The sequence below is a fragment of the Epinephelus lanceolatus genome, chromosome 8 (assembly GCF_041903045.1).
Source record: "Epinephelus lanceolatus isolate andai-2023 chromosome 8, ASM4190304v1, whole genome shotgun sequence".
Classification (NCBI taxonomy): Eukaryota; Metazoa; Chordata; class Actinopteri; order Perciformes; family Serranidae; genus Epinephelus; species Epinephelus lanceolatus.
This window is the reverse complement of record NC_135741.1, coordinates 3,499,551-3,571,639: the sequence shown is the minus strand read 5'-3', so window position 1 is coordinate 3,571,639 and position 72,089 is coordinate 3,499,551. Positions and strand designations below refer to the sequence as shown.

Below are 72,089 nucleotides of genomic sequence, written 5' to 3'. Positions count from 1 at the left end.
GTTCACACTGACTTTTTGCAAATGAATTAAGAAGTGTAAACGTGAAGTTCTCCCGACTGACAGGTAACACATTCAGTGGATAGTTTTGGCATTTGTCATCCTACATCATCAGGACCCATGTAGGGAAATCAAATTCTGGTGATGGTGAGAAGTTTCTGCAGCAGCACATTAAGGCTTCTTAAGTGATTATGTTTCTATTCTTTGGTTTTACAAAGAGCTCATAGAGAAATAACTGATTGTAAACATTATTAGTAGGCTGTTATCAGACTGCACACGACTAACACAGAGGCAGGATGAAAACACACTTTTTAATGAACTTAAAGGGAAATTTCAGTTTATTTCAACCTGTCTCCTATCGTCCTAAATTTGTTTCAAGTGACTAGTGACATAAAAATAATAGTTAGCATGTTAGCCGTTAGCCTAGATACAGCCGGGGCGCATAGTAGCGTCAGACCTGTTAAAACGTAAGTGAACGGGCAACCTTCAAGTGCAAAGTTAGTCCACTAAACAAGCTTTTTTTCCACAAAGACCGCCTCATATCGTTAGGATAAATGTCAGAGAACATATAGAAAACGACATGTAAACGTGTTGTCTTACCTTACCGGTGTGCTGCCATGTTTGTTTACCATTTAGCTCTGCTTTCCAAAGTGCGGCCGAAATATCGCGAGAACAAGCAGCGATCTCATATCATGCCTGAAATCTCGTGAGAACAAGCAGCAACAGCTGGAAGGCAGAACTGGACAGTAGCCTGAAAAGTTCATTCATTTATTTTATGAAAGATTTATAGAATAATGGCTGACTTTTTGCCAGACTTCGACTTTGTGGAGGAGGAATTTGATTTTGCAGAGTTTGATGGCCGCCCTTATTTATTTGAGCCAGAATACACTGACGAAGAGCTTCGTGAAATTGAAGAACGGAGGAGAGAGAGAGAGAGAGGTGCAACAGGTAGAGGACGAGAGAGGAGGAATGGCTGCTGCAAGGCTGCGTAGCTCTGGAGATTGGTGGTGTACCTGTGAATGCTGTGCCCCAGTGCCCACAGAAGAGGAATGCCTCTGTTGCAAGGAATGGGACCAGTTGCAGCCTTATTTTCAAGGTCTGGATGTGACCGAGGACGAGACACCTCCACCTGGAGTAGTATCCAGCTGGGCTTTATCTAGAGCTCGCGAGATTTCAGGCACAGTATGAGATCGCTGCTTGTTCTCGCGATATTTCGGCCACAACACACAAACAAAACAACAAACATGGCAGCACACCAGTAAGGTAAGCCAACACGTTTACATGTCGTTTTCTATATGTTCTCTGACATTTATCCTAATGATATGAGGCGGTCTTTGTGGAAAAAAGCTTGTTTAGGGGACTAACTTTGCACTTGAAGGTTGCCCGTTCACTTACGTTTTAACAGGTCTGACGCTACTATGCGCCCCGGCTGTATCTAGGCTTTCAAAATAATGTGTTACATTCAATTAATTAATTCACAGACAAAACAATGGGTTAACAAATTAATGTTGATTCATCCTGTTCTGTGGTGCCCTATGACGCGGTGTGTCTTTAAAGGCCACAGTGTCTCTGTCACATGATGGAGGGAGACGAGACGACGCTGCTCGGCCCCGTGAACAAAACATGTACATTTAAAAAACACCCAGATGGAACTGTTGAGAGGAGCACTGTTCTCTGCTGGTTGTGCAGTCGGGTTGTTGTGTCCCGACATGTGGCCTGCAGGCAAGAGTGCCAGGTGGCCTGCCAGACATTTTTTAAGTCACAATTAAAACAAATTGATTCACACTTGTTTTGTTTTTGGGGTTCTTTTTACTATGAATGTAAATCAGGTGCCAGGATGCATAGAACAGCGTCAACTAGAGTTTGTTTATCAGATAAAAGTGCCAGGCGAGGATCCTCCGGCCTCTGACTGAGGTCTGGCTAATTATTTACATATGAATTATTAATGTTTGTTTATCAGCCGGCCCCCAGTCATTTGTGGCCCTGGGCAAAGCAAGTTTCCCTGCCTTGCAGCATAACCACCTTCACATGTGAAAGCTAGACTTTGTAATCTTTGTTGTCGCTTAACTTTGAAACAAAGGAATGATTGTCACAGCTCATTATCTCACAGCCATGCTGGTGATAACACATCTACACAGACAGTGTCCATACTGCACATACAGCACACATACAGTGCATACGCTGTCTGATGCCATTAAATTGTCTCTACATCACACACACCAACATTAAACTCCTATCCTTATGAGGACCTCGATTTAAAATATTTCATTCTTGCCTGCTCCCTCATAAAAATCTGGAGAATGTGTCTTTGTCTTTGTGTTCACATCGTATCGAGGTTATTAACCAGCTTCCATTTAGAAGGCAGCTGCACACTCGTTCGACATTCTGATTATTTCACAGAGAGCTTTATCATTTAGGAGAATAAAAGAAAAAGATTTGTCTGTGTGGAAGTGATGGTTGGTTAAATGAAGCTCAGCGTAAGTTAAATCTGGAAACTTTTGTTCTGCTTTATTTATTCCCAATTCTCTCTCTGTCCCTTTACTTCCACTTCCTCCAATCAGCTGATGATGAGCATGCACTCTCCTAATTAGCCATCAAACTTCGCCATGATCTCTTTCAGCCATTCACGTTACTTCTGTCAGACTTTAAATGCTAATTATAATAATAATAATACATTTTATTATAGGCACCTTTCACGACACTCAAGGTCACCTTGCAGGCAAAGATAGAGAAAATAACAGCAGATAAAAAGTCAACGAGGTAAGGAATAAAGTAAAATAAAATAAACAAGTAAATAACAGCAAAACAAACAGTGGATAATATTCTGTGTGTGGCTCGGCAGATGGGAGTGAAACTGAATAGGCTGTTTGAAAGAGGTGAGTTTTGGAAGAGGCAGACCTGAGAGTGCGTGTGGAGGTGTGGATGAGTTGGGAGAGGTTTTGAATCTGTTCTCCTCTCTGCTCCTGTCAGCTGTCATTTTAGGCAGAATCATCGCGCCCACCTCCACCCCATTCCCCTTCAGTCACTTTGTCCAGAGCCCAGGATAAGCTCAAAAGCCAACTTATATTTATATCCAGATCTTCAGCTCTCTCTTCATGATAGCACCACATGACATCACGATGGTGTCTAATCACCAAAGACTTTCTCATAGTTATGAGTACATGTTAACAGATATTCTTGTCTCTCAGAATGATTCGCTCCTGATTGAACTAATACCAGGTGAAATCTACATGAAGGCTTCCATGTCTTAATATGCACATATAGTACTTAAATGCACTATATGTCATTTTCTGCCTCTCTCTGAATCAAAACAATAACAAAAGACAGAGTAAAGCCGTCGTTGCAGTCTGTTTCTCCTGATCAGGATATGGACCCGGCAACTTAAACCAGTAAAAACACTGAATAAAGCTTGAAATAAAATCAGTGTTTCTCAGTGCTGTTTGGTGCGTTGCGTAGGGACAGTTAGCCCAGCTTCTACAAATGTGTGCTCACCTTTTTCTCAGATAACTTAAAGCCACAGTGTGCAGGAATTTCTCCCATCTAACATTAGCGACCAGCGCCGCTAACAGCTAACAAACAAAATGAACGCACCATAACAGCGCTGCTAACAGCTGTTAGCTGCTGTTAGCAGCGCTGTTATGGTGCGTTCATTTTGTACTCGGAGGTCGGAAATTCCTAGTTCCCAGTCGGCAGTTTAAACTAGAATGCACCCTGAGATCGGATTTCCAACTCGGAAACTTGGAGCAACTGCATCAACCCTGACTTACGAATTCAAGATGGCTGCCGGTCACATACATAGTGAGTAAACACTCTGCTAAAGTACTGTTTATAGCAATTTTATCTTATTTGTTTTACATTAGGTCAGCCTCATCTGCGGCTTTCGTCAGTTGGAGTGCATGATGGTTTTGAAGCTGTATGTACTCCAAAAGTGCAAGGGCTTTCTCGCGGGTGTCCATGTCTTTTTCCGACTTGTCCACCGTCGTCAACTAGAATGCAAAAACTGTTGTCAACTCGGAGGTGACGTCATTCCCACTTCCGATTTATGACCTCCGAGTACAAAATGAACGCAGGATTAGCTGTTAGCGCTGTTAGCAGCACTGGTCGCTAACAGCCGTGATTCTCCTTCAGCAGATCTCTCCATCTGGGAAAGGCTACCCCGATGTTGACCCTCATTTTTTTAAATCGCCGGTCACGTTGCCTTTTTGATTCCCTTTTGGGCTATCTTGGCGACGAGGATTCTGTCTCCCATGATGCTGCATTACACTCAAACAGTGGGACTTTGTTTCAAATTTGCCGGGGTAGTAGCGAAGCGCCTCTTGCTCCTCTCCTTTAGCTTCTCAGTCACGCAGCGCTGGCCTGGTTCTCAACAAAAACGCGGAATGCGGGGCTGTATGTCCTTCAAGATGGCGAAACGTTATGGAACCCCCCAGACGATTTACCCGCACAATGTACAAACAAATCCGAAATTCTCCTTTTACGAGAACAAGTCAGATTATTGGTGGAGGTAATGATACACCAATGATGACATATTTATGAATGCAGACATCGATTTTTGCCAATAAACAACTGAAAATGTTACACACTTTCCCTTTAAGATCCAGGCGTTCAGGAGGTTTTTACCAGGAGCCGAATTATCCCCAGAGGTTTTGTGGTGGCGAAAAGCAGAATATGTGGTGTCGACTCAATGACACGAGGTCAGTTCACAGCCTTTCGCAGGTATTTTATTGTAGGACAGCTTACCAACTTCACACACCGCAACAATGGAACAGCCCCCCCCCGACCAGTTCACCAAACATTCTTACATACTCCTCCTTAGACAGACATCATACCTAACTTTCCATGTGTATGTGAATTGTTTTGGAACATTCTACTCTCATTATCCTGCCCCACTGAAGGTTGTTCAGTTGAATTTTTTTTATCATTTTTGCTTCTAACCGGACCTTAACTGTCTCATATTCTTAAGCCTTTTCGCCACCACAGTTTCCTCCTCTTTAAAACAAACAGACTCGATGATTTTAACTGATAAAAAGATTGAATAAATAACATAACCCCAGAAAATCTGTGTTTCTCCGACAGTGTCCGGCACACCAGGGGCTGGAGCCGAGCTGCCGCATTTGCTCAGCTTGTTTCTCTGATCCTTGTGACTTAAATCCTTCATCCAGTTAAAACATATAGTTATAAACAACCAAGACTGACAAACTGTACCGTAACAATGTGACTATAAACTGGACAAAGTTATGACAGCAGCCACAGTCCTGACACATGCTCAGAGGGGATATGACACCACTGAGAAATGACGGCAACTATTAAGTCAGATTATATCTTTAATGCTTCATGATTGATGGGATAATAACTTGTAGACTAGTGCAGCACTTGAACATTGTACCAGCATCTGAGGGCCTTTAAGCCTTTGTATCACTCTTAAATAATTTTAAATTAATAAGGATGTCTCACTGTGCTGCAGTGTTCTCACTCTGCATGAAACTCCAACCAGTTCTCACAAGTACACAAGCTTCCATATCCGACCTTACCAAGTCACACACACACACATGCACAGAGAGAGAGAGAGAGAGACCACAGGCACATCTAACTTCACCAGCACTGCCATCTGTGACAAAAGAGGAGGCGGAGAGGCGAGAAAATGAAAGTAACCACAGTGCCTCTGGCTCCATTGTTCTCCCTGCCTGTCTTTAAAGTTTCTCCCTGAAGCCATCACCTCTGTCAGCTCTCTGTGGAACAAATTACCTGAGCATTAATAGACCAACACACACATACACTCACACTTGATGCCTTCCTTCAACCTGCCATGGGAGGAAGATTATTAAAACTTTGATATGGTTTGAACTCTGCTGAGACAACATGTCGGTGTGTCTCCGCCCACAGCAGCACTGCAGAGCTGCCTCAACTTACATGTGTCACTGCGTCTCAGTGTGTCACTACATCGCTGTCTGTATATGTTCAAGTACCTGACAATGTCCAGTCATTGTCATCGCCATTGTCATCCCGCCTCATATTTATCATCTGCAGGTTTTTCTTCTCTAACTTATTAATACCACATTATGTCTACGTGATGCAGTATCAGTAAAGTAACTGCATGCAAGAAGGATTTGTAAAAAGGGGGTATTTTATTTCTGTGAAACATTGTTCTGACGACGGGATGCAGTACATTGGGTGATATTTTTTCCACTGTATGTTCAGTTCCACCATAATTTCTTTCATACAGAGAGCTCCACATGCAACTCTAATGGAAAACACTATTTGTAGCACTAATATAAAAGCTTCCCCTGTGACTGGGTGGCAGTTAAACTGGACTTTAAGTTCTTGTTGAAATGGTGAATCAAAAACTTGGTGAACCCATGTAAACCAGTCCCCACAGTAAATGTTAGGATTGTGCAAACCAGAGATAAGATACAGTTGTATGTTGCTACGTATTGAAAATGTTTGGGCTTAAAATATCTGCTTTTGGTGGCACAATCCTGCCTGGAAATGCAGGCATCCATGCTGTGTCTGACTTATCAGTGTCATTTCTGTTTGTCACTGATGCTGCTCTCTCTGCCTTAGGCTTTCCATGTGGGCGCATGGAAGGGCAGGGAGGTTTGCTCTCTCTGTAGCGTAACAGAGAGAGGCCCCAGAGGAGTCGAGCCGCCAAATATAATACTGCAATGGAAGTAAAGTTTTCTTTGGCAAAAGTGGTCCTGACTGAACAACTGGTTTTGTTGTTTGCTGGTCTTGAACTGTGCTCTGCAATTTCGCAGGCGTCTCGCCTATAGGTGGAGCAACAACCCAGCCCGTTCTCACCCCCGGCTCATCAAAAACCACCGCTTTGTCAGTGGATCTCAGCATCAGACAGGCGCACAGAGGCACCCTGTGTGGCGGTATGATACAGACAGTTGTTTGTGTTGCTGCCAATTAGTATAAAAAGCAAGGAAGTCCTTTTATGGGCAGGCAGGAAAAAAACTTGTGAAAAAAACTGAATGCCTCTAACAACCAGAAACTGTACCCGTGACAACCGAAATGTATTTTAAAAAAGACACAAGCGTAAATTGACACGTTGTCCTTGAGCGTCCAAAACTGACGCAGAAGGGTACCTAGCACATCATATTTTGACATGTGGGTGAACTGACAAAGCAGGAGTATCTGACAAGTTGGGATATTGGCTATCCAAGTTCCCTTCCCCCTCCAAATGACAAAGTAGCTGGTATATGACGTCACTTTAGAAACGTTGATATGATACATATGAAACGCATAAATCTACCATATCTATACTTTGCAGAGACGTCTAATGTCAAAGTTTTCTTCTGGTGACTGGGCTGCACCATGAGTACAAATGTCAAGAAGGAAAGGCTTTTCCAGAGCACATCATCTTGTTCTTCCCATCTAGTAGCCTTCTCATTCAAGTAGGGCACTTTATTCAGACTCTGATATACAGTACAGGCCAAAAGTTTGGACACACCTTCTCATTCAATGCGTTTTCTTTATTTTCATGACTATTTACATTGTAGATTCTCACTGAAGGCATCAAAACTATGAATGAACACATGTGGAGTTATGTACTTAACAAAAAAAGGTGAAATAACTGAAAACATGTTTTATATTCTAGTTTCTTCAAAATAGCCACCCTTTGCTCTGATTACTGCTTTGCACACTCTTGGCATTCTCTCCATGAGCTTCAAGAGGTAGTCACCTGAAATGGTTTTCCAACAGTCTTGAAGGAGTTCCCAGAGGTGTTTAGCACTTGTTGGCCCCTTTGCCTTCACTCTGCGGTCCAGCTCACCCCAAACCATCTCGATTGGGTTCAGGTCCGGTGACTGTGGAGGCCAGGTCATCTGCCGCAGCACTCCATCACTCTCCTTCTTGGTCAAATAGCCCTTACACAGCCTGGAGGTGTGTTTGGGGTCATTGTCCTGTTGAAAAATAAATGATCGTCCAGCTAAACGCAAACCGGATGGGATGGCATGTCGCTGCAGGATGCTGTGGTAGCCATGCTGGTTCAGTGTGCCTTCAATTTTGAATAAATCCCCAACAGTGTCACCAGCAAAACACCCCCACACCATCACACCTCCTCCTCCATGCTTCACAGTGGGAACCAGGCATGTGGAATCCATCCGTTCACCTTTTCTGCGTCTCACAAAGACACGGCGGTTGGAACCAAAGATCTCAAATTTGGACTCATCAGACCAAAGCACAGATTTCCACTGGTCTAATGTCCATTCCTTGTGTTTCTTGGCCCAAACAAATCTCTTCTGCTTGTTGCCTCTCCTTAGCAGTGGTTTCCTAGCAGCTATTTGACCATGAAGGCCTGATTGGCGCAGTCTCCTCTTAACAGTTGTTCTAGAGATGGGTCTGCTGCTAGAACTCTGTGTGGCATTCATCTGGTCTCTGATCTGAGCTGCTGTTAACTTGCCATTTCTGAGGCTGGTGACTCGGATGAACTTATCCTCAGAAGCAGAGGTGACTCTTGGTCTTCCTTTCCTGGGTCGGTCCTCATGTGTGCCAGTTTCGTTGTAGCGCTTGATGGTTTTTGTGACTCCACTTGGGGACACATTTAAAGTTTTTGCAATTTTCCGGACTGACTGACCTTCATTTCTTAAAGTAATGATGGCCACTCGTTTTTCTTTAGTTAGCTGATTGGTTCTTGCCATAATATGAATTTTAACAGTTGTCCAATAGGGCTGTCGGCTGTGTATTAACCTGACTTCTGCACAACACAACTGATGGTCCCAACCCCATTGATAAAGCAAGAAATTCCACTAATTAACCCTGATAAGGCACACCTGTGAAGTGGAAACCATTTCAGGTGACTACCTCTTGAAGCTCATGGAGAGAATGCCAAGAGTGTGCAAAGCAGTAATCAGAGCAAAGGGTGGCTATTTTGAAGAAACTAGAATATAAAACATGTTTTCAGTTATTTCACCTTTTTTTGTTAAGTACATAACTCCACATGTGTTCATTCATAGTTTTGATGCCTTCAGTGAGAATCTACAATGTAAATAGTCATGAAAATAAAGAAAACGCATTGAATGAGACGGTGTGTCCAAACTTTTGGCCTGTACTGTAAATCTGCACAAATAAGTTCACGTTTTCGTACACAAACACACACACGCGCACACACACACACACACGCAAGCAAGCGTTCACATTAGTCTCAAGGTCACAGATTGGCAGATGGCACAGAGTGTCTGCCATGATCAGTCAGGATGAAACATGATGTGAATCTGACAGCCCTGGTGGGTGGGTGTGTGTGTGTGTGTGTGTGTGTGTGTGTGTGTGTGTGTGTGTTTTGTGTACCTGTCATGCCCTCAATTTCAGCACCAATCCTCCATGGTGTTTCCTTTTAATTGACCTGAAAGTCAAGGAAATGCGTGATTCCTGGTTTGACTGTTTGCATAACATGCTGTTGCACACACACACACACACACACACACACACACACACACACTCAGTATAAGGTATATGTACCTGAAACATTGTGGGTTGAAGTGATACTGCCCCCAAAATCTTTTTAGTATCACTCTCGCTTTAAAAGTGAAAAACTGCCATCACAAGACACAAGGCGGCAGTCATTATACAGAGATATTGAATTTATAATTACAAATAGAGATGAGAAGCAAAACACCAAATCTGAGAAGTTTAATTCATATTGAATTTTTCCTTGATAAATGACAGGATTACTCAGTTGTCAAGATTGCTGACAATTATCTACTGTATTACAAAAAGACTTGACAAAACTCTGCAAGACAGTCATCAAAACCCCCACTGGGCTTTCTGTTATTTATTGGAGACTTTATTACTATTTGCATGTGTTTACACTGCATGTACATGAGCGTATATGACTGCACTTTGTGTACATGTTGACTGGAGAGCAGCCAGGGCTCAAGTTTTTCATTGTGTGGCAAAATGTCTGCTTAGAAAAATTGAAACTGTTAATAACCCCTGCCTCAGAGGGTCTGTTGCAACCAAACACTGGAAAAGTATTTTTTAGGCGACCAAAACTTTACAATTAACTTTCATGAACTGAAAACACACTGAAATAGTAACAGCTACAGCTATGCCCATACTGAATCTGGGGTTACGCCATGGTTACGTTACCTAACCAACATTGTCGCCGCGGTAGTGGCTTGTCAAGAGACAGCATCCTTCTGTCGCTCAAAGTGACTATGCCCTTGCATTTTGTACCAGACTGTAAACATGTTTATTTCTCGCTCTTGGAGCCAGCCTCTAGTGGCCATTAGAGGAACTGCAGTTTTTGGTACTTCGATGTTGGCTTCATTTTACAGCCCCTGAAGCTGATGCTCAGAAAGGACCCCTGCATGACGTCATGCATAATGATCATGGATGTATTTAGAAAGCTCAATACAGGACAGTTAATAAGCCTTGCTGACAGTTGGTCCTGGTGGCCATCTGTGGTACTGTAGCAAAAACAAACAAAAAAAAAGATCCCTGCAGCCCAAAAGGCATCTTCCACCTGGAGCCACATTATAACAGAAACATCAGCTGGTTCCACTCATGAGCTCACTAACTCACAAGCTAACATGTATTTGTATAAATAATTTACCTTTGGACGAAATGCACTTTTACACAGATGGTTTTGGCCTTTTCAAATTACAGCCTCCTCTACCTTCACAACTGTCAGCTGTTCTGGTGTGTACTGTGTGCAGCTGGTGTTCTGTCAGGAAACACTGGTGATGGGCACGATCTGTGGACAATCACGTTGACTACTCCCTGGAGTGCACTGGCTCTGCAACGTCTGAGCAAACCAGACCAAGTAAAGCTTTTCTTAAACACCTCCTGCTTTTTCTTTCTATATTCGCCCATTCTACACGATTTGGCAAAGGTGGCCTATTGCACACTGAAGGTATGACTTGCATCATCCTGCTGAGTCTTGACACAGCCCTAACTTTAAAAGTCACATATATCATTAGGAGTCTCACTGTAAGTCACACAGCCCACATGGTAAGACTGAAAAGCAGCAGTTTTCTTTCTTTGTTGAGTAACTGTACAGTTGCTGGGTCATGAATATTGTTTTTAATATCAGTGGACAGACAGTGAGTCAGTATCTCACTCCAGCTGATAATTTAAAGATGTCATCTCACCAGAAAATTGTGACGTATGCTTTCACAGACAAAATCAGCAAGGACTCTGTTAAGGCATCTCAAAGATGAGTGATGCAGTCTGTTTTGCCAACACAGTGAGTAATGTGTAAGATGTTACATTCAGTCTGGTGTATTGACATTTCCTGACATTCAAGTTGAGTATCTTTGTCTGTGCACCGAAAACAAGCTGACCTGATCTCACAGACTGGAAAAGAGCCGAGAGACAGAAACAGAGGGATGGATTCAAAGACAGACAAAAAGAGCAACACTAGAAGGCAAAACAAACAAGCTGAGTCAATGAAGGAGAAAGACTAATGGTGAGCCCGAGCTGTTCTGAGCTGTGAGCGAACCCAGCAACCAGTTAGGGTTCTTCTTCTTCTGTATGTTTTGTTGTAATTCAGATATTTAAAAGGTAACGTACGGATGTTTTGGAGTCACAGCAACACATATTGGAACAGATGAAAAAGTCAGATTTATACTTTATCAGAGGTGTTTTCAAAGAGTATTTATTTTTTTGGTTTTGCAAGAGAAAAGACTATAAGGAGGATTCACTTTGCAAATGTACGTCTGGCTAACTGCCCCACATCCGCTAAAGTGCACTCACTCCCTGCAGCTTTACCCTGGGGCCCTCTGGGACCGTTGCCCTCGCAGTCGATGTGACAGTCCCGTACAGAGCTACATCATGACATGCCACAGACAGACAAACTGACAATGTGTCTGAAATGTGTTAATTGTAGTCAAGGTGTTACTTGAACAGCCCTGCTGCTGAAAGAAAATGTTGGTATTGTATATTTCTGCACAGCCCAGTCACACACCACTCCTCATCAATGACACTGCGGTGGAGGTCGTCAGTAGCACAAAGTTCCTGGGAGTGCAAATCACCAACACACTAACCTGGTCCCTCAACACCACCTCCCTGGTGAAAAAGGCACAGCAGCGCTTGCACTTCCTGCGACGGATGAGGAGAGCCTCCCTCCCCCCTCCCATCCTGACTACATTCTACAGAGGCACCATCGAGAGTCTGCTGACCAGCTGCATCTCTGTCTGGTTTGGGGCTTGTAAGGCCTCTGACTGGAAGTCTCTGCAGAGAGTGGTGAGGACAGCGGAGAAAATCATCGGGTCCCCGCTCCCCTCTATCCGGGACATTGGGCATAATCGCTGCCTGACCAGAGCCCAATGCATCTCCTCTGACCCCACCCAGTTACACTATGTATGCATCTACTCATGAGCCAAAGTAACGAAATCTCATTTAATATGTACACCGATGGTGTATTTGTTGAATGACAATAAAGCAAGTCTAAGTCTAAGTCTAAGTCTAAGTGAGTCATCACTGTGTTCCATCAGCTTTAAAGCAACTAAACATGGGTATCTGGTGCCAATCTGTCACTGTTTTTCCACCGGAAATTGTGCCACCAAAACCAGGTGTTTTCAGCCAAAACATCTCTGACTGTACCCAAATGGTTTCTGTGCCTAAATCTAACCACACGTTAAACCCAGTGTTGTTAAGGCTAAATGCTTAACGCAAAGTTTCACCATATCTGTTGAATAATAATGTGTCATGCTACCTAAATTCGTGTTTATTTGTCATCCCTGTGTTTCCTCTTTTATTTTGGTAACCGTTGTCTCGTCTCATTTCAGATCCCACGTCCTGTCAAGTTTCCCTCCCGTGTGATTACTTTCTCCACCCTAATGTGTTTCACCTGTGTCTCATTGTTTCCCTTGTTTTAGTTTGTTTAAGTCCCTGTCGTCCCCTACTTTGTGGCCATATCGTATTTACCTTTGAGTGAGAGTTCCAGAGTGTTTTTGACCGTTTTTGCCTTTTGACCACCCTTTTCTGTCAAATTGGATACCTTTACCTGAGTTACTGATAACCCATGTACTGACTTCAGCCTAATTAAAGACCCTGAACTTTTATCCAAGTCTGTGGGACTGCTTTGTGAGTCCTTCTCTAGTTTGTGCTTGACATAATGTGCAAATGCAATGTATCCATGATTTACAGAAACATACAATACCAACACTTTTTCCTTAGATTGGGTTGACTCTAAAGGTGCCAGTACTTGAACTTGTCAATTGGTAGAAGAGCTTTGGAATCTACCTCCACTTTGCAATATCTCTTTCATCTCAAATGATTATTCTGTCTCCCCCTTCGCTATGATGGCTGCCTCTTCAAGCATGACATTTAGAACAACTGTAAACACTTTCCTCTTCTGACCTGGTTGGACAACACGTCGTACAGCTCTTTTCGAGCATAACCCTACTCTGACTTTTACCCCACCGTAATTTTAATCCTGATCAGCAAACCCAGCAAAATGGAGCCCAGCAAGTATCAAATAATACCCTTTAAAACTAACCTCAAACTACAAACTTGTGCCCAGAAAATACTTTGTTCATTCCCTCAGCTGAATGGCGTTTGGTTAATTTGGCAGCAGGAAATGAGGGCACAGGTTTTTATGGCTAGTCAGCTAGAGAGAATCCTCTAAAGTACACCATTAGTGTTTTACCAAATTAAAAAAGTTACATAATTGGATCAGTTAGAACTAAACTGATGGTTGTTGGGGATGGTTAAGCCAGGTTGGAAGAGGAGTGCTACCAGCAGACTAACAGCTGTGTAGAGGTGTCATGAAATTGCCTCTCTCATCTCCTTTGTACACAAAATCCCCCCTCGATACCTCCGTACAAATGCCACTTTATGTTCTGCAATCAGCTCTGGATCACAGACAACATCCTCTCTTAGTTTTCTGTTCTGTTGAGCACATTTGGACACTGCGGTGACATTAAACAAAAAAAGATGGTGCACTCACACACAAAAGAGCAGGAGTGTCTCATAGAAAGGTCAATGCTACTTTGGCAGTGGTAACAGGAGAGAAGAGGACAGCAGAAGAACAAACAATAGATGTGCTGCAGCAGAAAAGGTTAAGAGAAAAGGTTTTTCAGGTATTTTGTGGAAACTGGAAGGTTTATAGAGTCTACTTTATGTTTTTCTTTCAGAACTGATATTCACTTTGTCTTAATGTTCAACTGTTTAAGAGAGATTGTCCAGAAATCTGACATCAATACTGTTTTTTGCTAAGGTAAGGTAAAACCTCCACCACTAGAGCTTAAAATAGATCTTGAGCTGTCCTTTGTGTCTCATCTGCTGCTCCAAACAAAATCCAGCTAATATTTCAATTCAGAAAACACAACTCAAGAGCAAATGCAGAGTAAAATAGAGTTTACTGTTTGATAGTCTCACGTATCCAGACCTATCTCCACAGCGCTGCGTCAGTGCTTGAGAAAGGTCTGGAATCACCATATTACCATTCCGTTATAGCAGCTTATTCTCTTTCTGAAGTCAACGCTTTGTCAGCGATTACGGCATCAGACACCACCGTGAAAAGCCACCTTTAGCATGTTATGATACGTGTCAGTTTGTAACCATTCGGATGGAACCTTTCACAGTGTTATGACACACTGCTGGTAGGGCTGTACCCAAATATTCGGATTTATTTCTATGGGTAGGTATTCGTTATGAAAATTTGGTATTCGATATTTATTTTTTTATTTACTTTTTTTTTTTAAACATATTTTTTTGGTTCTTTTTGTTGTTGGTAAATGTAGGATATCAATAAAAATCAAAACTTTTTAATTGCATTGTTAAAAATGTGAAAATATAGTATCGCCTACCAACTGAGCTTGTGCACACGGCACGCTTGAGCGCATCCGTCTGAGGCTGTGGATCAATGCCAAGTTTTACCACTTTATCACTATTCCCTCTAACTTGTAGCTGTTTTTTCGTTATCTTTTGAATTTAATATGAATTATGGAACCGTTTTTGTCAACGTTTGTTTCCCCTGTTTTATACTATAAATTATTGTTTAAAGTTTCTTTTGGAGTGCGTGACACAAGTGTGTTTTGAAAACGACCGCGGACTGTCACCTGCTCAACGCATCAGAACCTTCGGATGCCATGACAGTAATAGCCAATAATGTCAAAATATCATTTACAGACCGATTCAACAGACGATCACTGCTGCCCGACCCGCAGGTCCATCTGCGGGTCCCGTGGGTTACGGGTTGACCCGCGCATCACTACTCAGCTCAGTCTATAAAGGCTGTACACAACAGTAAGGCTATAGACATTATATTCTATTCAGGCCGGCAGAACCAGCAGCGCATCGGCTCTACAGTGCACGACACTGCTGATTAACCATTTTATTGCAGCACAGAGTGTCTGCCAGCAACCAATTACTTGCAGAGGCTTCCTACAACTTGTTTCAACTGTTCTGATTTAATCAGAAGACAAATTAAACAGAATGACCAGCCAATGTGAAAATCAAAAGAAAGCATAGAATAATGTACTGAAGGAGACTGTTGTGCCGTCACATGTTTTTGTGGTTTGAGAGCAAAGATCCGGTCGCCGCTGTGCAAACCCCCCCCCCCCCCACCCCCCCGTGAACGAATATTCATTATAAATTCTGCCGAAGGTCCGAATGGTAAAAAATGGTATTCGGGACAGCCCTAACTGCCAGGAAGCTGGATAGCACCTGTAATGCGGGCGGCATCAGTTCATAATGCGCCCAGATAGCACTTGTCGCAGCTGTATGATATGCCACCGATGACGATATAATATATCGACCGTATAAGGAGCTGGAAAGTCCCTACAGGGCAGGCGGGTCTGGTGTTGGATGGGTCCAACAAGCCAACACACAGCTGTTGGGTCCAACACCTGCTGTTTGCCTCCCGTATTAATATAGAGCCAAACCATAATGGTTCTAAACCTAACCACGTGATTTTGTCGACATCCCAGCGTTGGTTGCAGCATCCTTGAATGTCAACAGCAAACGCAAGAGGATACCTAGGGCATAATATGTAGATGTGAAAGTCCACTGAAAAAAGCGGCGGTATTTGACAACTTGTGATGAGAATGTGTTGTCTATAGGGGGAAAAAACACTCTAGCTTGTTTTTGTTTCTCTAAACCAACCAGTCGTCCTGGGTGGCATGAAGCCCAGAATCCAGTGACAGTGCCCTTGCAAAATTAGGGGAAAGATGCACAGTGAGAGGGCTAACTGTTAGCATCACACAACTGACATAACAGTTATTAATGTGTTTAACGGCAGAGGCGAGCTGTTTCCATATCAGCGTGAGTCTGTTTGGATCGTTTAAAGCCCAGTTTAGACCAGAAAGTTACGACAATCCGAAACCGTCTTGAACGCTGCAGAGAAAAGTTGCAGCTGTGTGAACTGGCCAGTCTGAGCACAACTCAAGCCGGCTAATGGTGTACCTGCATCTCTGCTGGTCAAATTGCGGCGGCTGGTTTTAGAATGTAAGGCACATCACGTGTTTGTTACAGCCAGTCAGCTTGTAGTGAAGTCCACTGGTCAAGTCAAAATGACTGCAGATGGCGTGTTCGCTTGCTGCGGAAGGAGGTCTGTCCCTGCTGCTGCTGCTGCTTGCTGTATGTGCTGATGTCCCCAACACACATTCTCACTGACTGATTAACTGCAGCTACTTACTGATATTATACAAAAATAAATTGATACGCCATCCCTGAACATAAGAACAGACACAGGAGGGTACCAAGTGCATCATATTTTGACATGTAGATCCACAGACATAGCAGCAGTATTTGATAAGTTGGGATGAGGTCGTGTTGAGATATCATACTATCTGTTTTATGAAGTTAAGTTGAACCAGAACATTGTTAAACCAAGTGTGTTTTGAAATATATCCTTACATTGTGGAGGCATGAATTACTACACCGAGACTGTAAACTCTGGATCTTGACTGACATGTTTCCCAGTTTTCGACCTTTGCAGATGACAGACAGATGCATGAGGGTAAGGTGACAGGAAACAGGAAACATCAAAATGCTTTAATACAAAAGCAGTGCCCTTGTTCTTAATTTAACTGCAGTGTTGCTTTTCTTACAGCCAGGGTTGTGCTCAAAGGTCTGCAATAATAATGTTTGAGATGGGAAGTGTCTGGAACATTTTCATGTTTCACCCCAAGACCTCTAGATGAAAAATTGTTTAATGATGTGTCTTGTTCTCTGTAATTTAGTATCCTCTACTATTAGTGGCTGATATCTTGCCACGCCACATCTTTGTATGCGCTGTACTAACACATACACACTGTAAGCTGAGTGTGTAACCTTGCAGACAGCGGAACGTCATTTGCAGCAGCGTTTGACAGGAGTCCACAGAGGACAAAAAGAGAGATCGAAAAATCACTTTGTGCAAAATGCTCCTTGCCCCCAGGCTTGAATAAATAATCATTGAACCAGCCGAACCTCATGAAAAGCCATTTACAGTTTTTTTAATCCACTCTTTTCTCTTTAGGTTCTTAACTTGGAAACCATTTAACGTCCGTAAATGAGACCCAGATAATTTAAATCTGCAGGACTTGGCCTTTCAAAAGCTGCTGGAGGCTTTGTTCTACGACATCAAAACTTTTCAGTGTCACGTTCAAACTGCACCCCATATTAGACTCTAATATCTGTTTTTATTTGCACTAAAGACAAAATTACATTTTTGCTTTAATAGTCCAGACCAGTATTACCCAGTCTGGCTCCATGATGCAGTTACAAAAGACGTGTGTTGAAGCTTCACAGTCCTCTAAATCCTCTCTTTTTCCCTTTTTTAAACAATGAGTGTGTTTACATGGACAGTTTATTCCCTTTTCTTTTGGAATGAAAGTTCATTCCTGTTAAAAGTGATCTTGTAAGCACCTAATTCAGAATGAAAATGGCCAATGCGATTGAAAATTCAATCCGATGTAAGGGGCTGGAAGATTGCGTTTCTAATTCCCAATGAAAGAATTTCTCACACTTGTATACACTCATTCCTCTTTAAGTTCATTCCGGTCTTTCTGCGCATGCTCGTTTCCTTGCCCTTCTGGCGCGATGACTTATACAGCGCACATAGCAACGGGCTGAGATAGAGCAGTCGGACTTGTTGCACTAACCAGTTTCCATTCGCCACAGCACGGTCTTCTATCTCCCTTCTTCGACCTTCTACCTCCCTTCTCCTCCTCAACAGATGAAGCATGTTCGTGATTTATCGAACCTGTGAACTCCAACTGAGTGTGTGTGAGTGAAAGATGAAGACAGAGCGAGAAAGTGAAGGAGAATCAGCCCAGTGACAGTGAAGGACAGAGAGAGAACAAAGATGTGACGGAGAGAGTGTGTTAAAAATACTCTTTCACTGTTACTTTATCCTACGAATTTGTTTCCCACAAATAATGTTAATTGGCGTGAAGTTACTGTGGTTAGGTTTAGGAAACGAGACATGGTGATGCCTTGACACGGTTCTAAACACAGTCTCCTGAGGAGGGTCCCATGTTTTGTGACCCATCCACCGCCCCAACCTGCCTGCTAACAGGACCGCTTCCTTCTCTTCTCTGTGCATTGGTCACATGATCGCAGCCTTCCTAACAAGTGTGTGTCTGTGTGTGTGTGTGTGTAAGTGTCACACTGAGCACCTAGTGCCTGAAACCTGCCATCACTCCCATATGAAATATAACTACTTCTGCACACACATTACACATAACTCTTGCAGCCCACATATATGTGTTCTCACTCTGTGTGTCAGGTGACCTGGAAAATGTAAAGAACATGTATGTGGGAGTGTGACTGTGTCTGTATGTGTTGGCTGTGTGACCGTTGACCTACCCACAATGATTCATGCCTCCTGTACAATTTATGCTCGGATAACGATCTACCCCCACAACCTTGAACAGAACAAGTGGAATGAAAAAATAAATGGATGGCTGTGTTTATGCCAACATAAAGGATGTGTTGAAGTCGGAGGGGAGTGACATTTTCAACATTTGAAACGGAAGTATCTATTTTTGTATGCAAAAACAGTATTGAGTGGGAGTATCGTACGTGTGCGTGGATGACATTGTGTTATATATTCATGAATGTGCAGCTGTGACCAGAGGAATGTGTCTGAGGAGGAGAAAATAAGTAGGTGAATGATTAATAATAATAATAATGTTAATAAATTAGTTCATATCATGTCATAACTTCATAACTACAACATATGATATTTAAAATAATTATAATTCTTTTTTGAATTCTTTACTTTTGTTTGACGTCATTACAACACTCACTGAATGAATGACTGAATGAATGTTGCAGACTGTGCTGAGGGTCTTCATGTTCAACCACATCAAACAAAAACATCAAATTGCCAGCTGGAGATATTAATATTAAATCACATGCAAGCAGTGGCGCCTCCAAGGGGTGGCCAGAGGGGACCACAGCCAGCCACTCCCGTTCCAGCACATCCCAAAGGTGCTCTATTGGACTGAGATCTGGTGACTGTGGAGGCCATTGGAGTACAGTGAACTCATTGTCATGTTTGAGATGATGTGAGCTTTGTGACATGGTGCGTTATCCTGCTGGAAGTAGCCATCAGAAGATGGGTACACTGTGGTCATAAAGGGATGGACACGCTCAGCAACAATACTCAGGTAGGCTGTGGTGTTTAAACCATGCTCAGTTGGTACTAAGAAAATCTCCCCCACACCATTACACCACCAGCAGCAGCCTGAAGCGTTGATACAAGGCAGGATGGATCCATGCTTCCATCTGAATGTGGTTTTTCCAATCTTCTATTGTCCAGTTTTGGTGAATTGTAGCCTCAGTTTCCTGTTGTTAGCTGACAGGAGTGGCACCTGGTGTGGTCTTCTGCTGCTGTAGCCCATCTGCTTCAAGGTTGGACAAGGTGTTGTTGCTTCAGAGATGCTCTTCTGCACACCTTGGTTACTAGAGATGGTTGTGTTGAAAATCTCAGTAGAACCATGCCACGTTTAAAGTAACTGAAATCACCTTTCTTCATCATTCTGATGCTCGGTTTGATCTTCAGCAGGTCGACTTCACCATGTCTACATGACTAAATGCACTGAGTTGCTGCCATTTGCTTGGATGATTAGCTATTTGGGTTAATGAGCAGTTGAACAGGTGTACCTAATGAAGTGGCTGGTGAGTGTACATACAAATACATAATGTGAAATCAGGACTGTTGTGGAAGGCAACATGTTAAGGTTTTCAGTTGCCCCATGTGGTCCTCTCTTTCAAACATTTCTGGGGGCATCATTGCTTGTTTTACCTCCAGGGCCGAGGTTGGTGATAACCAGCGTCACTCCACCCAGCAGCTGAGAAGCAAGACACAGGGACTTTACTAGGGTTGATCTGAATGCTTATAAGCTTCAAAGCTTCGATCATTCCCACGATATTCGACATCCAAATCAGTATTTGAATGCTTGTTTAGTTTTTTTCACCAGGGAAGGAAACTAAAAGGAGGTGACAAGTGACAGACACACATGACACTAGTGTCCTCAGCACAGTTACCCCTTCAAGCAATAAATTAGCTGTCTGTTGAGGAAAAGAAACAGGTGAGACAAATTCTGGACGGTTATCTATGTTTGGCAACTGTAGGGAAGCACTTGCTTTGCATATAATGAGGCGGCCGAACCTGTGGCATTCCAAGTTATCAATCAGTACGTTCACATGACACTTGAAAAAAACGAATTATTGCCTTAATCCGACTATAACTGGACAACTGAAGTGCATGTAAACGTGTTACTCTGACTAATATCAGAGTTCTCCAACTCCGATTAAGACACCCAAGTTAGAGTTAAACTAGACAATGCATGTGCGCATGCTCCACAGCCCCCACGCTGGCGTATGACCCCGGAACAGACAAGACATGCTATTGTTGTAGCATACGGCATTCTTGTCTGCCTCTCGAAATCACCATGACCATGAGGGATAGCGTGCACCTTATCTGCACAATCAGTAACGCGTACATTATGTACGAGATGAACAAAGCTGTACGATTATCCATCTTGCTGTTGTTCGAAAATGCCAGTCTGCCGCCTGACTCCAGTTGTTTATTATTAAGTGACGTAATAGGTCAACCGGAAAGGGGGCCGTATTAACCCGCTGAAACGACGCATATCGCCACCTAGTGTTGAGGAGGACACGTTCCCATCAGTAATTCGATTTTCTCAGTTGCATGTCAACTGGGACAAGGACAGAAGTCCGATTAGACGCCAAAATCGAATTTTGAGCATAGCTCGATTAAGCTGTGCATGTAAACGTACTGAATGACTCGCTACTACCAGTCGTGACCACTTAGGCTTTTACCTGGACTCTGACCTCAGTGGGGACACTGACACTGAACAGTGAGTGTGACAGTTCTCACCAGACACAGCCTGCCCTGCGAGGATCTTGTCACCATCTACACTGCTGTGCTCAGGCTGCATATGGCAGTGTGCTCCTGGTAGGGTGCAATAGAAGCCAGGATGCACTGCAGGAGAGGGTGCCAAAAAGGGCCCTCGGGATCATCTCCAGAGGGCTGCACCCTACCAACACAACTCTCATCTCTTCAGAGCAGGAGGGAACAGGTAGCCGCTCTGCTGGTCAAAGACATGACACATGTACCACATCTGCTCCATGATTTGCTCCCACAGACAAGAGCAGACACACACACATCTATGGAGCAGCAACATTACATACAGCCAGTGCAGAACAAATAGGTTGAAAGCAGCCACCCTGCCAACAGCAATCACACTGCATAATACAGAACTGAATAAAACAAAAGATAGATACCTGAAGCTTTGGGGAGTTTCTGTTGTATAATGTTTGTAGCGTTGAATATTGTTTTTATGGCATTTTAAATGTGCTCACAGTTGTATGTAAGTGCATGATGTAAGGTGTGTAGGAGGATACATGTATGGGTGCATGTCTGTGCATAGATATTTATATTTTTTATACATGTTTATATGTATTTTTGATTACATTTTTAATGATGGAAAATCATAGATATAGTTTTACTTTTTTAATGTTAATTCTGCATTTATTCAGTTGTTAACTGTGAGCACAAATGTTAATAAACTCAACTTAAGTCAACAACTAAAAAACCCTGAGTCCTACTAAAGTCGGAATGATTAGCCTGTGGGAATATAACCCTTCTCCCCTCCCAGATCCCATCACGTCCTGTCGAAGCTTCAAATACTTGAGTTACGGCATTGAATAATGGCCAGAGAACTGTTTTTGCATAACGTGATGTCACAGTGAAGATGGCCTTTGACCTTTTGGATATTAATTGCACTCCACCCTCATTTTATAGCAAAAATGCCTACAATGACATACTCAAATTAAAATGACTGTAGCTTCAGAACCGCTCTGACTACATGCATGCATGAGGTCTTGCCAGAAAGAAAACTCCCTGAAGCTTCTTGTGAAAGTGTCAGAAACACTCTAGGTGATACAGAGACAGAGTAATGGGCCTCTGAAGTCAGTAAAAAATTGAAGATTTTGTCTAAAATAAAAAAGAAAATGTTGTTCAGGATGAATAACTGTCTGTGGCTTCATCTGAGCAGGTAAATGACACTGTGGGGCTGTAGGCACACTATCAATGAACACTTGTTTCAAATTTGAAGAAGACTGCTCAAAGTATGACCATTCTACAGTGTTTTTACCATGAAAAGATCCAGGCGGAGCTCCAAATGACAAGTCGGTCACTCTGCTTCAAAACAGTACTATCAGTGATCAAACAACACTCAGCCAGCTTCAAACATTGTACCTTATTGAAATCAGGTGTGATTATGATAGCTGATGTTGTTTATGACACAGAAACACCATAAAATATCACCAAATAAAGCCATATGAAACGTGAAAGTTATGACCCCACTTTCTAGACGGTGTATCTCAGCCAAAAGTAGTAGGAGTGAGACTCTTACCTTTTATAAACCAGCTAAGTCCCCGCTAACAGCTCCACATAAGATCGCAAGTAATACTTTAACTTTGATCATCGAAAAACGTCATGACATGACTTGTCACCACTCATCGCGATTTTGGACTTTGTGTGTTTAGGCTGCTCTGGTGCCAAATACGTAGGAAATAAAAGAAAAACAATGTTATTTTTGAGAAGTCGAGAGCTTCCTGAATCTGGCAATACCAAACATCACATGGTTTGATGACGTAGTGCGCCTGGGAGATACCATTTAACAGAGGAGGAGGGGCGCGAGGACATCAGCGTCCTGGCGGAGTTAGAAAGGTTTTAAATGTCATCACATCACCAGATGTCAGATTTTGTCATAATAGCATAAGAATTCTTGGCCAAAAACATGTTTTGAGAGGTCCCAGTGACCTTGTCCTTTGACCTTTGACCACCAAAATCTAATCAATTTATCCTTCAGTCCAAGTGGACGTTTTTGTCAAATTTAAAGAAATTCCCTCAAGGTGTTCTTGAGATATTTCGTTCACGAGAATGAGATGGATGCAAGGTCACATTGACCTTGACCTCTGATCACCGAAATCCAATCAGTTCATTTTTGAGTCCAAGTGAACGTTTGTACTAAATTTGAAGAAATTCCCTCACGGTGTTCTTGAGATATCAGAGTCACAACAATGAGACAGACAAGTGAATGTTTGTGCCAAATTTAAGGAAATTTCCTCAAAGCCCTCTTGAGATATTGCGCTCATGAGAAAGAGGCGGTCATAGTGACCTTGACTTTTCACCACCCAAATCTAATCAGGTCATCGTTAAATGGTGCACAGAAGGTGAGATATGGTGCCCACGAGAATGGGACGTACGTACATACATAAACAGTACGGACGGATCCAAAAGCATAATAGCTCTGGCCACAGCCAGTACACTGGACTTTGTGGACGACATATTAAAGTTGTGGTCATTTATTTAATCTACACAGCTGGAAACTGTGACACTTGAATATGGAACCCAAAAGAAATGTGGCTCCAGTCTGTAACTTGCTGCACTCTTCTTCTCTGGTGTTCCTACCACTCGTGATCACATAGCTGAATATGAGCAGCTGTCCAGACATCATTCTGTTATTGCTAAGCTTTCCAAGTATGCTGATCTACTGGCTGTTAGACCGAGGCACCCAGCAACACGCCGGTGTTTCCAGGAGTGCTGACGGTGGTTTATTTGAAAGGATCTCTGTGATCGTCTAGCAACCGTGTCCTTGTTTGCTTTTTTCTTGTTGGTTGTGTTTTGAACTAATAATCAGAGGCTGCTTTATTGGGCTTTTACTGGGAATTCATTGCTTTATTAGGCTTTCAGCAGCCATTTATTTTTGTAATTGGTTCTCACTGGCCTTGTATTAATTTTATCACGTTGAATATTTTACTCAGGGGAGGAGGCTGAAGCTGAGACTGTGTTCTCTGCTGCCAGCGTAAGCAAACTGGGGCCTGATTCATCATCACTGGCCCACCTCTGGGCCTGTGTCAGGACGTTTATGTTCTCTGGAAGTCTCCCATGCTCACGGATTAAAGACGGGGTGTCATGTAAAACAGAACAGTCTGCTGCTGGTGGAATTTATCATCAGAGATGTTATCTATCTGTCTCCTCACTGTTTCCCCCAATTTTTGTCATGTTGAAACAACACTCTATAAATAAGCCACTTAAACTGTTCCTGAGTGTGAGGTCACAACTTGAAGAAAAATCACGTTCACTCTCTGACATTTCTTTAATTCATGCATTTTTGCACTGTATTATGAGGTACTTTTACTTTACTTTAGTATATTTATTTAATTCCACTACATCAGAGTTTTTCAAACTGTTGGCTAGGAGGCACACGTACATACTGGTGAACTGAGAGCAACAGAAAGTTAGTTATTGTCTTTTGGTTTGTTGATTAGGCCTGTGTATCATCGTAATCAGCATTTAGAGCTCCCGCGTTGGCCGTGACAGTTTACAGAGGCTATCTTCAAAACCATTAGTGCCCCCGACGGCTGCAGTTAGTATCAAATATTCTATTACTCCTCCGAGTCATTACTCAGTCAAATCTGTGGTGTAGTGAGAAGAAATTATGAAAATAAGATTTACTGTTAGATAGATTGTTAATAGACTGGCAAATTATTTTTGTACTCTTTGCCCCATATTGAACCTTGTGTTTTAATGGCAGCACATTCTCACTCTGACCTTGTCACATATCAACATGTGGTCATGGACCTTCCACGTCCAGATACAATGTCCAAGGTACCCTGGGTGTGTTGGTTGTTGATGTTGTGACGCAAGTGGTTTGGTTTAGGAAAAAAGAGCAGGGTTTGACTTGTAACATTACAGTGAGCGGCCAACATAAAAGGATGGCTTTTTTCGTTGGTGTTGCACTATCACTTCATACTAAAGGTAAATTCAGAAGGTTTTAAGAATAGCAGTTTAGGAATTCAGTTTGTCCGTGAGGGTTAGAAATACAGAAGGGATAAGTTAGTAAGGAGGCAAGGGTGTGGTCGCCTAGAAGGTGCTTGTGATTGGGAAATGCAAGTAGATTTAGGGGGAAAGCTTGTTGTTCCTCAGGAAATAGTCTGTACCAGGCAGAGGCCTGACTTAGTGTTGTGGTCAGTGAGTCAACGGATAGTTTATTTCATTGAGCTGACAGTTCCATGAGGAAGACTCAGTGGAAGAAGCCTATGAAAGAAAAAAGCTTAGATATGCAGACTTAGGAGCAGAAGCTGAGCAGCGAGGATGGAAGACTAGGATTCGTCCAGTGGAAGTGGGGTGTAGGGGATTCATAGCAAGATCAGCTGTCTCGCTCCTGGGGGAACTCGGAGTGCGGGGACAGAGTTTGAGGAAGACAGTGAGGGAAATGTCAGATGAAGCAGCCAGAGCTAGTCAGTGGATCTGGGTGAGAAAAAATAATGTCAGTTGGGGGCCAGCAGGGGGAACTACTAAGCAGGGTACATAACTCCTTGAGATCAGGTGGAGAGATCCACCAATCAGTCCTCTCAGGAGAAAATCCAGGAAGAGGAAGGTTATTTAAGTGTGGGAGTGTCCTATTTGAATCCATTTTGTTTGAGACCATGCGGCAAGGTGAGTGTGTTTGCTGATCCTGTAAGTTTATCTATCTCCTTTAACTTTAGTTTACATTGTAGTTATGCTATGTAGCGTGTGAAATAGAGTATGGTGAATGTGCTAGGAAAGGTAGTATCAGCACTGTCTATACCTGGAGCTCGCATGTATGGAGCCTGGGTTTGTTGAAGGTGGCAGTGCTGTTTGGGCTGAGAAAGCCATACGTAAGTAAGGTAAAGGAGGTTGTTGGGTTGGTGCGGGGAGGGGAGCAGTGAGACCTGGCATTAGGGGAGTGTCTCTGGGACGCTAGAGATCACTGTCTAGCCTCCTGGAGGTGTCGTGGGACCAACTAGACGAAACACTGGTGAAAGGAGGTTCCCACCCGATGACCCCAAAGACATGTTAGTTGTCACTGCTCACTGGTCTGTATAGTTAAGCCTTGCCATAATAGCTTATCATAGGGCTTAGGAGGTTATTCACTGAGTGCTGATCTTTTCTCTAGAGTACAAATTTCTTGTGTTTATTTGAACTGAACAAAAATGTTCCCCTAACTTCTGACAATGAGGTCTGTAGATTTTTCAGTGTATCTGTGACCTTATTTGATTGTTCTACTTGAATTCAATAATTAGAAAAAGAACAAAGTCTTTTTGTTTCATGCCTTGAGCAGCGCAAAATAAAATCCCATTGGGTTTGGAGTGGAGGCAGAAATCCAAGAGACAGAAAACTCAAAAGACAAATAATTCCAAAACTATCTACATGGATGGATACCGCTAGGTGTTAAAATGTGTTTCTTTGGAGTTTAGGAGGATTTACCATTTAAAGGTAAGGCGGAGGTATTCTCAACTCCATGATTTGTCTTTACTGGGAGACTGAACTCGAAAAAACACATTGAAAAAAACAAAGTGCATGTTGTCAATGCCTGTTCATCTCACACACACACCCACACACACACACACACTCACACACAGCAGGTGAGTGTATTATATGACCGTTGCTGTGAAGTCCATCCATCAGCTGTTGTTGACAGGGCTTTTAAGACTGATACCGGCACCTTTCAGTATTTGAACTGTCGCCACCTTCAACACATAAAACATATTTCATTTATTCTGAGCTGAAGGAAAGATACAGGTGAAAGTCATAAATGTTCTGCCGTAAATATTAGCTGCTCTACAGACCTGTGTTCTCCATTCAGTCAGTACTAACACATTTAAGAGTGAGCAATCATATTAAGGCAAACACACTCTGTGGAGCAGACATTAGCAGGATGGGTTCTTTTGTGCAGTGTTTGTAGCTTCTCCATCCGTGTGTGTGTGTGTGTGTGTGTGTGTGTTGCGCTCTCGGGTGATCTGGTTTCCTCCCACACTCCAAAGACATTCAGGGTAGATGAAGTGGAAAGTCTAAATTGCTTGTTGGTGTGAATGTGTTTGTACCCTCCCTGCTTCCGTAGACTCTGCTCCTCCTGTGACCCTCAACAGATTAAGTGGAGATATATAACTGATGGCTGGCAAAGTTTTGAGTCCAACCATAACATGAACTGTAAAGAACCACAAGGCAGAGACGCTAAAGTCTTGTGAAGCAAAATAATTAGTTGTTTTTAATGAATGACCTCTTGATCTACACAGTATTTTGCTATTTATTTATATGAGAGATTTTTATAATTAGATATTGCTGCTACCCACTGAAAACTGCATATCCCTTAATTTGTTGGTTTTGTTTATTTCAAGTTAAAGCAAAGCATTTTCTCAGCCCATAAAAAAGCACTCAACCCTCTGGGTAAATAAACCACAACATTTTTTAAATAGATTTTTAATGACATTGACCAACTAACCAAAAAGAGAGACAGACTGAGGGAAAATTAAAGATTAGCAATTTAGACTGAAGATTAATCAGTTGATGTCAGTAGGAATGTTCCCATGTTTCTGCGTGAACGGTGCCCTTGTCACTCTCCTCTTTTCTGTGAATGGTGCCCTTGTCTTTCTCCCTTTGTGTGAATGGTGCCCTTTTCTCACTGCCTCTGTGTTAACAGTGCCCTTGTCCCTCTTCTTTTGTTTGAACAGTGCCCTTGTCCCTCTTCTTCTACGTGAACGTTGCTCCTTTCCCTCTCCCTCAGTGTGAATGGTGCCCTTGTTTATTGTCCCTCTGTGTAAATGGCGGCCTTGTCTCTCTCCTTCAGTTTAAATGATGGTCTTCTTGCTCTCTTCCTGTGTGAACATTGCCCTTATCTCTCTCACACTGTGTGAATGGTGCCCTTGACCCTCCTTGCCTTTTTGCAAACGATGCCATCGACCCTTTCCCTTTGTGCAAACGGTGCCGTTGGCTGTCTTCCTATTTACAAACATTGCATTTATTTCTCTGCCTCTGTGTGAACGGGGCCTTTGTCTCTCTCTTCCTCTGTTTAAACATTGACCTTATCTCTTACATTGCATGAATGGTGCCCTTGACTCTCTCTGTGAACAATGCCTTTGATTCTCTTTCTCTGTGCAAATGGTGCCCTGGTCTCTCTCCTTCTCTGTGTGAATGGTGTCCTTGTCTCTCTCCACCTTTGTGAATGGTGTCATTGAGCTTTTCCTCGTGCGTTTGTCTAGTGTTTTCTTTTCAGGTATTTGTGAGAGAGAAAGGAGTTCAGTACTTACCTGTTGTCCTTCTTATGGTTTCCTTCCCTTTTTCCCTTTCTATGCCGTTTTTACCTGAACTAAAGGTCTGAAGGATGGATGGTGTCATATCCTGTAAATATTGTAAGGCACTTTGAGGCAAATTTGTCATGTGTGATTTTGGGCAATATAAATAAAACTGACCCAACTTAACTTGACAGGTACACGAGGATCAGAAGAGGCAAATTCATCCATTGAAACATAAATGCATCTTGAGTAAAGGACAGCATTATGTTTGAGAGTTACTGGCACTTCATTATGTAATCTTTTCACATCCTCTTGAATATATTAACACAACTATAATTGACGGAAACACAAATTTACACTTTATTTTGCAAAATTTTCAAAACCTTGCAGCAACATTTTATCAGGAGCATAATTGCAGCCACAGAACAGTGATTACAGGGCATTGATTTCACTGTACAAGTGTTGTGCATCCATTTCCTCTGCCTGTACACTATGTGTGCCACTGGTACATCTATGGCAGAATAGTGTTTAATGATTTATACTCATGTGGTCGGTCAGTGGGTTTTTTTTTTGTATGTGACGTGAAAGTTTTGTTTGTGTTATTGATCAATATGTTACTACATCAATGTCGCCCAGACCAGTTCCTCCTGCACTGAAGCAATTGCATTGATTCTGACCAGGTCGGGTGGTTTGTATTGATCATTACATCACTTTGCTGGAATTATTCCCTGTAAGACACTTTATAAATATCACTGACCGTAAAAGTCATGCCCAAGTCAACAGCAGTCCATTTTCAAACTTGGCTTTACATCAAAATTGATTTAAAAAAATGTGTTTCACTTGTAAACAACACTGCTGTTCTCCTTTTTCCTGCCTGAGTAACTGCTGGGTGGACGTATGAAGGATGTGTCTGCCAGATGTTAACATGTAGAGAATTAAACAATGTGTTGTGTACTTAGATACCACTCCCTGGACAAATAAATGTAACTGCTTTACGACATACTGTTCTTCTCTCACTGCCAGGAACTGTCTTACAATGGAAAGAGTTAATACTAACTACTGTCATCACTAGGGCTGCCCCCCCAACAAAGAATTATCCAAATCGACCACTAGGGCCATTAGATGACTAGTCGCCTGCATATTTAAGGCCTGTTACAGCTGCCTGTTAATGACACTGTGGGCTAATGGGCATGTAGCTGCTTCCATGTTTCAGATGATGCGTCATGTTTGTAGTCGACCAATGAAGATGAGTTTACATATCACCTTGGGTTCGTCCTTCACCTTCTCAAAATGATCCCACACTTTGGATTTCCTGCCCGACATGTTATTAACTAGCCTGTGGAATAACCGCAGGTACCAGCCCTGGAAATGAACCTGACTCCTGTCTGACTGCTGAGCGTGGACACTTCCTGTGTCTGTCCTTTCACATTAAAGTCCCACATGGTCCAGTCATATAGGTTTGGATTTATTTTGGCGAGATGCAGCTCCTGATAGACTTTCACAGTTAATAGTTTTTTTTTATTTTGTGTGTGTGTGTGTGTGTGTGTGTGTGTGTGTGTGTGACTAAGCAAACACTGAAATCTTGCCAGCTAATGACCTTTCTGGTCGACTAACGTTTGGTCGACTATTCGGGGCAGCTTTATCTCAGTAACACAACTGAACATTACAGATTTTTTCTTTGTCACCACGAGGAATGATTGTTTGACTCTCACCAGCTGAGTGAAGCTGCTCACCTCTCTTAGCTCCAGCTCATTGCCACTCACATTTTTGTGTTTGTGGCTCCATACCTGTAAAAGCTGTGGAACGTAAACCCTTCATTCACATCACATATACGGCCGCTGTTCTTCTTCTTTGAGTTCGCCGCTAACTTCTAACGGCTACTTTTTGAATATCCCCTGGTGGGTCACAGGCATAGCACGTCAAAACATCACACCAATGTCACAATCGTCCTGCTAGCTGTCCTGTTTATTCAGACATCATTTTGACATCACAGTTGAACCTTATACACAGCTCGGCAAGGCGGCATAACTGTGCACTATTCCCACCTTAAACAGGCAGTGTGAAAGAAGCTTCAGAAATTACCTGTGATTGGCCAACATTTCCCACCAAGGCTAGACTTTCTAAAGACTGAAGAATAGGACGCACGGGAGTAGTTTGCTCTCTGTCCAGTTTGATCACAATATGCTCAAAGTTTATTATTGAGTTTTTTGCCCAATGAAGCCAAAATTACAGTTTTTCTCAATTGCTAAAACACTAAAACCCATTGGCTGAACAAAGTTCGCAGTTGCCTGAACTCATTTAGCTAATTGTGCAGTCTGTTGTCAATACCTTAAACCATTTCACATGGTAAAACACAATTTGCAGATCTCACTTAGACTTTTCAGCAGAACTCTAAACACATTCTCATTCTCAAAACACATTCTGCACTCTAATACACATGTCATCCATACTGGTAAACACAAGTAGCAACAATCAAATACAAATAGAGAACACATGTCATTGATTAAACACAATCACTGAAAATTGATTTCACTTGTTTCAAATCATTTGACACAACCAATATAAGCCAGTTCAGAGAGCAAACAGGTTGTTGAAGGTGGGACGGAGAAAGTCAGGAGGGAAAATATTGCTTGTGATGTCGACAAAGTGCTCTGGCCTGACCCAGCCCAGAGACAAGAAGAAGCACATTGTTCACATGTTTACTCCTTTGATTTTTGTATTGTATACTGTAGTACAGTGCATTGTAGGCTGTATACTGTACAATACAGTTTTTCTCAATTGCTAAAACACTAAACCCTATTGTCTGAACCAAATGCTCAGTTGCCTGAACCCACTGATTGAATCAGTCACTCTTTTGGCAAAACCATAAGCACTTTTCACCTGTTTAGACACAACTTGCCAACACATTTTCATTGTGATGCACCTGTGTTGCATAATGGTGAGCACAGGTGGCAAACGTCAAACACAATTAAAGCACAGGTGTCACCGGTTGAACACAACAACTCAAAATTGATCACACTTGTGGCTAATGATGTGAGGGAACACATATAAGCCAGTTCAGAGAGCACTGGTTTGTGCGCTACAATGGATAGAAATCTGAGAGGAGGAGTTCGTGTGAGAGGTGGTCGAGGAGGTCGAGGTGGTCAGCGAAGACAAAGAACAGTAATATCTGATGAAATCAGAGCTACTGTGATTGATCATGTTCTTGTCCATGGTATGAGCATGAGGGAGGCCGGACAAAGGGTACAACCAAACATCAGTAGATTCACTGTGTCCACCATAATCCAAAGATTTAGAGAAGAGAACAGGTAATTACCTTTTTTGACATTATAGTATGTAAATGTTGACAGCAATGACTGTATGACTATACTATATACTGTACCACAGTATACTTAAATATATGTTTCAGTACATCACTGTGCCAATGTACTGTAGTATTGTAATGGAGGGTTAGTCTAACTGTTTGTAGGCCTAGTATTCCATGTATATTTTTGTAACTGCATGTTCTCTTTTTGTAGAATTGAAAGACTGCCACATGGGGGTGGGAGGACAGGTATGTTCTCCCCACACCAAGAGACCCTAATTGTTGACATGGTCCGTGAGAACAACACCATTAAACTGCGTGAAATTCAGCAGAAGATCATTGAGGACCATGTAAATTTTGAGGGTATCAACAGTGTCAGCCTCTCTACTGTTGACCGTGTCCTCCGTGAAACAGCTGTGAAACAGCTGTACAGAGTGCCCTTTGAACGCAACTCAGACAGAGTCAAAGAGCAAAGATTCCAGTATGTACAGGTTGGTATACACTGCCTGGCCAAAAAAAAAGTCCCCACCTGGATTTAACTAAGCAAATAGGTACGAGCCTCCTATTGGATAATTACTGCAAGGGCGATTATCTTTCAGCTGGCAACAAGTTATTTAACCCCAACTGGTGCAATGAGTTGCTTCTCATTTCCTAAACAACCATGTCGAAAGACACATCCCGTGGTCGTGGAAAAGATGTTAGTCTGTTTGAGAAGGGTCAAATCATTGGCATGCATCAAGCAGAGAAAACATCTAAGGAGATTGCAGAAACTACTAAAATTGGGTTAAGAACTGTCCAACGCATTATTAAAAACTGGAAGGATAGTGGGGACCCATCGTCTTCGAGGAAGAAATGTGGCCGGAAAAAAATCCTCAATGATCGTGATCGGCAATCACTTAAACGTTTGGTGACATCAAATCGAAGAAAAACAACAGTAGAACTCAGGGCTATGTTTAATAGTGAAAGTAAGAGCATTTCCACACGCACAATGCGAAGGGAACTCAAGGGACTGGGACTGAACAGCTATGTAGCCTTAAGAAAACCACTAATCAGTGAGGCTAACCGGAAAAAAAGGCTTCAATTTGCTAGGGAGCATAAAGATTGGACTCTGGAGCAATGGAAGAAGGTCATGTGGTCTGATGAGTCCAGATTTACCCTGTTCCAGAGTGATGGGCGCATCAGGGTAAGAAGAGAGGCAGATGAAGTGATGCACCCATCATGCCTAGTGCCTACTGTACAAGCCTGTGGGGGCAGTGTTATGATCTGGGGTTGCTGCAGTTGGTCAGGTCCAGGTTCAGCAACAGTATGTGCTCAAAGAATGAGGTCAGCTGACTACCTGAATATACTGAATGACCAGGTTATTCCATCAATGGATTTTTTCTTCCCTGATGGCACGGGCATATTCCAAGATGACAATGCCAGGATTCATCGGGCTCAAATTGTGAAAGACTGGTTCAGGGAGCATGAGACATCATTTTCACACATGGATTGGCCACCACAGAGTCCAGACCTTAACCCCATTGAGAATCTTTGGGATGTGCTGGAGAAGGCTTTGCGCAGCGGTCAGACTCTACCATCATCAATGCAAGATCTTGGTGAAAAATTAATGCAACACTGGATGGAAATAAATCTTGTGACATTGCAGAAGCTTATCGAAACAATGCCACAGCGAATGCGTGCTGTAATCAAAGCTAAAGGCGGTCCAACAAAATATTAAGAGTGTATGACCTTTTTTTTTGGTGGTGACTTTTTTTTTGGCCAGGCAGTGTATATCCAGACACATTCAATGTTGATTACTGTAAGTAGTGATTTACTGTAGTGGCCTAAATCACTTTTTCTGTATCACTTACAAAACTATATCTATTTCTACAGAGAGTTTTTCAACTGGATGCAATGGAAAGACCCCATGAATACATCTACATGGATGAAGCTGGGTTTAATCTCACCAAAAGGAGAAGGAGAGGCCGTAGTGTGATTGGCCAACGGGCCATTGTTGGTGTCCCTGGGCAGCGTGGTGGCAATGTCACATTGTGTGCTGCCATCAGCAATCATGGGGTTGTCCACTATCATGCCAACCTGGGGCCCTACAACACTCACCAGCTCCTCATTTTCCTCAGTCACATGCGAGATGCTCTGTTAGGGCAGCAGGATGAGCATCCCATCTATGTTGTTGTTTGGGACAATGTGAGTTTTCACAGAGCCCTCCAGGTTAGAGAGTGGTTCAATATGAGCCAAGGTTTTATCAATCTTTGCTTTCCACTGTACTCTTCTCTCCTGAACCCCACTGAAGAATTCTTCTCCTCATGGTGGTGGAAGGTATATGAATGCCAACCTTACACCAGGGTAAATCTCCTGTAAGCCATGGAACTAGCCTGTGGTGACATAGGTGTGGAGGAATGCCAAGCCTGGATACAGCATGCCAGGGGTTTTTTCCCCCGTTGCCTGGCCAGACAAACTGTGGCCTGTGATGTGGATGAAGTCCTGTGGCCTGACCCAGTATGGAGAAATGATGCTGTGGCTGAGTAATGCACTTCTCATTTGTATATTTTTGTACTTTATTTTTACGTAGGCTTACTGTATACAAGTGCTAAAGCACTTGTGCACAAGATTTCTGTTTGTTTTTGTACTGTACAAGTGCTACGTGTAAATGCACAGGATTTCTGTTTTTTGTACTTTTTTTTTTTTTTACTATGTACAAGTGCTAAATGCACAGGTTTTTTGTTTTGCAACATGCATTTAGCCTACAGTGAACAATAAACATTTATTTCTACAGCTTCATGTCCTGAGCATTGTGTTTTCTATTTTTCTATGTAGTGTTTAGTGACTGCTCAGTAGTGTTTTTAATTTTGATTGACTCGGGGCACGATTTGACAACATAGTTCAGTTTTGAGCACAGATTGAACTGTTTTGAGGTGAAAGTTTGGTTTTGCAAGAAGAGTCTGAGGTTTTGTGAATGTAGCTTGAAAATTGGGTTTTGTGTTCACAGTTTAGAGAAAAGGAGAGCAGCTTTCCAGAAATGTGTCGTAGCAATCGAGAAAAACTGTAAACAAATTGTCTGGTCCTGAACATTGTGCTTTCCATTTGTTTACAGTACTGACTGCTCAATAGATTTTGACTGGTTGCAGGTTCATATCAACAAAGAACAAGAATTACAGTATCACAGAAACAAAGGACAAGTTTGTGAGATGCAGGGTACACTACTGTAAAAACAAGGGTACAAGGAGGAGGAAGAACAAAAAAAAATTGCAAAGAGCAAAGCAGAGTATAATTTCTGATCAATTTTGAGCTACTATGATAGAACATGTTTTCATTCATCAAAAGACAATGACGGAAAAATATGAAATATGTTTTGAGATTAAAAATGTACTTCTCCCTGAGAACTATATGTTTTGAACAACGTGTTTTCTATTTTTTGGTGTATTGTTTACTGACTGCTTGATAGTGTACATCATTTTGATCACTTTGTTTATGATTTGAGAGCAGTGTTTGATTTTGAGCACAGGTAAATCTGTTTTGAGGTGAAAGTTTCATTTTGCACGAGGAGTCAGAGGTTTTGTAAATAGTGCTTGAAGCTGAGGTTTTGTGTTTAATGTTTTCAGAAAATGGAGCAAGGTTTCAGAAATTGTGTTTTAGCAATTGAGAAAAACTGTAAACTGAAATCTCAGCTTGAATTGTTTTGTCAAACAATAAATATGAATATTATCTTCTATTATAGGATATTATGGAAATGTAAATATATGTACATAATGTTAAGTGTTTTTAGTTTAGTTAAAGTCAGTTTCCATAGTCAGGATTGTGAGGAAGAAAGCAGTGAAGTTGGAGGACTGCAGTGCAAAAAGAACAGAAGAGTGAGTGAGTGAGTGAGTGAGTGACAGGGTCACAGCAAAGAAAACTAAGTGCTGCTGAGCTTGAGGCCGAGGTGTTGGTGAAAGGAAAGCTCTATTGTGCTGAGGTGAGGGATCAGAGTGTGCAGGACCGGCGGCTAACAGGAGGTGAAGAGAGGGGGGTGAGGGGAAAGACGAGGATTAAGACAGGAGTGTTTACTGAACTGAGTGTGTAAAATGTTGGGGCTGACTGGCCTCTCCATGAATCCAGATGAAAGTGATGACCCTTTGTTGATTTCAACCCATTTAATCCACTTTAGCAGTGAAGAGGATAATGAGATTAAAGGGAAAAGGAAGGTTATGAGGAGGATTCATAAACCCGAAGGCAACTGAACCAAACGTTGGGGAAATGTTTTTTTGAAAAGAATTTTTTTTTTTTAGCAAACTGCGTATCACTTTTATGTTGGTTTGCAAATCATTGTATCCAAAATGATTGTGATGATTTTAAGATTTTAATTGGATTTAATAATTTAATTACAGTATGACGGGATCTCCTTCGGATACTGACTCAAAGAGACAAAAACAAGAGCTGAGCGAGACGTGAGACAAAGGCAAAGAGAGAGTGTGAGGGGAGGACGTTTAGCTGGAACTGAAGTGAAGCATCAATCCCATGATCCCTAATTTTCGGGCTGTCATCTCCTGCAGAGTGAAATGAAAGAGGAGAGCCGGAGTTGGAAACAAAGAAATGAGAAAAGCAGATGGATGATGCAGTCAGGAAGGATATTTTATATTTGCTATGTGATGCACGGTCTGTCGGAGTCTTTCAGGCATTAAAAACTGTCTCAAACTTTCTGGAAATTTTGTACTAATGTGTTAGACAATTTCATCCATCTAACATGTCATAGAGGAAGTTTGGAAAGTTCTGGATTTGCACAGAAGACGTCAAAGTGCCTCCCTCCAGGCAGACCGGCTGACTTTCCTCATTTGATTCCAATCCTTCCATCACTAAATGAACTGAGATCAAAGATCCAGTTTGTTGGATTGAGGAAACTGACAGAAATGGAACATAATATAATAAATATGTTTTCTTTAACGCAAAGTCACCTGAAAATAAGAATCATACTGTTGTCTTAGAATGAGCTGTTTACATCTACACTCCCTGGCCACTTTATTAGGAAACTGTCAGCTACCTCGTTAATGCAAATCAACCAATCAGGTGGCAGCAGCTCAGTGTATTTAGTCACGTAGACATGGTGAAGACGAGCTGCTGAAGTTCAAACGGAGCATCAGAATGATGAAGAAAGGTGATTGAAGTGACTTTGAACGTGGCATGGTTGTTGGTGCCAGACGGGCTGGTCTGAGTATTTACTGGGATTTTCAGCACAACCATCTCTAGGGTTTACAGAGGATGGTCCCAAAAAGAGCAAATATCCAGTGAGCCAAAATGTCTCGTTGATGCCAGAGGTCAGAGGAGAATGGCCAGACTGGTTCAAGATGATAGAAAGGCAACAGGAAGTCAAATAAGCACTGGTTCCAACCAAGGTGTGCAGAAGAGCATCTCTGAAGCAACAACACCTTGTCCAACCTTGAAGCAGATGGGCTACAGCAGCAGAAGACCACACCAGGTGCCACTCCTGTCAGCTAACAACAGGAAACTGAGGCTACAGTTCACCAAAACTGGACAATAGAAGATTGGAAAAACCACATTCAGATGGAAGCATGGATCCATCCTGCCTTATATCAACGCTTCAGGCTGCTGCTGGTGGTGTAATGGTGTGGGGGAGATTTTCTTAGTACCAACTGAGCATGGTTTAAACACCACAGCCTACCTGAGTATTGTTGCTGAGCGTGTCCATCCCTTTATGACCACAGTGTACCCATCTTCTGATGGCTACTTCCAGCAGGATAACGCACCATGTCACAAAGCTCACATCATCTCAAACATGACAATGAGTTCACTGTACTCCAATGGCCTCCACAGTCACCAGATCTCAGTCCAATAGAGCACCTTTGGGATGTGCTGGAACGGGAGATTCTCATCATGGATGTGCAGCCGACAAATCTGCAGCAACTGTGTGATGAAAAAATTTTAGCCAAACTAATTTTGTTATTTTCACTATTTTTCTATCTTACTATATACAGTCAGGTCCATAATTATTTGGACAGTGATACAGTTGTCGTCATTTTGGCTCTGTACACCACCACAGTGGGTTTTAAATGAAACAATGAATACCTGCTTAAAGTGCAGACTCTCAGCTTTCATTTAAGGCTTTTTTCAAAAATGTGGTATGAACCGTGTAGGAATGACAACCATTTCTTCACACAGTCCCCCGACTTTAAGGGCTCATAAGTATTTGGACAAACTAACATAATCATCAATTAAACAGTCAGTTTTAATACTTGGTTGCAAATCCTTTACAGTCAATGACTGCCTGAAGTGTTGGACACATAGGCATCATCAGATGCTGGGTTTCTTCCCTGGTGATGCTCTGCCAGCCCTTTACTGCAGCCGTCTGCACTTCCTGCTTGTGTTTTGGGTGTTTTGCCCTCAGTTTTGGCTTCAGCAAGAGAAACGCATGCTCAATTGGATTCAGGTCAGATGATATGACTTGGCCATTGCAGAACATTCCACTTCTTTGCCTTAAAAATGTCTTTGGTTGCTTTTGCAGTATGCTTCAGGTCAATGTCCAACTGCACTGTGAAGCATCGTCCAATGAGTTTTGAAGCATTTGGTTGAATCTGAGCAGATAATGTAGCCCCAAACACTTCAGCTTTCATCCTGCTGCTCTTGTCAGCAGTCACATCATCAATAAATACAAGAGAACCAGTTCCACTGGCAGCCATACATGGCCATGACATAACAGTACCTCCACCATGCTTCACTGATGAGGTGGTGTGCTTTGGATCATGAGCAGTTCCTTCCCTTCTTCCTTCTCTTGTCTTCCCATCATTCTGGTAGTTGATCTTTGTTTTATCTGTCCATAGTATGCTGTTCCACAACTGTACAGGCTTTTTAGATGGTTTTTGACAAACTCTAATCTGGCCTTCCATTTTTAAGGCTAACCAATGGTTTGCATCTTGTGATAAACCCTCTGTATTTATTCTAGTGAAGTCTTGTCTTGCTGACAAGAGCAGCAGGATGAAAGCTGAAGTGTTTGGGGCACCATTATCTGCTCAGATTCAACCAAATGCTTCAAAACTCATTGGACGATGCTTCACAGTGCAGTTGGACACTGACCTGAAGCATACTGCAAAAGCAACCAAAGACATTTTTAAGGCAAAGAAGTGGAATGTTCTGCAATGGCCAAGTCATATCATCTGACCTGAATCCAATTGAGCATGCGTTTCTCTTGCTGAAGCCAAAACTGAGGGCAAAACACCCAAAACACAAGCAGGAAGTGCAGACGGCTGCAGTAAAGGGCTGGCAGAGCATCACCAGGGAAGAAACCCAGCATCTGATGATGCCTATGTGTCCAACACTTCAGGCAGTCATTGACTGTAAAGGATTTGCAACCAAGTATTAAAACTGACTGTTTAATTGATGATTATGTTAGTTTGTCCAAATACTTATGAGCCCTTAAAGTCGGGGGACTGTGTGAAGAAATGGTTGTCATTCCTACACGGTTCATACCACATTTTTGAAAAAAGCCTTAAATGAAAGCTGAGAGTCTGCACTTCAAGCAGGTATTCATTGTTTCATTTAAAACCCATTGTGGTGGTGTACAGAGCCAAAATGATGACAACTGTATCATTGTCCAAATAATTATGGACCTGACTGTAATAACAAAAACTGTGTGTGTGTGTGTGTGTGTGTGTGTCTATGTTCCACGTTTTTCTCCTCACTGACTTGGTCAATCCATGTGAAATTTGGCACAGTGGTAGAGGGTCATGGGAGGATGCCAATGAAGCAATATTACATCAGTTGGCCAAAGGGGGGCGCTATAGCAACCCATTGAAATGTCAAACTTTGAATGGGCATATCTCATGCCCCGTATGTGGTAGAGACATGAAACTTTGCACAGAGATGCCTCTCCTCATGAGGAACACATTTGCCTCAAGAACCCATAACTTCCGCTTATATAGATTTTCCGCCATTTTGAATTTTTTGAAAAACACTTCAAATGGATCTCTTCCTAGGAAGTTTGAGCGATCTGCATGAAACTGGGTGAACATAATCTAGGGACCAATATCTAAAGTTCCCTCTTGGCAAAAGTTGGAAAACTTACTAAAACTGAGCTTCTATAAGGCAATGAATATTGCGGAGGGCGTGGCTCATCACATAAAGGTGTATAACATCTCAAGGGTTTCACCCATCACCACGCAACTTTGTAGGCATATGACCACACATAATCTGAGGGGACCCCTCCATTATTGACCCCATCAAACAAAATGGGGGCGCTAGAGAGCTCATTTCTTATCTAGGCCTAACCGCCATATGGATTTTTACTAAACTTGGTAGATATGTAGAACAGGACGCCTCAAGGTGACTGGAGAAATTTAACTCTAATTGGCAACTGGGTGGCGCTATAACAACAGAAAAATGCTTCAAAATGGCTAAAATGTGACCGATCGCTGTGGCTCCGCCTGTGGACCAATGTTTTGTTTTGTTTTTTCTAATTTTTGCTATGACTAAGTCATGGTATGGTATGCTGCTGCAACAAGGGCTAGCCGCACCTTTCCCATGTGAACTACCAGTGCGCCCCACCTTTAAGTCAATACAACATATAAACACTTTAACTATCTGCCTTTCAACGTGCTACCTCAACTACTAATGTACAGTTTTAGCCCACTAACTATCCCACTACTGGCAATGGTACTACTGTACTTTCAATAAAGCAATCGTACTATCAAATCCACCAAAGCTCTGTCTGAATACATTGCTCTTCTTAATGGGTTCAGTTGACTATTTAATCTGCAATTTCCTATGACCTGTATCCCAAACACACACCATGTGAAACTGGCAACTGTGCACTCAATGGCTATGGACTAGCACATATTTGCAGTTATCCATGTGGCAAAGTATAATGTTTTCTTTGCACTGGCAACACACTCTACAGAATGATGGAGAGTAAAAGAAAAATAAAGCTACAGGTCTAGATCGATAAGGTGCAGAGGCATTTTTAGAAACTACAGGAAGGAATTTAAACTTCACAGAGATGTTATACTCTCATCTGTCAGAGCTGTTGCTGTTTTCAAACGCACACCTTTGTGCAAAATGCACACAGCGTCTCTCTTAAATGGTCACAGAGCAACACATCCACATTACAGTGGACATTTAGAGTACGTTAGCTGAGCAGTAAAAGACAACATTATGCTGCATTTGGTTGGACTTTTTATGCTCTTTGTATCGTGCACTGAGCGTTTCATTCTGCACAACTTTCTCACTCTCAGAACAGCCTTATTCAGCCAGTAGTATGGGACTGTGTCTTTAATGTAAGAGATAACATCTCAAACACAGAGATACATCTCCGTTGTACGAGATAACATCCGGTACACAGGAGATTATATTTCATACATAAAAGGCAACATCCCATATGTAGAAGATATTTTCTCCTATGGCAATGTTGGCAAAAAACTTTCTTTTTTTGTTTTTACCTCACAGACCACTCCAGTGACACGGGGATCTCGAAGTGACGTCAGTCGGTGTCACAGCCTTCTAGGAGAGAGACAGAGGGAGAGACGGAGCGGAGCAGAGGCTGGAGAGCAACGCGTCTCCCTCAGAGGTAAGACCGGAGGACAGTGACTTTACCGGGGACACGGAGAAGGGTAAACCTGCCTAAACTCTTTGTGCACTTTAATATCTGCCACATTCTTTATTATAATACATTTTGATTTGTCATTCACTGTTTATGTTTCAGTGTTTCTAATGTTTTAATACGCGCTTTTTACCTTTAAAATGTTGTGAAATAAAAGTGAGTTAACCAACTTTCCCGACAAGAAGAATTTATGATGTGTGGCTAAATCATTCTAATTTGCTCTTACAGGCTTAGTTAATTTATGTATTCATGATACATGTCATATAGAAAGATTAAAAAATACGTAGTCTGATCTAGTTCTGCCTGTCGAGCGCTGACACCTGGACATATGGTGTCTCTTCATCGACTCCAGTCTGCTGACAGTAAAAGCTGCCCCTGTTGTCTGCTGAAGTACATTCACTCAGTCTCCTGTGATGTTTCAAATGTGTGCAAGGCAACTAATTGATGTCCACATCTCTCTGTTGTCCAGGTCTAGGGATGCGCCACTCGTGCGTAAATCCTTGGCGCGGTCTCCGGAGCGCACATGAAGCACGGAAAGAAAACATCACCACCCGAGACCATAAATAACCATCGTTAACCTTATCTTGGGCACGTTCGGCCTATAAAACTTATTTAAATAATCTGCAACCGGGGGAGGAGAGAATCAGGGGAGGAGGAGGGAGGATATCTTTGGTGAGGATAAATTCAACACCGGCAGACTGGAAGTGATTTGGAGCCCGACATAAGAACAGCAAAGTGACGGGATGGATCCGAGTGGAGATACACAAACGGTCAAATGTTTGTGAAGAGCTGGAAAGCTGCGACACAAAGCTGAGAGTGGAGCGCTCATTCAGTGAGCATGAAGCGGAGCGTCTGGCGCGTTTTCACGGGGAAGCCAAACAGATCCACGTTGTTGCACCGACGAACTCTCCTAAGGTGACATTTTCTCCGGAGAAACTCCATCTGACAGGATTATTATTTAAGCATTTGACTTCCTTGCGTCACTCTGTAAGTGTCTGTCCAGTGTAAATCGGGGAGGTAAGAGCGCATGAGAACAGTTGCTTTTTGTAACATCACAGAAACTGAAACAGAAGTGAAACTAATGACTCTAAATTAACAAGAGTGCCCGCTGTTATCTTCTCAGTGACTTGCTGGTGGTCCCTGGACCTCAGATTGAGAGCTGCTGCTCTAAAGACTGGGCTTTTTTCTGTTGTCTGTGAGTGGTCAGAGGCTGAGCTTGTTTGCTGAACTGTGCATTACTAACTTTTAAGGCTCACTGACAAATGACTGGTGTAGCCTGTGTGGGAAGATGTCCAAAACGGAAAACAAAGACAGTGATGTTGTTCTTAAAAACTGATATTTAATTATTTGAAATCAGTGTATATTTGTCTCAAAATGCTCAGAGACTCTTAGCGTCTCTTCAAACATGGAGAATACGTCAGTGCCCGTTGGTGCACTGCCAGTCTGCAACGACTCTGTGGACTTCTACTCAGGAAACCGCACTGACCTGAACTGTACTCCTCCCTTTGAGTTTTACTTCTACGCTGACCTTTATGTCATTTTACCGGTCATCTACTCTGTGATCTGCGCAGTGGGGCTGACAGGCAACACAGCTGTCATCTATGTAATCCTCAAAGCCCCCAAGATGAAAACAGTCACCAATATGTTCATCCTGAACTTGGCCATTGCCGATGATTTGTTCACTTTGGTGTTGCCGATCAACATTGCCGAACACTTGCTGCACTACTGGCCTTTTGGTGAGGTTTTGTGCAAAGTCATCCTCAGCATAGACCACTACAACATCTTCTCCAGTATCTATTTCCTGACAGTTATGAGCATTGACCGCTACCTGGTCGTTTGGGCCACGGTGAGGTCCAAGCGCATGCCTTACCGCACCTACCGTGCAGCCAAAATCATCTCATTATGTGTCTGGATCCTCGTCATCCTCATCGTCATGCCTTTCACTGTTTTCGCTGGCGTCTACACAGACCCCAATGATGGGAGGAAGAGCTGCGTGCTCAGCTTCCCCAGCCCTGAGAGTTTGTGGTTCAAAGCGAGCCGGATCTACACGCTCATCCTGGGCTTCGCCATTCCGGTCTCAACCATCTGTATCTTATACACCATGATGCTCTACAAGCTGAGGAACATGCGGCTCAACAGCAACGCCAAGGCGCTGGACAAGGCCAAGAAGAAAGTCACCATCATGGTGTTTATCGTCTTGGCCGTCTGCTTGTTCTGCTGGACGCCGTTCCACCTCAGCACCATAGTGGCTCTGACGACCGACCTGAGGACCACGCCGCTCCTCATCGGGATCTCCTACTTCATAACCAGCTTGAGCTACGCCAACTCCTGCCTCAACCCGTTCCTCTACGCCTTCCTGGACGACAGCTTCAGGAAAGCTTTCAAGAAGATGTTGGAATGTAGACCGGCCTGAATGTACGACACATGAAACCTGTCGCAGATGTTTGCAGAGTCTTACTGAGTGAGAACAGACTGTGGTGGAAAGACACGATTGGAAAAATCTGGGTTTGAATTCTAACTCTCAGTGTATGTGATGCAGATTTAATATGTGTATGGTTTGGTTAAAGCTGCACTAGGCAATACTGTTTGCACATGATAGCAATAGGTAGTACGACCCTATGATTTCCGCGATGCGAAAAACACGGATGTAATCATAGAATATGACAATAAAAAGTTAAATCAGCTGTAAAACGCAGAAAATTATGGAATTTGCCAAACTGTGGATGCAGTTTGTAAAAAACAGGGTTTTCCCTACCTTGATAAGTGTTTCGTAGCACCTAAGATGATTAGACAAGGAAAATACTATTCTGATTTGTCATTGTGTCATTTACAGGCTCCTTGCTTCTCTCCTCCTGCACACACACACACTGGGTGGAAAAATTTCTGAGCAGTATATACACCCAGCTTATCAGGCTCATCTGCAAAACTTCGCCCTGCACTCTCTCTCAGACTTTAACATCAGCTAGTTTGACCACGACGTTGCGAGTGACAGAGTTGCGAGTCATAGCGTCTGATGTTTCTGTGGTCACTCACATCTTTTCTGTCAAATGCATTAAAATGGCCCAGGATGCACATAACTAATAAAACTTTTGTTTTTCAAGTGTTACAAAGTAAAATTACATGTATGGAAATCAGATTAAATTCACAGAGAGAAAAACAGTTCCCTGCTCTCCTTATGAATTAAGAAATCCAATCAATTGTAAGCAAGATTACTTAATTTTTTTATGTTGGGTGGACAGTGTTACTGCTGGGTCCTGCAGTCGATCAAAAGACTGAGCACTTCAACAGTAGCAGCTAAACTGAGAGCAGAGCAACATGAAGGTCAGATGTGGAGCTTTTATTTTTTAACAAGAGGATGGTTTTGTTTTTTAGCTGTATCGAAGCACTTTACTGATATTAAAAAAAGTCGTACAATGTTGCATCACATCAATTTTATTGATATTAATTACATTTTTATTATTTTGTTTATTGAATAGTTTAAATTTTATGTATCTATCATGTGATTGTCAGGCTCAATCTGAATCTGTAGATTTTTGAATTGTGTTCAGCGGTGATCCAAAATGCAGAATTCTGCAGATTTTTTTTCGTTTGTTCGTAATGTGATAAATATTAATTTATGATAACAATGGTTTTTGAACAAATATAACCTCACATAATACAGTCAAATCTAAAATAGACTCAAGCAGGCTAAAAGAACAACTGTCGATTTTAGAAACTTTGAATCAGAACATTCATTTATTCATGAATACTTACAAAAAAATTTAAACATTTGTTGGAAAAGTTAATCAACAAAATGTGGGACACATGGCCATTAACAACCCAGTCTCTCTCCTGTTGAAATCTGGCGCTTGGGGACTGACTTGCAGCATCAGACAATGACGAAAAAAGCTGTCCCTCAACATCGACAGGGTGTGCAGCTGGTCGCCGTTATAGTTTAATGGCGTACGGCGGTGTCAGGGGGAAACACAGCAAAACATGAATGAAAGCTAAGGCGCAGAAAGTCTGAGTGGATGGGTCAAACAACCACTGACTTTCACCCAGGAAGTGATGTTCATGTCCTTTAAGTTTATAAAACCAAACCCTGTTCGTTTTGCCTAAACCTGACTGTGTGCGTTATTTGGAGAAAAACAATGTCAATTCACGCTGTTGTACCTACGTAGTACATTTATTTTGAAAGACCTGTGTATATCCTGTGAAAACAGAAGAACATGTGTGAGACGAAGAGCTGATTGGGTGTCACTGTAAAGTCATCACTTCCTGTGGGCGGAGACTATCTCCTGCCAGCACCAGTGGTTTTTGTCACAGCTGGACTGTTTGTATTTTTGCAGAATTTGCCTAGTGCAGTTTTTATGGCTCTGAGAGCACAGTGTGTGTGTGTGTGTGTGTGTGTGTGTGTGAGAGTGAGTGAGAGAGAGAGAGAGAGAGTCATTAAAGTTAATAGAAAGGGGCAGTGCTGCTGCAGTAGGTAATGATAATGGTCGACATACAGGACAATAACTGCATTAAGAAAAACAACAGCTCGTTAAGCGGTAACTTTCATCAGAAGAACTGTGTCTGAAGAACTGGCCGTGAAATCTGTTTTCCAAGTTAAGACTGCAATTAAAATGTCAGCCCTTTTTTCACGATGGTAAAAAATCCAATTATGAGGCAGCGAGCGGAGCCGGGTTGCTGCAAACAGTCATGACCTTCACTGGACTCCGTCTGAACCGAGGAGCGCCTCTGAAAGGTGGAACATCTGCTGTGTGGAGAAAATACAGTTCAACACGGTGTCACTGATTTGCATGCTGTCAATCAAATCAACATCATGCGAACAGTCAGGGTTGGAGGGGAGCAGGATGCACGTCAGGGGATGACAGGTGATCGTCCGTCACAAAAACTGGAGAGAAAAAGTTTTTAGAATCAAAACTAGTGGGACTTGAGAAATGATGTGTGATCATGTATGCAAACACTTCATCTGCCTTTAAATGACGCTGTGTTTTGAGGAATCTCAAAGAAACCAAATGATGCATTTTGTGGATTGCTTTTTGAGTTCTGTTTTTTGGGGGTAAATAAGCAGGTTACAGAGATCCATTTGCAAAATATGATCTGAACAATGAAAAGGTTGAGGAATGGACTCTTTAAATGATGGTACTGTTTGGATGAAGACGTTCTTGTACACATTATTTTTCTCCAGAATGTATATGAACCACTTAAGAAATGAAAAAGGAACCTTACCAACCCTGACAACAGTACTGTAGGCCTGATATGAGACAGGCATGGGACAGGAGGGCTATGTAAAATGTAATGTTTAGCTTCACCTCTTATTTTTTGTAAGCTTGTGTCGCCCCCTGCTGTCAACAGGGTGGTGCTACCTTAAAATGCAGCCAGAGCCATTTACAGAGTTTGTGCAAAGACTCACCTGAGGGGAGTTACACAGTTTCACACATCGTGTGTCAGTGTCTGTGACATCTATAAAGATTATCTACAATTTCTGTTTTCATTTCATGGAGATTTGTGAACAGCATCTTTTCTCATATCTTGCATGTCATCAGTTAATTCTCAGTTGTAAAGTCTTTTTTAAGAGTCTCTGCAGTTCAGTGAGATTCACGATCTTCCTGTGCACATTCAGCATTTATCTCCACCCAAAGTTCCTGTGTACAGTTAAACACATGAAGACGTTGAAAACATGATGGCATTGTGCCATGGAGAGGAAACAACAGATGGATTTGAGGCCTCACAGTGTGAAGTTACAGTATCAATTAAAGGAGATACATGTGGGTAAGAAACCCGCAAAGAAAACTATTTTCAGAAATAATATAATTTGATAAGATGTATGAGTATATGGGACACCTACATTTGGTAGCTTGCAAGAGATATGTAGGACTTCAAGCAGGGTGTCCAAACTTTTTTGAATGTGGCCCAGATAAGATAATGTCAAAATACCTGGGGGCCAGCTGCTGCTTGCATCACATACAGATGAGACAAACTCAACAGTGAAAAAGAGTTTACACGGCTTTACACCTGTTAGCTGTAGCCATGTCTGCTGCCTCACAGGAAATGTCTGCTGTACGTTTGCTTCTTTATTGTCTGTTAATGAAAACAACTCAGTCCTGCCTGTGTAAGTGCTACTTGGTGCATGTCTACAAACTGCTGACAAAAAAATGCAAAGAGATCTTGTTTGATTAACCAGTACTGCGTGGCCGGCCACATTTTTAACAGCAAGCCACAGACCATTAAAAATCATGCCGTGGGCCACAATTGGCACCCGGGCCAGACTTTGGACATGCCTGACTTAAAGGAATACTTGACCCACAAAATAACCACTTGTATATCAGTTACCATATGTTACAAACAATTTGTTAAGAAAACTTTGCTTTTCTCACTTCATGGCGAATGGAGAATCCAAAAAGACAAACATTTGTCATGTTAACTGTTAACAAACATCTGTGAACAAACTGTCACACAACTCGTGCAGTATATTCCAAGTCTCATTTATCCCGTCTTAGGATCAGTGCTTTCCAAACACATGCATTTCCAGCAAAACATTATGATTTAAAACCCGTCAGTACAAACAGTCTCATGCCTGGGCCGATGTTTGAACTCTCCTCAAGCACAGCTCATATGCACGCGTGTGCTCAGAGAGCGCCACCTGTGGTGTTTTATAGTGTGTTTGGGAAGAACTGAGCATACGAGTAGATTAATGAGTTTGTGAACAGATGCTTTGATATAGTTTTGCTGTTGTTAAACTCAATCGCTGTTTACTTCAGTACATGAAGAATGTTTGCTTTTTTTGGATTCTTCATTCACTGTGGAGGCAAACAAAGCTTTATTCACAAATTCAAGGTTAAACACGGTGTTGAATTGATATGTAAATGACTCTTTGGCTGGTGACGCATTCTTTTAAATGCATTTATTTGATGTTTTCTTAATTGAAAAATGATTTACGGTCTTTACCACCATAACTATGTAATGTGTTTGAAGCTTCCTCTAGGTGCTTGAACGTTGCACACAAAACAACTTCATGCTCAAATCTACAAGAGGGATTCAAAAATCTTTTGAGACTTTTGAGAGGCGGGAAAAAAAAAAAGATTTAAAGCTAAAGTTTACGATTTATTTTAGATTTGACCAACCAGTAAGATGTAATCAGATTACTCACTAATTTCCACTGTTGTTGCTGCTGCTCTCTGCAGTATCTTTTATAAATTTCCACAATGACAATTCTACCTTTGAAACATGTACATGCAGGTAACACGTAGATGATGCAACGTTTAATCACCAGTAACAAACATGCTGCATTTAAACTCTTGATTTTAACTTTGATTTGACCATAATTTTCTTTTCTTTTAAATCAAATTGTAACATTTTTTTTGTTTCTGCTTGTTCCAGCATGTCACTGCTGGCATGTGATGCTCTTATTGAGACTATACCATGCTATCAAACAGAAATACTCAGATAAATGTCAACATGTGTCATTTTATACACATTTCTCCAAACATTTGGTTTCTTTGGTTATTTGAGATCTGTTTTGTGAAGCCTGACAAAACACATTTTTGTAAAGAAGGATAAACAGTTAGATCTTGTGCTCATTTATCCATCATTTATCTTCTGTCTCCAGTGTTGTACAATTTAACAGTGCAGAATATTACAGTCAGTGTACACACAAACTTCTTTAAATTCTTTGAATGCTTTTGAATATTACACACTATGCGCTTTAAAATGTAAATCTTCACAGTGACAGTGTAACTCCTCTGATGGCTATGAAATGAGCAAACACCACTTCCTGTCATAGATGACATCAGCTTACAGCAGCAGTTTAGTGAGTATGTGATTAAACATCAGCTTCGTCTGTATGGCTCTGACTGCAACAACAGAAACTGTTGTGTATTTCCTGCTGTACATAGATCCGTTCTTTTGCCATTTAACTGTACAGTCATAGGAATGTAAAGTCAAATATTCTTCATAATAAAAAACTGGTGTGACACAAATGAGAACTGTTGTAAAATTTGAGTTAAATATTCTGAATCATTGTCTTTTATGCAGCCTGTAATTAAGAAGTATGACATCTGATATTTGTGTAAATGTTTCATGTCTGTCAATCCCTGTTAATGAATTCATAAATATAAGTTTATTTTCCCACTGGTACTCATGTGTTTTTGATATTTTAGAGTCGACGTTTTGTTTGACAGACACAAATACATAACTGTGCAGAAGTTTTCACTGACAGATTTTTACTGTGCTGATGTGCATATAAAAAGAAGAAAAAGACAAATGTATTATTGTTATAATCTGTATCATCAGTGGTTTGGGCTGATGTCAGGGTCACCGAAGAGATTCATTACATGGGCGACTACATCAGCGATCAGCTGCAGAGCAGCAGGACGGATTAGTGTTGAGATCTTCTTGTCAGAAAAGGTCAGAGATTCAATCTGCTGAGCTGGCTATAAATGCACCAGCAGGGTGATGACGCATCGCAGCAGACACTGAGTGGCTGCTTTACAGTAAGATGGATGCATCTCCAAACAAGAAGCAAAATGAATGCATTAATCAATGTTTTTATATTAACAACAATTCAAATGAATGATTAATGCAAACAAAGAGTGCAACCTAGAAACAGAGAGAGACGACTGTTTGCTCTGAATATACAAAAGTAGATCAAAACCTCATGGAGAACAGGAAACAGCAGGAAGACAATCCAGGCAAATATTAAAACCCTTTATTGTAGTGGCAAAATCATAAAAGAGCCAACATGTTTCGACCACTGCAGGTCTTTGTCAGGGCTTTAAAAAACCAGTAGAGTGCAACCTTCCTGCAACTAAATGCCCAGCACAGAACAGCAGACAGAGAGTTAGCCACTAGCTGGTGAAGGAGGTGGAGCATCTTGCAGCTAAAGATGTTTTAGGTGCTGGTGGAGACCAAACCAGAGATGAAAGCAGAGTTAAAGGTCTTGTGTGGAGGATTTAGTGGCATCTAGCGATGATTTGCAGATTGCAACTGACTCCCATGTGCCATGCGCGTAGGACAGTGATATTCAGGTTGCAGCCTGTGGGCCAAATCTGGCCCGCAATAGGGTGACTGGTGGCCAGACACCAACACCAAAAGCTTTCACGATGTTATGATACACTGCTAGGTGGCATCAGTTTGTGACACAGCTGATGGGAACCTTTTGCAGTGATATGATACGCTGCTGTTTGGCCAGATGGCACTATCGCAGTAGTATGACATGCGTAGGGGCAGTGTCGGTTCATAACACAACCAGACGGAGGTTGTTGCAGTAATATGATGAGCCGCTGGATGGTGTCAGTTTGAAACTCTGTAACAATGTAATATAAAGATCTGTAAAGTCCCTTTACAGTGGGCGGGAGGTGTTGGTGGATGGGTCCAACAAACCATGGACTTTCACTCAGGAGCCCAGTGCTTGACCAGCTGGCGTTGGTAGGTGGAGGTTGCACTGAGTTACGTTATGATGCATTCATACTGTACTCCTTAAAAATTAGTACTGGGCAAAGTAAATTATAGCGTACTCTTGAGGTGTTTAATGTCATCTTGTAAAATGTAGTTTTTGGTGAGAAGTGTGAATAAATTGTTGATGTTTTCACCGCAGTATAGAATAAATATTAGACAGGGAGTTATGATATATCATACATAGTGAAAAGGACTTTGATGCAGTTTTTAATATGTTTTTCATGTGAAAAAAGGATATTTTAAAAATATAATTGAATTTGTGCTTATTCAAAGGAAGTGCAGTGTAGTATTATTTTTTTAGAATGAGGATGTTTTCCTGGCACAAAAGGGGAAATAAACAGCATCAGCACTGGCCCGCACTTTCACAAGAGATGCATCCTTATTAAATATGAATGCAGAATCTGTTGCTAACGTTACAAGATTTAAGTGCTTGTTTACATTTTTAGTTTGAATAGTGTATGTCTGACGATGATTTAGCTTTATATTAGCTTTTTTAAAATTTAATCTGCATTCATATGCAGATATCTGTGTATATAGATTAGCCCAAATGTCGTCTGGACCTACAAAAAGTTGCTAATCAGACTTAAAATAATGCCCGACACACAGAAAAGGAAGTCTTGGCACAGATATCTAACCCTTATCCTTATATCTGCTGGGGACACCAGACCTGAAAATATTGTCCATTGCCCTCAGACGCTTATTGTCATCAGACCGATAGGTGATTGGTTCTGAGGTTGCTGCTTGTGTCACTATGTTCCTTTTTGGTTTCTACATTTGTCTTTAATGTGTTCTGGGTATTAAAATGAACCCTCATCTGAACAAGGGCACTCCTGACATGTATCCCGTATACATTATGGACAGTATATATGAATGATGAATGATGAATGATTTGATTTTATTTTAGTGTCATGCCACCTAGTGGCCCATCCCCCACGGGATTATATGACACCTTTGCAAAACAAAATAACAATATACATTTCATATTTCATTACATAAGTTAAATTTCCAGTTGTGCTGCTCAAGGTAGGTAGGTACTTTATTAATCCCCTTGAGGAGAGTCAAGTCAGTCGCATTTATCCAATCTACCTTAATCTTTGTATTACTAAACAACTCCTCGCGGATCTTCCAATAAAAAGGACAGTACAAGACAAAATGATACACATTTTCTACTTCTTTAAGGTCACACATTGGGCAGATTGGACTGTCTTCTTCCAACCCTACATACCTCCCAGTTTCAATATGAAGTGGCAATATGCCTGCTCTAATCTGTGCACAGAGTGATCTTTGTTTCTTTGACAGGTTATACAGAACATACTAGTTTTCAGTAAAGTACTCATATTTTATGTCACAGTAGGTACGTAGCTTTGGTTTACTCCAAATCTCATCTGCCCACTGTTGTTGAATCTCATAAAGCAGCCTTTCCTTTAAAGTCACAATGTCAGTTTTCTCTGTTCTGAGGAATACTTGTTCATATCCATATTTACAAAACGAATCACACATGTCCATTTTCCAAGGTCCATTCCGTTGTATATCCCATTTGAATATTTTTTTTGCTAATCTATTATCATCCATATTGAGTAACCTATTCCATAATCTGGCAGCCCAAACCTTCCAATGGACTTCACTGGGTTCCCAGCTCGTATCCCCTGTGACCCCCAGCATTGGAATATATCTGTGCACACCCAAAAAATATCGAATGGCCCGATTATGTACAGCTGCACTCTTAGGATAACCACCATGACCCCAGATCCCGGCCCTGTAGTCCAGCCCTGGACAGACACAAGCCTGAAAAAGTTTGGTATATGTAAGGAAACCAATATCTTTGAGTATCTTAATTTAACCAATAACTCCCCCTAGTGCTCTACCTGCCGATTCAGAAAAGACTGTTGTGCCTTGAACAAAATTCATGTACTCATCTACATAAAGACCCAAGTATTTATAAGAGCGAACAAAATTAATTTATATATATGTACAGTATGAGACGTATCCTGAGTACTGAGAGGAGAATGGTTAAATCCACCTTTGACATCTCTTTGTTTTTCTCTAGAAAGCACTGCCAGGAAAACAGCTATTTTTTCCTTCTGTCAGACTCATGTAGTCTGTGTTGAATCGTTCTCACTTCATAAATTTTAACTTTCTCTGTGTCTCTCTCTTTTTATGAATTCTTTGTTTTAATCTCTCTCTCTGTCTCTCTTTCTCTCTGTCAGTGTGGTGTAAACAGTAACACACGACACTGTTTCCACTTTAAACAGTGCTGGAGTTAAATGTGACCACAGTGACTCAGGATATCAGACAGACACTTGGCTACATCACATGTCAGCATCAAGGGATAATACGTTTCATTCACCCCCCAACTATTAAAAGCAAATTTCTTTCGGATGGAGCGGAAATCCAGCTGTTTGAGTCGAACTGTCAGAAATGTGTCTGCTTTATGTCCTTCTCTCACAGCTTTAAGTAAATGTGTGTGTGTGTGCGTGCACGTGCTTTGAGGAGGAGGTAAGCCCTGACATGCAGAGAGCAACTCATTTCTGAGTTTCGAAAATAAATAAATAAATAAAGCAATTGGCCTAATCACGTATGTACAAAATGCTATAAGGCTACTTTACCTGTTCTGAAAATTTTTGCGACAGTTCTAACAGACAATACCGTTTTTCGTCTGTAGGGGGACCCCGTGAGGTAAAAAGCGCAATCCTCCATTGTGTTGCTTTAATTAAGTTAATCTAAAAACAGCTTGAAATATCTCAAATGACGGCAGCGTTGCCAGGTGTACGATAATTATCATATTTGTACGACATTTTGGCCCTCTGTACGATGTACGATCAATAATCCCAAAAAGGCCAAATGTACGATAATTTGACCATTTCATGAATGTGTGGTTGTAATCAGTATGCCAGAGTTTTTTTGTGAGCCCTGAAGGCATCTGTTCCCATGTGACATGTTTCCAGCCAATCGCACTTTGCTTAGCGTGAGCTACGGGTGACGTTTGTCTCTGAACACTTAGGATGATTGGCTGAATGGTCAGCTGTACCCGCCCCACGAGACGCTAGGACCCATCAGGAAGTCGAGCGAGAATGAGATTCCAAACAGAAGAAGAAGAAGAGTGACTATATTTGCCTATAGAGCATCAGTAGGATTGTTATTTTGGTTATGACGGATGTACAATAATTACCCTCAAAATACGATACTTTGGAGTCTCTGGTACGATAATCCCACATTTCCCACCTGGCAATGCTGAATGACGGTGTCTCTGGTGGTGAATCATCTTCTCAAGTATTAACTAAAATATATATATCTTACTTCTTCTTTCGTCAAGCACAGCTGGTTGCTAAGTAGCAGGAACGCTAACGGGTCGGGGCGAGAGCAATTGGTGATGCAACCAGGAATTCCTCCACAGACCAGACCGTCCCATTTCAGAGACCGTTTGGTTTTGGCTGATGCATTTTTCAAAGGATGTTACCGACGTCGACCGCGAAGACCGCGTCCTTCAAAGGCTGCAGCCCCTGAATTGTAACACAGCTATTGACTGCTGTGCATTTTGTTATTGTGTACCAGTAGTGTGTGCAGTGGGCTCATTTGCTGTCATCTAAGTACTGTGTGCACTGTTATTCTTAAAGTGTGAGCAAAGTTTATCCTAACTCACTTGCAGTGCTGTGTGTTTTAGGGACGTGGGATGACTAGCATGGAGTTTTATATTGATTGACCCTTGTGGGGCTTCGTACGGAGACCGGGAGGTGACATGCATATGTTATTTTTTTTTAAAATGCACGTGCACGTTTTATAAAATGTGCTCGCGAGTTTTTTTTTTTTTTTTATGAAAACAATAGTTTAGAAGGCTGTGCGTGCAATATTGGGCCATTTGGAAGAGGGAAAGCTATGGAGCAGAAGGAAGTGTTTGTTTTAAATGCTCAGGTGGACCTGATTAATGTGAATGATGAGGGAAGAGTGAAGAAATAAAGAAACATCAATATGTCATATTAAAGTTTTTTTCAACATATTGTACCACAATAGCCAGAATTACATTTATAATATTATTACTTTTTTTTTATGTTGTTGTCATTACCGTCTCTCTCTCTCTCTCTCTCTCTCTCTCTCTCTCTCTCTCTCTCTGTCTCTCTCTCTTTCTGTCTCATTGTGTCATACGGATTACTGTTAATTTATTATGCTGATCTGTTCTGTACGACATCTATTGCACGTCTGTCCGTCCTGGAAGAGGGATCCCTCCTCAGTTGCTCTTCCGGAGGTTTCTACCATTTTTTACCCCGTTAAAGGTTTTTTGGGGAGTTTTTCCTGATCAGCTGTGAGGGTTCAAAGGACAGTAAAGCCCTGTGAGGCAAATTGTGATTTGTGATATTGGGCTTTATAAATAAAATTGAAAATTGTATACTGAAAAGCTACACTCAAATCCAGGTTACAAAACCTAGATGCTTCTGCCAGAACCACAGTATAAGAACATACATGTCAAACATGTAAAACAATGGACTACACAATGAATTAATGGTATCTGTCCTCTTGATGTCCGTCGTCCTGCTGCAGTTGGTGGGAGTATGACGCGCTGATAGCCAGCGAAATAGTGATAAATCGCGTGCGCGTTTTATAAAGCACGTGTGCGTTTTAAAAAAAAAAAACATATGCATGTCACCTCCCGGTCTCCGTAGCTTCTTGTGTGAGGGGGCAAACATAAATTTGTATTTTCAGTAAGGGGTATTTTTGTATGATACTCAAGCTAAGCTACTCTTTATAGTAAACAACTAAAATTTATTATAGTACTTTTTAAGGGCAGCTGCAGTGTCCACTGAAATTAAAAAGAAAAAATATACGATTTGGAACGCACCCCAAGTGTAGATTAGCATTATTTAAATACTCGCCCCGCCCCCTCCCGCTTTCCTTCCGCTCTAAGCGGCCTCCGTGCGACGTAGCTGTTACGTCATCACAAGGGCAGAAGTGCGTACTAGTGTGAGCTCCTAGTTGAAAAGCTGTGAGTGTTTTTATTTCCGTCCACCTGACTGACACCCGCGCGAATTTACTTAAAATGTTGCGGACAACTTCAGTTCCCCTTCAGTGGTGTTATACTTTTAACTTCTGTCTCATATAAGACCATTTTATATCAAAGCTAGCACCACCTGCTAGCTTAATTGAGCTAACAAGCGACACGGCTTAGTTAGCTACAACGGTAACTCCTAGCTGTTTGAAAGTACCACCGGTAACGGTTGTCAGTGAGCAGCAGGAAGATAACGGTGATATCGGGGAATATGAAGTTTCACCGCCAACACTGGAGACTGTTTTCAGGACAAAGCGGATTATTTTTTTTACTCTGCGCAGGGGAGCACAGAGCAAACACAAGAGTGACAAGAAGACGAAGGTGTTAATATTGAAGGACAACTGCAACCAAAATGGCGACGGGTCAGTTTACCTTTTTTTGGCCGTCAGTTGTCAACAGGGTTACGGTAATGTTATCTACAGAACCTGAACCATGGAGAGCAATTTAAGGGACATCTTCTGAACAGATGCGTTGGAGGAATAACATGGCGTCCCTCCTTAACACCTCCGAGAGCGGTTTATTCGCCGCATTGTTTTTTTTTTTTTTAAGGAAAATACAACGACCTTTGAGGAGTCCATCACAATTCAGGCAGAAGATTAATAAAGAAGCTCATCTAAAGGTAGGACTTGCACTAATTAACTGTGCTGTATGAGGCTTGTTTTGTGACTGGGTGTGTGTTAATTGGGTTTTCTGTCGAGCCTGATTTCTTCTCTATTGATGGGCAGTATTTCATCTCTATAACTACAGTGTTATCATAAACTGCACTTCACAAGTCACATCTGCTGTTATGGTGGTCAATATGATTGATCTGTAATAATCTAGTGCCAATTTAGGCAGTTTTATTCAATTCACACATAAGTATAAAATACATAAGATGATTGAGTGTGATGATTGTCACCACAACCCTCTGTGCCTACTGTTTGCCTTCATGGTGTTGCTGGTATGTATGATGTGCAGTTGATGCACAGTGGGGCAGTATTTAGCTGTTACAAATGGATTTTGTGTCATGAAGCTGTGGTGGACTCTTATTAGGGAGTAATATTGGATGTTTTGCCAGTATCTGATATGCTGAAACAGATGTCAATATATTATCCACTTTTTCCTTTAGTGATCTTCAAGTCTCTTCTGTAGTGGAATTAACCTCATTATGCATGCATACTCTTAAGGTGCAGATAGAGACTTGAAACAGAATGCCTTATCATATGTAATATTTATTCATAGTGCATATAAGAAAAAGCATGCTGGCTGATTCTAATAGTTCATTTTAAAGCTCATATTGATACCGATGATGTACAGGTATTATCTTGCATCCCTAAATCTCATACTGCTTAACATTTACAAGGCTGAGTGTGTGTGGGAAAGCACTTTTCCCGCCATGCTACGCTGACACTAAACCTGAGAGGGAGACCAACTTTATCACAACAGCTTTGAAGCTTATTTTGATTTCAGTACCACAAAGTTATTTCTTTAATTATTAAAGACCTGAATGGCAGTTTATGCCTATGGACACACATATACTGAGAAGGAGAGAGGGAGGAAGAGAGCCTTGCAAAATGTTTGCTTTATATTTGCCTATATTATTTCCCAAAGCAGGTTGAGTATCTATTGAGTTTTTTCCTTTTATTTTTAATAATATTTTCATTTTATCTTTATTTTAGACTAAAATGATATCATTGACATCAAAACTGATTTTCTAAATGATAGGAAGATAAATAAAATAGTTAGGGTGGTGTGCTTTTCTTAAAAATAAAAACATGAAAAGTGCAAGTTCCCAATACCACATCAGTGTAAACACAAATAGATCATTTATTAGATATTCACAAAGTGTGATTTTTGGGGGCCATTTGAAGATTACTCAGTAGTTTGCTGCTGTTAATACCAATTGTTAATTCACAATGAAACTGCAGAAATTCTCAAACACTAACCTATCTTTATGTGAACCTAAAAATGTTCTATACTGATATATGCCTACATCCAGCCATTACTACTATGTGTAAGACCTAACCTGAGACCCTGGGACCAAAATGTCCCTGATAAAAGGATTCTCTTGGATTGTGTCAAAGTTAAAATATTGTTGGATGGAACAAAAATAAATACACCTTTAGACTGACAAATGAATCTTTCTGTTACAGTGGCAATATAAAGAAAGCCTTCACTATCCTCTGAAATAAAGAATATGTTAATTTATTGTATACTCGCATGTGACAGACTTCCTAATTTTTAATATACCCAACTGCAGGCATCAAATTCAGAATGACTTTGAAAAACAGTAAAGTTGATCAGATTAAACATTAAATATCTTATCTTTGTACTGTAGTCAATTAAATAAAGGTTGAAAAGGGTCTGCAAGTAAATGCATTCCATTTTCATTTACTTAAAATTTTATTTCACAAAGTGTGCCAACGTGCCGAAAACTGCAGGTCCTCGAATGACTACTTGTTTTTAACAGCGAGTCAGTCCCCACAGACCCCTTTGTTAAAATGCCCAGCCTCACCGCAGAAATAGCCATGATAACAGCCTGGTACAGAAAATGTTTTTTTTTCCCCCACAGCCCGAGCCCGTCCTGACCTGGCCAATCAGCTTACATTTTTGGCCCAAACCTGGTCCGACCTGTCGGGCTTTTCAGGCCCATCAGGCTCAGGTTAAAATTGAGAATTCTTATTCTATCTATTTAAAAGTCTAATTCACAGTAAAAGGCTGTTTATCACAGGAAAGCTCAGGTGAGGTAACTCAGAGATATCAAAGGAGGGAGAAAATGCAAAAATTTGGGTGAAACAAATATATGTAGTATGCATAATGTAGCTTGTGAGAAAACCTGACCTGACAACACCCAGAAAGACATGATGTCAGTGCCGGGTTGAGGCGTTGCTTTAACATAAGGTTGACTACCTTCCAGGAATGTGTATCTATGGAATCTGTGACATGCATATTTTGTAGTGACTGAATAACCAATACATTGTGCATGTGTGTGTCTGCATGAGTCTGTGTGTCTGTGTGTCTTTGTGTCTGTGTGTCTGTGTGTCTTTGTGTCTGTGTACTGGCTATCACAGCTGATAGATGTGTTCTAGTGAGTCATCGCTTTGTTTCTAGTGACAGCCAACAAATGCGACCTGATAGTGCCACAAAAAGCAGTTATATTAACCTTAAACATGATTTTGGGCTAACCTTACTACACGTCAACTACAACTAAGGCTGTGCACATCAGGGCCAAGCTCTGCCGTGTGCGATACAGGGAGCAGAGGAGAATTGTAAACATGCGACCATGTAGAGACAGAATTGACATGCCGTCATGTAAACAATATAAGTCATCACGTGCGCCCCATAATCGTTTGCATAATCGTGATTTCAATTTTGACCAAAATAATCGTGATTAGGATTTTTTTGAGCAGCCCTAACTACAGCGTTGTAGAAACATAATGGACAAGGCAGAATTTCAGAAAATGTGCTTATTTTCAAGCACATTTTCAATGGTGCTGAATCCAAATCTGCTGTATGCCCAGCGCAAAAATGTCTCATAATGCCTCAAAATTGAAAAATCCAATATGGCCGCCATCGCCCGGCTGAAATCTAATTAAAGACTTATCTTTTGATGTAAACCAGATAAAAAAAACAGCGCAAAATGTCTTTTGGGGGTTTTCGTATATGGGGAATTCAATTCCATATTCAAATTTATGATATAATGTAGGAAAACTGCTTAAAATTCATATAGGTAAAAATCTTGGTGGTTTTTTGGCAAAGAAATTGCTGATTTTTACTGGAATATTTTAATTTTTGGGTGTTATTTTTGTATTTTCAATATGCTATACTATGGTAAAATGTTGCCCCATACCCCTACCCCAACCACACACACAGACTCTCACACACATGCACACAAATGTAGTCGCATTACGCTTCCCCTGCAGCTGCAGTATCGACTCAGGCACCCCTTGATACAAGCACAGAAGGTGATCTCAGTACTTTTGGAATAGGTGGTAGAGAGGATAGCTAAGGCACTAAATGACCATCCAAGAGCATAGGGCTGGGCGGTATGACCTAAAATTCATATCACGGTATAAATCGAATCCCTTCACGGTAACGGTATATATCGAGGTATAAATTTAAGTGTAAAAGTTATAATAGAAGTGTTTCTGAATGGGTTTTGTAGTCCCTTAGCAAAGCTAAATTGATTAAAAAAACAACAACAACAACAAAAGCAAAGATATAATGTATTTTTTAGAGCATTTATTGTGCAGAATGCAGATCTCAAAACTCAAAATTAAAACCCAGTACTCTATGGTGCAATATGTCCCCTGGGATCTATATCAAAAGGTAATTTCCTTCTTTTAGCAAAATCCTAAATGACTGAGTTGTGTTTTTTCCACCTGGACCTTTATGCCATTTCTCCTCTAATCATCACGCTGTAACCTGTGACAGGCTGCTATGATACCACAACTATCACACATTCACATATGGAGTTTTTTGTGGAGCCCCTAGTGTCCCATAGGTTTACATTACCAAAGCTTTATGACAAACTCTCTTGCTGAAAACCAACTCCCGTGTGCGCACGGCGAGAGAGGAGAGGGAGAGACGCTGTGCTGCTGCCAGAGGAGACACTGAATGAGTTCTCTCTGAGCGGTAAGTCGCTAAAAGAGCCTGTGAAGTCCGGGGCTGTTCATAAAACATTAACTCACTCACTCACAAGTTCTCCAGCAACACATGTTGCACGTGCTACGCTAAATCACGGACGTGAACCAGCTCCTCTTGCTCCGCTGTCTCTGTGCTCGCAGCCATTTTCACACTGAGGCAGGTGCAATGACGTCATCGACGATAGGACGGTAGAGCGCAAATCTCTACCGTGGGCCAAATTTATATCATTTCTACCGTCTACCGCATATACCGTGCAGCCCTACAATAGCATCCGTCCCATTTCACTGGAGAGAGGTCGGGGTGTGGCACATGAGCTTGATTCCATACATAGGCCTGATAGTGTGCCCTCATGATGTGGAGTTTGGCTGCATCTGAGGATGGTGGCAGAGTCTCCTGTGTGCGGCCTGCACTAAAGAACTTCACTCTTGCTTTGTTGCAAGTGTCCACTTCAGGCACACCATACAGCCTGTAGATGAATGCCTCAGTTGATCTCTCTATGTCCTCTGTTAGAGGGCCCTTGCCAAGGCCAGGGAGGTCTGTGTGATGATATTGAAACAACACACGCCAGGCTTTTTTCTTACTGTGGCCACTGAACTGAGACACACTATCACAGCCAGTGACCCCATGGAAGGCGAGTAGTGTGTCCAGTTGATTAGGGGATAGCAACTTCTGAATTTCATGCACTGGAAAATACTTTGGTGCTTTTGATGTTCCAGCCTTCATATAGAGATATACATCCCATTTTGTCATAGTGTGCCAGAAGTAGAAGAAGCACATCAGTAGCTCTTGCTGGCACAACCATTGTCTTCATGTGAGCATGGATGCAGTGCAAAATCAGCATAGTATTCGCTTCCTCATGGTCAGCCTGTAGAGGGGAGACTGTGAGATTTGGATCTGAAGACATGACAGTGGTCGCTTCAGCAACTCCCCCCCCCCCCGCCACTACAATCACTGGTTCCCCTTTTGGGCTGTGTTTAATCAGATGGTTTGAGACGAAGAGAGCAAGATCCGCTTTGTTATCCTCAAGTGCCATAAAATTGGACCAGTCTGTTGGAAGAGCAAGTGACTCACTTTCAATTTTACGTCGTACTGGTTGGTGGTGCCGTTTTCATTTGATCCTTGTACCTGCTTTAATTGACTGCTTTTGGTATCTGTCCGAGACTACATCAACCCTCTGGTATTTTGCACCCATCCTTGTGCATGGTGTTGGAAAACATGCACAAGGATGAAATGACTTCGGGCTTCACTTTTTGGGGAAATTGACCCTGACTATAAAGTTTCAGTGTATCCTCTAAATAATAACATAGAAATGTGAAGTATCCACAGCTTGCAAAATCATAGAGTGCCAAACACACACTCTGTACTAGCTGTAGCTTACCAATGGCTTTCTGAGACACACCAAACAGAAGAGCATTATAATTGTCATATGCATATATCAGCTTTTCTGTATCTGTATTCTGTTAATTGACATCAACTCCGGTCACTGGGTTGACACAGTGCACAGTTAAAGGTGTACAGTAGGCCAAGATAAAGCAGCAGTCTGTTTGCTCTCTGTCCAGTGACACGTTAACTTTGAGCAGACATGATCTCCACAGCTCTGTGTTTATTAACACATTTCTATAATGACTGATCAGTTTCTTATTAATGTTGTTTTGAGAATATTTATTCACAACTATTGGAAGCCATGAGCTTCTGTTTTCTCTTTTACAAGATCTATACATGACGTGGCTGACAGAGGGATTACACAACCAGGATGTCTGTTAAACAGTGTCTTCATAACTCAACCCTCAGGGGCGTTTGTTCAGAGTTAAGGTATTTGGATGTTTTGGCTGTACTGACAGAACAGACAGTGCCACTCTCACACTTCTTATCCTCTCAATACTTTGACACTGATGTAAGGAGGTTAATAAAATAGTATTTCCTGAGCTCTGTGGAAGTGAAGATGCTCTTAAATTAAGTTATGAGGTCAATATTTAACACAGTTTCACACACAACATAATCAAAAATAGAGATGTATTAAAAATGTGAAAAAAACTTTATATAGAAACTTCAGCTTCTTTCAATTTGTGATACTGATGCTGGTAGCTATGTACTTTTTTATACAACACAGGATTCAGAGGCAAATCTCCCAGATCGTTGAATTTTCTTCTCTCACTCAAGTAAACAGCCATCTAAGCTTCATCTTTCAAAACCTCATACAAGTTGAGATTTGTCCCTCATAAAGTCCTACATGTTAAAAATGACATGAAACCTCTGTTTTTGTGAGCATTTTATGTAGTCACATTCATAGAGTGCAAAATGCAGACTGAAGTCTCTAACATTGACAGAAAGACAGCTGACTCATAAATGGGTCTAATGCAGCTGAAAAGCTCATGAGCAGTAGGGCTGTAGTCTCCTGGTCGACTAGTCGATTATTTGGTCGCTATGCTCTCCTCTAACCAAATTCTCAGATGAATAATCGCCGTGTTACATTCATAAGGATAAAAGTGCTACATCAATAGCTTTCCAGGATTAATCCATTATTTCCTGTGGCGGGGGGGACAGGCTAAGTTACCTGTGAAAATGGGGGTGTTTTCAAAACACCCTCGTTGTTGACAGAAAGTTGAACTCGCCCACCACACTCAGTGTGACGGTGACGCAGACCTCCTGTCTGTTTCTGTATACTGACACCATTTCCCTCAGTGGAAATGAAGCTTGTATTTACTTGTATTTCACAGACACAATTTCAAGAAACAATAAATTGTGAAGACAGTAAAGCCTCCACTAAAATAGCATATTAAGTCATGTGTGTGATTTATCCTTCAGGGATTTATACTTCAGGATTTAAAATGTGAAATGTGTCCAAATAAAGACAAGTGTTTGTCTGTGAATGCTGCCATTGATAGTGAAGCCAGTCTGCGTACTTGTGTTTGAAATTGTCTCTATTAAGCCATGTTTAATGTGTGTTTAATGTGTGTTTTGAATCAACTATATAAAAAAAGTTTGATTTGAACTAAACTTTACAGCACTTAACACAGTCCTCCACCGCCAACTAGTGTTTTGGAGGTGTAACTGCAGAGTGACACAGACACACCACGACTTATCGATTAGTTGAAGATTATGTGCGACTTTAGTTGACCAAGATTTTCCTTGGTTGACTACATCCCTAATCGGCAGGTCAGTGTTATATAGGTCTGGTGTATGAAATGTTTTTATTGGTGAATGATGAGTAACCAGGGTTTTGATAAATCTTTACCTCAAAGGACATTTTTTAAAGAATCTCTTGTTTTAGGGACCTAAAACTCCTTTTGCGTGTGGATGAGAGGCCCAAATAGAGGAAAATATAAATTTACAAAAATATCTTTGTGTATAGATAGGGCCTTAATTTCAGTTTTTATTTTATTCTTAAATTAAAATGTGTCTGACAGTCCACATTAACATGAATCCAACATGTTGCTGGCAAAGACAGTATCACCTATTCATAAAACCCATTTAATTTACAATACACAACATTAATGAGCTAGCTAAGGCTAAATCATTGTGCAGCACTTATTTTTCTTTCTTCGCTGTGCGGCATGTATCCATAACAGTGAGGTGAACTAACTGACCGACTTTTACATTCTGTTGAAACACATTTGCCAGTTAGCTATATCATTATTCATCCATATTCTTGGAAGCCCAGAGGAGAGATTCACACGAGCATGGCTTTTCGGAAGAACGGCGTTATGTAACGCAACTTGACCCTATATCGATTTAAAAGGCAATGTCTGAATCTATATCTTGTTTGAAAATATATTGATATATTCTACTTAGTCATTAGACCATAGGAATAACATATGAATTTTAAAATGGGCATAGTTCCTTTTAAGTATAGAACTGCCACTGGCCTGTTGACTCATGCCTATCCTCTCGTTCCAAGTTAAACTGAATCATCTTGATTCAACAGCCCTGAGGGATTTGTTCAAGAGAGTTGTCTTTTCCCCCGTTAATGCTCAGTATGATAATGCCAGTGAGCTAATGATTGATACTGTATTGACTCGTGTTGATTATGACCCGATGATGTTTAAACATTAAGGAAACGGGCTGTGTTGAATAAAAAGTTGCACCACTAGCAGCCATTTTCTTACCGTATATATCATATATCTTGTGCAAGACTAGTTTTGTTGTTGCTGCTTCCAGGCAGTGTTAATTTCATTGATGAAAACTATGACAAAAAAAATTCCGTGAACAACCTTTTTTCCATGATGAAAACAAGACGATGTCAAGCTAAAACAGATCTTGATAATAAAAACTAAGATGAAATATATGTTTAATTTTTGTTGATGAGACATGATGAAAATGTTCACGCTCGTTGCAGCATCAGCCGTTTGTGTGAGTTAGAACTTTAACTCAGCAGTTTAGAAGCAGCCTTGTGTGTCTGACTGTGGATTTGTTGTTTGTTTGTAAGTTGCAGTGCTTGCTGTTAGCAGCTCTGCTTGTTAGCCATGAACAGTCTAAACTACTACTCGACTATTTCCTCGCTATCCGCACTCATTCTTGCTACTCACTCCATGCTGTGTTGTGTTCAGTGTTGCCAGATCTTGGGAGAGAAACAAGCAACCAGGACCACAGACAAAATTACTTTACAAATACATTATATTTACTGCCTTTGAACTCTACCAAACCAACTAGCCAATCAAAACGTGGAAAGAATAAATGAATGAATGAGAATGAAAGTAAAGAAGTTGCAACATATTGTAGCGGTTGCTGGCCTAATACCGGTGTGCCAGTCAGAGGGTCATTCTGACAAAGAAAATATGATCTCTAATTGAACACCAGCAACCCTACGAAGAAGTTGGCAGAGTCTCCAACTCCCTCACCAAACAATTGTACACCAGAAAAATGAGCAGCAAGCCACAAAACACACAACACAACACAATTCAGCTTCCCCGCAGTGTATTATACAAAAGCCCAAGTGCAAACAACAACCAACAGCAATGCAAACAATAATAACAACCTGCACAGTTCAAACCCAGAGTCACTCTCTCAGTCTTTTTACCCCTACCCCAGTCAGTCAATATTTATTCAAAATGAGTCTCTCCAAAAGTGTCACGAGTGAGACCTCCTACTCGTCAGGGCATCTTTGCACATGAAAGCCAGACCGGCGTTATCTCCCCTTCAGACAGCGCTCCGATGCAGAGGAGACGGCAGCAGGCTCCTGGGAATTGTCGTCCAAGGCGTTGAAACGGCGGTTTATGGGTGGAACGGCGGGATGGAAGGGTGAATCCGGATGGGGTGAACAGGCGGACTAAAGAAATGGCGGACTTTACATGCTGCCAGGGATTGACAGACTGAAATGCGGACACTGGGACGGTCTGAGCCTCCTCCTCGTTGAGTCACCCAGTGAGTTCGCGCCATGTTTTAAGCAGCCATCCATCCCATTGGGTGTGCGTGTGTGACGCAGGAGAATTACTCACGTATTACTCACGAATTACTCACGTGCGTCCCTGGTGAAAATCGCTGACATGCATGGGAAATACGGCTTCTACAGGCTCGCCATAGCTTACTATCAGGACTCAGGGACCAGAATTCGGGATGGCGGACTGTCGGAATGGCATTATTTCGGTGTGGCGGCCTGTAACAGTTGGTTAAATGGCCCGTTCGGTTGGTATTTGGATAACTGGGGCTTTACTGGTATAATGCAATAGCACCACCCAACGGTGAAACTCGTGTACACGTGTACACAAAAAAAATGACCCACTCTAAATGTTTAGAGATTTATGTACACAAACTCACCCCTATGGAAAACAGAACAGAAGTACAGAGAGTTGTTGACTAGAGATGATATACCGTCTCATCTAGTTGCATTGGTTTGAACTGGGAGGTTTGTAGAACGTTGCAGAGTGGCGCATCACAAGAAGTTGCCTGTTTCTGCTCGCCTCGTCATGGATCTTTGGTTTGAACTGGGCATTAATCTATGAAGAAAGGGATGTCTCTGAGGCAGCTTTGCACACAGATACTCAATGTGGGCACTCCATTGCAATTTATTGTCTATTTGTATGCCCAAGTATTTATAGGAGCACACCTGCACAACTCACTTTGACCAGTGGTTACATCATCCTGGACTCTCCCTTCCCTGGGGTCAAATATCATTTGAGTGCCATTTTCTAATTTGTAACTGTTTGAAGAACATTCTGGTTTTTCTTCAAGTCAGAGCCAATAAATTAAACACCAATTACAATAATTAAACATTATCTTGAGATCAAAGAAAAAGGCATTGCAGGTGTTGGAGTCAAAACAACCAGAGAAGGTATATAAACTGTAGGTTTCCCTCTCAAAGACACCCTGCTACCTGCTACTGCTGCAAGTGCAACCTCACCTGATCATCACAACAAGGTCAGGCTCTCATTCCTGCCTGTCATCACTGCATCAGCTGTTTTCATTCATATCTACAGGAAAGACTTTTTATCTTTTCATTATTACATTTAATTTTCACTTTAATGGAAAATCCCCTTTTTTACAGTTTATTGTTCCTGTAAAATGTGCTCACTTTCTTTTTCCATATCACTAAAAAATAAAAAATGCTGTAAAAAATAATATTTAAAAAGTTAATTTTTGTAATTTAAGTTAACAGTTACACAATTCATATACTGATCTATGGTGCATAGTTTCATTAATATACTGTGTCTTTCCACAGATGGCATCAAGTCTTCATTTGATTGCGGTCCTCTGTTTGACCAGTGGACTGTGGATTGGAAATGTAAGTAATATACATTCATTTCAGAAAGATGTTTGTGTTATAACACCTGATCTTTAAACACTAGTAGCGTGTCTCTGAGCCCAGCATCATGATTTCAACATATCTGTCATTTCCATACTTTGTTTTCACACTAACTACCAGTGTGATGAAATGTAGTGAGTAAGGTAATGGATACTGAGCAATAACATACACAATAAAGCTCAAGTCTTAGTTAGAAAAAGAGACAAGTTCCAGTTGAGTTCAGTGCTAATGATCTTTTCTTTACGTTCACAGGCGCAGTGTCAAGGTTGGTACTTCTCAAAGTTGTATGGTTATAATACAGCAGCTGGCACTTTGTGACTGCTGTTCAAACTATTATAAGTTTTCAAATGTTTTTCTTCTAAGATTGCTGCTTTCCTGAGCAGACAAATACAGCTTTATTGATTTATAATATCTATAAACTTCCACTGTCTTCAAGCACCTATTCACTTAAAAGGATAGGTTCACAGGTTCTGTCTTAAAAAAATAGTCATGTGCCCAATTAACACTTCAACAGGTTTTACTTTCTGTAATCATTCTTCCTTTTCATAGCGGCCATTAACAGATCCCTTCTTACTGCACTTTGAGTGTCGGTGATGGGGAACAAAATCCACCGTCCTCCCTCTGTGCAAAGATTTGTTCAAAAGTTTATCCAAAGCTAATTTGAGGCTTCAGCAGTCTGAGACAGGCAACTCAAGTGGGTATCTTCTTAAAGGATAAGTTTGGTATTTTCAACCTGCACTCTGTCTCCCTGTGTAAATTGGACTGATGTGAACATAATGTTTTGTTGGTCCAGTATTGAGCAAGCGGGCAGCAGCTGGCAGCTGCAGGATGGGCTGCAATGGAATCAAACGGGGCAATTAAACACTGTCACACTATGACCATTAAAAGTGGTTATATCTCATCTGAAGTGTCTTTTTACCTTTCACTTGATCCGGTCTGTTTGTTGTTGCCTCATTGAGCAGACATCTTGTTCTGAAATATCATGAGATGTCTCTTGTTGTTGTTGTCCAACAACAGTGGAAACATGATTGAGATTTAAAGAGAATATAATAACCATAGTAGTTTACAGAAAATGTATTCCAGTGTTATCTGAAAGATTTTCAGTATCATGGATCAAATATTATTTATGTGATTTTAACAATGTGGATGAGGACTTTTTGATTGAATTGAATCAGTCTTTTTTCACCAAGTCACATGGGGAAATAGGGTCCAAGTTGAAATATGCCAAAGTTATCCTATAAGTGAAAGTCTTTTTTAGGACAAAACTCCCTCCCTGTATTATTGTTCCTCTACTGCAGCTCAACAGGAAAACACACAGAGGGAACTTTTAACTTTGGAAGATAACCAGATCAAGTGGTTAACTGTTCTTCCACTTATTCGCAGCAGATACCTCTTCTCCTGGGCCGACGGCACTAACTCCTCTTTGACTAAAGTGATAAAAAGACACTTTGCCATTTTTGTGTTTTTGTACTCACCTTAACCTAGATGCTGCTGCGGTTTATTGATACTTTACATGGACAGTTAAGACATCCTTGAAGATATTTTTGAATATTTAAAGTCTATTTTAATACAGTGTTCACATGCTATATGCATACTGGAAAAGTTAGTCATCACTCGTCCATACTGGCTAGTGAACCTTTCCTATTTTGACCTTACTGTAAAAATGGGTTAAGCTAAAAAAAAATTTGAGGCTTCAGCGATGTCAGTTCGCCACATCTTCGTCCTGTCAGTCACCGGAATAAATCTAAACCTATCCTTTAACATTTGAAAATGGTCACAAGCAAACATGAAGAATATTTTTCTTCTGTCACACTTGTATCATACCGGCCAGAATAATCAGTCTTTGTGTTACTGTTGTTCTAATCATCTACAACTGTGTTTCAGACTGCTGTGACCCCTGTAAGACCTGCCCTTCTGGTTGGACCCAGTATAAAGATAACTGTTACATGTACCACCATGCTCCAAAGGACTGGGCTGATGCAGAGGTACTTTATGGAATAATATGAGTTACAACTGCCAAACTGTGTTCATTACATATGATTTAAAAGGGACCCATTATGCTTGTTTTTAGGTTCATACTTCTCTTTAAGGTTTCTACTACAACATGTTCACATGCCTTAATAGTCAAAAAACACCTTATCTTCTTCATACTGTCTGTGCTGGGACCTGTGTTCACCAGGCCCCCAGGAACAGCAGCGGCGCTTGAAGCCAATTTTATATAGTGGCCAAACCTGGAATTACAACGTCTGGGTCTGTGACGTGGTGAAATATCACCAGCAAAAGCTTCTAATCAAGACCGGATTTGTTCCAACAGGAACATGAAATTTATAACATTGGCAACCAAGTTTAAAAATTTCCGTGAAGGTAGCATGTAGCTTCATTTAGTGATGTAGGGTAGCTGACACACTATGACATCATATTCGAGACAGAGTAGAATAAACAGCTGGAAACAGTATTCAGAACGATCTGGGGCCTGAGGTTTCAGCTCACTGGGATTACTTTTACATACGTTTACCTCTTTATTTGACACGTTGACCATGTTTATAATGAACATCCTTCATTGTAACATTACATATATATATATATATATATATATATATATATATATATATATATATATATATATATATATATATACACACAGTACAGGCCAAAAGTTTGGACACACCTTCTCATTCAATGCGTTTTCTTTATTTTCATGACTATTTACATTGTAGATTCTCACTGAAGGCATCAAAACTATGAATGAACACATGTGGAGTTATGTACTTAACAAAAAAAGGTGAAATAACTGAAAACATGTTTTATATTCTAGTTTCTTCAAAATAGCCACCCTTTGCTCTGATTACTGCTTTGCACACTCTTGGCATTCTCTTCATGAGCTTCAAGAGGTAGTCACCTGAAATGGTTTTCCAACAGTCTTGAAGGAGTTCCCAGAGGTGTTTAGCACTTGTTGGCCCCTTTGCCTTCACTCTGCGGTCCAGCTCACCCCAAACCATCTCTCATTTTGATTAGTGTGTTCTTACAAGAATCTTTCAGTAAAAGAAGCTTAATTCACTTCTTCTCATTGAACTAATTACATCTCTGAGTGATTTTCTCTCACTCCCTTTATCTTTTTCACTTCACACTTTGTCTCTTTTATCAGCGTGCCTGCATTGCCCTCGGTGGGAATTTGGCTTCAATTGCTAACCTAGGTGAGCACGACTTTCTCAAAGCCCTGATCAACAGAGTGACTGACAAAAATGACCAAACTTGGGTTGGAGCCCATGACACGACAAAGGTGAGTGATTTGACAATAAACATGATGTGATGCAGCTGTTCCCTGTGAGCCTGATACTGATTCTGTTTTTAATGTGGTAGCTGCATTGATGAGAGTCTGACGTGTGATTTGGACTACATGATGGAATAATATAATTTTTGTGACTGGACTGAACTGACCCTGAAAACTTTATTTCAGGAGGGTGTGTGGATGTGGAGTGATGGTAGCAAGTACACAAACTTTAATGGTCTGTGGGGTCCAGGAGAGCCCAACAACGGTGGCGGGAAGGAACACTGCATGGAGATGAACTACAGGGGTACGCACTGATTACCTGTTATAAGATGAATCAGTAAGTAAAATAATCATTCTGTGCAACCCTAATTGTTTCTTTTTTAACTTTTTAAATTCTAGGTAAACCTAACGACAATGCTTGCACCATAAAGAAACCTTATGTTTGTGGAAGGCACCTGTGAAGATCCCCGCCATGTCCATGTCCTGACACATCTGCTATGGTGATGTCACATCCCCACTGATGATGTCACTTCTGCCAGGGTGTCAAGCCTCGATGACATCACTGCAAGAAGATATATTGACACTTCTGATTTATGAGTTGATTCAATAAACAGATAAATCCTGTTCAGCAGTCTGTCTCACCTCTTTATAAAAGATCAGTATTTTCATGTGGACATTTTGAAAATAAAAATCAGTTGATCATTCAACCGGTTCATCTTCTGCTCAGTCAGTGGAGGAGTGTCGTAGGAGTGGCAGAGTATAGTATTATGACATACAATTCTGAAAACCTTTTTTTTCCCCTTTCAAATGAATCAAACATTCCGTGTTCCCTCACTAAATTCCGACATTATTGTGGGCCTTGAATGCAGCGCAGGCAGAGCTCTCCATGAATTCTTTCTTTACTCATCAGCACTTTGTGAGTCACTGACTAGATAATTGATCTGTCACTCCATTCAGAGCTGACCTGATCAAAGCAGATCGATGGAGCGAAGCAGCTGCTGCAGAGGCAAGTTAGACCCAGTACAATGAACGATAAACTTTTACTTTCAATGTAACTAACTTTCTGCTGCTCCATGTTTGCCAAGCACTCCAACAGTGTGGTGCTATAAGTAACCTAACACACACACATATTTCAGCAGGGCTCCTAATGAATGGTTAGCGCCAAAAATAGAAAATCTATTTGTGGTGGCAGATGTTTTGATTGTGGCAGGTGGCCACAAATAAACAAATGTGTGGGGAAAACCTGAGATAAACAAGAATAGAGATATTCCAGCCTGTCTGAATCTGCTGACGTAAAGTGTCAGATCAAATCTACCTCCTTAATCTGCATGGTGTGACAGACATCCATTTCACAAAAATTCTGAGTATTTTTCAAGAAGCCTTCATTCTGGCTTTGGTTAAAATTGTCCATCTGTCAATCCATTTCTCCAAAATAGTGTTTCCCAAACTTTTTACAGTCCTGTACCCTGTGCCGTGTATAGTTAGTTTGATTTACACATCCAAAAAGGAGGTGGAGGAAGTATGAATTCATTAAATCTGACCCCCTCTCCATAAGTCGTTGAGTAAAATAAAACAGACCGC

General features: G+C 41.4%; 3 protein-coding genes across 4 annotated transcripts; all 3 read left to right on the top strand.

The window, feature by feature from the left end:
- The first annotated feature begins 31,593 nt into the window (after positions 1-31,593).
- LOC144464190 (uncharacterized) lies at positions 31,594-41,960 on the top strand. Its single transcript, XM_078170394.1, has 5 exons — positions 31,594-31,817; positions 32,028-32,304; positions 33,686-34,129; positions 41,240-41,360; positions 41,863-41,960. The coding sequence occupies exons 1-5, from the start codon at positions 31,594-31,596 to the stop codon at positions 41,958-41,960; spliced, it is 1,164 nt and encodes a 387-aa protein (XP_078026520.1).
- On the top strand, positions 41,275-47,519 carry npbwr2b (neuropeptides B/W receptor 2b). 2 transcript variants are annotated; one of them, XM_078169744.1, is made up of 2 exons: positions 41,275-41,360; positions 41,863-47,519. In XM_078169744.1, exon 2 carries the CDS (start codon positions 42,799-42,801, stop codon positions 43,804-43,806), a length of 1,008 nt encoding a protein of 335 aa, XP_078025870.1. In that variant the 5' UTR covers positions 41,275-41,360; positions 41,863-42,798; the 3' UTR covers positions 43,807-47,519. The 2 variants fall into 2 exon arrangements, with proteins under 2 accessions (XP_078025870.1, XP_033486015.2); XM_033630124.2 differs by having other exon boundaries at positions 41,275-41,403.
- A 19,237-nt stretch (positions 47,520-66,756) lies between these two features.
- On the top strand, positions 66,757-71,132 carry LOC117257814 (galactose-specific lectin nattectin-like). Its single transcript, XM_033628144.2, has 7 exons — positions 66,757-66,852; positions 67,154-67,216; positions 67,490-67,502; positions 69,122-69,222; positions 70,383-70,517; positions 70,695-70,812; positions 70,908-71,132. Exons 2-7 carry the CDS (start codon positions 67,154-67,156, stop codon positions 70,967-70,969), a joined length of 492 nt encoding a protein of 163 aa, XP_033484035.1. The 5' UTR covers positions 66,757-66,852; the 3' UTR covers positions 70,970-71,132.
- The last annotated feature ends 957 nt before the right edge of the window (positions 71,133-72,089 follow it).

Excerpts from the sequence above, each read along its gene's own strand:
- LOC144464190 (XM_078170394.1), top strand. The coding sequence starts at position 31,594 with ATGGATAGAAATCTGAGAGGAGGAGTTCGTGTGAGAGGTGGTCGAGGA. Across the intron at positions 32,305-33,685 it reads AAAGATTCCAGTATGTACAG|AGAGTTTTTCAACTGGATGC; the intron begins GTTGGTATACAC and ends CTATTTCTACAG. Across the intron at positions 41,361-41,862 it reads GCAACGCGTCTCCCTCAGAG|GTCTAGGGATGCGCCACTCG; the intron begins GTAAGACCGGAG and ends TCTGTTGTCCAG.
- npbwr2b (XM_078169744.1), top strand. The coding sequence starts at position 42,799 with ATGGAGAATACGTCAGTGCCCGTTGGTGCACTGCCAGTCTGCAACGAC.
- LOC117257814 (XM_033628144.2), top strand. The coding sequence starts at position 67,154 with ATGGCATCAAGTCTTCATTTGATTGCGGTCCTCTGTTTGACCAGTGGA. Across the intron at positions 69,223-70,382 it reads AGGACTGGGCTGATGCAGAG|CGTGCCTGCATTGCCCTCGG; the intron begins GTACTTTATGGA and ends CTCTTTTATCAG. Across the intron at positions 70,813-70,907 it reads CATGGAGATGAACTACAGGG|GTAAACCTAACGACAATGCT; the intron begins GTACGCACTGAT and ends TTTAAATTCTAG.